This window comes from Lepus europaeus, chromosome 4 (genome assembly GCF_033115175.1).
Source record: "Lepus europaeus isolate LE1 chromosome 4, mLepTim1.pri, whole genome shotgun sequence".
In the NCBI taxonomy this organism is placed as follows: Eukaryota; Metazoa; Chordata; class Mammalia; order Lagomorpha; family Leporidae; genus Lepus; species Lepus europaeus.
This window is the reverse complement of record NC_084830.1, coordinates 2,114,295-2,175,242: the sequence shown is the minus strand read 5'-3', so window position 1 is coordinate 2,175,242 and position 60,948 is coordinate 2,114,295. Positions and strand designations below refer to the sequence as shown.

General features: G+C 67.6%; 3 protein-coding genes across 3 annotated transcripts in view; 2 read left to right on the top strand and 1 right to left on the bottom strand.

Moving 5' to 3' along the window:
- The first annotated feature begins 488 nt into the window (after window positions 1-488).
- PTP4A3 (protein tyrosine phosphatase 4A3) lies at window positions 489-9,106 on the top strand. The gene is made up of 6 exons (XM_062189435.1): window positions 489-578; window positions 2,739-3,631; window positions 6,729-6,821; window positions 8,072-8,202; window positions 8,630-8,704; window positions 8,791-9,106. Exons 2-6 carry the CDS (start codon window positions 3,527-3,529, stop codon window positions 8,906-8,908), a joined length of 522 nt encoding a protein of 173 aa, XP_062045419.1. The 5' UTR covers window positions 489-578; window positions 2,739-3,526; the 3' UTR covers window positions 8,909-9,106.
- Window positions 9,107-10,760: 1,654 nt separating this feature from the next.
- On the bottom strand, window positions 10,761-48,685 carry LOC133758230 (maestro heat-like repeat family member 5). The gene is made up of 31 exons (XM_062189413.1): window positions 48,680-48,685; window positions 47,535-47,593; window positions 44,883-45,064; window positions 42,554-42,699; window positions 40,940-41,068; window positions 38,292-38,451; window positions 37,614-37,666; window positions 33,610-33,717; window positions 33,373-33,489; window positions 33,115-33,234; window positions 32,607-32,753; window positions 32,119-32,241; window positions 31,597-31,676; window positions 30,808-31,027; window positions 29,883-29,978; window positions 28,463-28,567; window positions 27,465-27,600; window positions 27,218-27,381; window positions 23,891-24,040; window positions 22,628-22,782; window positions 18,262-18,421; window positions 17,851-18,032; window positions 15,606-15,761; window positions 15,134-15,248; window positions 14,450-14,593; window positions 12,349-12,525; window positions 11,887-12,042; window positions 11,679-11,801; window positions 11,491-11,593; window positions 11,311-11,385; window positions 10,761-10,858 (listed from the first exon to the last, which is right to left on the bottom strand). The coding sequence occupies exons 1-31, from the start codon at window positions 48,683-48,685 to the stop codon at window positions 10,761-10,763; spliced, it is 3,945 nt and encodes a 1,314-aa protein (XP_062045397.1).
- A 9,368-nt stretch (window positions 48,686-58,053) lies between these two features.
- Window positions 58,054-60,948, top strand: part of C4H8orf90 (chromosome 4 C8orf90 homolog) — a 3,072-nt gene continuing 177 nt past the window's right edge. Inside the window, exons 1-2 of the mRNA XM_062189412.1 lie at window positions 58,054-58,120; window positions 60,650-60,948. The exon at window positions 60,650-60,948 is cut by the window's right edge and continues 177 nt beyond it. Coding sequence (XP_062045396.1) covers window positions 58,054-58,120; window positions 60,650-60,948 — 366 coding nt within the window. The remainder of the gene's footprint in view (window positions 58,121-60,649) is intronic.

Sequence of the window (60,948 nt, the reverse complement as noted above, 5' to 3'; positions counted from 1 at the left end):
CAGCTGCGCCTCACTTTCCTCTCCTGGGGTGGGGGGGATGAGAGTAGCCCAGGGGTCCCCAGGGGCTGGCCGCTCTGGTGCACAGGGTGGGTGCAGAGCTGGACCCCCGTGCGGCTGCCAGCTGCCCTGGCTCCTCGCTGGCCTCTGCGGGTGCTGGGCGCGCCAAGAGCTGCCCTGGCTGCGGCGTGGGGCCCTCGCAGCCGCGCGTCCTGCTGGAGACCCCTGCCCGCGAGGCCCCCGGGGCGGAGGACCGGAGCTAGGAGGAAGGGCCGAGCCCCGCGCCTATCCCTTCCTGCGGCCCGGCCGCTTCCTCTTCCTCGCTCCGGCCCCTTTGTGTGAGCGCGCGGGGCAGCGGCCCGCGGCTATATTTAGGCGGCAGGTGTGGGAGCCCCCGCGGCCCGGGCGCCCGCGGGTCACCGCCCCACGTGACGCCCGGGCGCTATAAATAGCCGGGGCCGGCCGGGCACCGCCTTGGAGCCGGCGCCCACTGCGAGGCCCGCGCGGCGGGATCTGGGCCGGCGAGCGCGGCCCGGCCTGGCCCGGCGCGCATGGAGGCGGCGGGAGGCGTGCGGGCGCGGGTGAGCCTGCGGCGGGACGCGGTGTGCGGGCGGGTGGGCGGGACCTAGGACCCCAGCCCCGCCCCCAGGCGGCGACGCCCCAGGAGGGGTGCGGGGCAGCCCCCAGCCGTCCCGTCTTGGCCCTTCCCCGGGGCCCCCACGAGCCTTCTGCCTGTAGGGTCACACGGGGCTCCTGTGTGGCTGGGTTCTGCAAGGAATGAGGCGGGGGCCAGCCTGAACCTCGGCTTCCTCTTGGGCTGGGGTTCAGCGGGCTCCTCTCCTGGACCTGAGGGGGAAGAAATCCGCCGGGCTGGACGCCTGGTCCCACAGCAGAGGGCCCAGGCCCGCGGCTCCCTGGCCGCTGGCCCCAGGGAAGGAGGGGCTGCAGCTCCCCATAGGACCCCCTGGGCATGGGGGCTGGTGGGCCTGGCGTGCAGTGCAGAGGCAGCTAGAGGCCAGTGGAGCACAGCCCCCTGGTTGGGGGGGGCTGCACCACAGCCTGCTGGGGGCAGGGGCTCGGCCTGTTTCCCAGGTGGGGAGCCTGAGGCTTAGGTGGCAGGGAGCCCCCTGCCCAGACCTGGGCCTCCTGGGCTTAGCAGGGGGCCAGGTGTGCCTGGCTGCCCCGGGTACAGCCACAAGCCTGGGAGCCGGGCCGGGACCCCCACGGGCACCAGGCTTGCGCCCATCAGGCCTCCTCTGGGCTCTGCTCAATGAGTAGGCAGGAAGGGTCTTCCCCGGGGGGTGGCCCCAGGGCAGGGGTGAGCCTGGGGGTGTTTCTGGGGCCCCAGGCTGCAGAGACAAGTGCGGGTGTGGCAAGACCCCAGCCCAGCCTGGTCCAGCCTCAGCTCCTGACCCTGACCCTGACCCCTGGCCCCTGGCCCCTGAGCCCAGCCCAGTAAAACTGCTGATTCCCGTAGACATGTGACAAGTCAGGCCTTGGGGTGGCCGTGGTGTGGGGTGGCTGAGTGCCCACCTCCTTCTCAGGACCCTCAGCCCCGGGGGCCCCAGGCCCCAGCAGCGGGGGGTGGTGCGTGAGTCCCTCGGGGAGGGGCCTCTGTGTACCTGTGGCTTCCTTGGGCTGTTTTCTCCTCGACACACACACATGTTCACGTGCATACACACAGGTACACACATGCACTCACACCCATGTGCACACCCTGATACGCTCACACCCAGGCACTCACACAGGTTGGGGGCTGGCTGAGCCAGGGACAGGTCCTTCTCTCTGCCTTGTCTCCTTTCTGGGGCCCCCAAGATGCGGCCAGAGCCGCTCTGGGGGTCGTGGGGCCTGCCCGGAGCCCAGCAGTGCTGGGCCACCCACGCCACACAGCTGCAGCTGCAGGCCGTGGGCACCTGTGGGGCTGTGCTGGCCACGGTGGAGCCCCTGTCCCTCCTTCCCCGTCCCGGGGGAACACAGGCTGAGGCTCCGGGGCCAGCCTGCCTGTGGGCAGTCGGAGAAGGCGACTGGGGTGGGGCCAGAGGGACGAGGTGGTGGCTCTGCCCGGTGAGGGTGGCGTGCGGTGCCCGTGTCTTGGGCTGAGCAGGGAGGGGTGGCGGGCACGGGGCCTGGAGGGGTCTTCTAGCCCCTGGCTGCAGCTGAAGGGACTTGGGGGCATCCTGGTGGACCCCTCATATGCAAAGGGGCCAGTGGCACGTCCAAGGTTGGGGAGGGTCACCGTGTGACCGGCCCTTGGCCACCTGCGCTCCGTCAGCGGCATGGCATGTGCCTGGCGGCCGGCCCTGGCCCCTGCAACCAGCCCTGCCTCTCTGAGCTCCCAGAGGGCAGGGCCGACCTGTTTATCTCCTGTCCCCGCCAACCTTGGGAGCCCATGCTGGGGACAGCCGTGGTGGCTGGGGCGGGGACTGGCCAGGGCAGGAGGCTTCAGGACAGCAGGCATGCTTGGGGCTGCACCCCGCACCCCACCATGCCCCCGGCAGGGCTGGCTGTGCCGGCCCCCTTTCCTTGGGGCTCAGACACTGCACAGGGGCCAAGAATCCAAAGACAATCGGGCGGGGCGGGGTCTGCCGACTGCAGGCCGAGGGGCGGGGCTGGGCTCTCTGTCCCCGCAGATGCACCGGATGGGTTCAGCCCCCCTTGGGGTCTGTGTGGTCCCTGCCCACCCCATCTGGGGCGGCCCTGTCAGCTCAGGGCCCCTAACTTCCCTCTCCTTGCTCGTCCAGACCTTGCGTGCAGCTGACCGCCGGGGGGCCTATGGAGAGACCGCCCGGGGGCCGCTCTGAGTGCCCCGGTGCCCAGCATAGCCGCCGCCCCTGCTGCCGCCGACCGCCCTGCGCCGCTGGCCGTCACCATCGCCCTCGCCCGCCGCTGGCCGCCGCTGCCCGACCTGGGGCCGGCGCTGCCCCCTGAGCCCCCTGCCCTGCTCCGGGACTCGCTGGACCCTGATGGGGTAACGTGACAGGGACACCGTGTGCCTGAGACTGCCCGAGACGCCCACCCCAAGGCCGCCCCCAAGTTGGCTCATTTCAAGTTCATTTTCCCTTTGGTCCTTGGGGGATTGAGGCCCACCTGTGAGCCAAGGGTGCCGTTGGTCGTCCACTGATGCAGGGGGGCGTCCCAGCGAGGGACACAGCACTGGACAGTGTCCCCACGGCCGGATTCACTCTGGACTTCTTAAGTTTTTTTTTTTTTTTTTTTTCTTGCTGACTCGTCTTTTGTTTCCACACCCCACCTACCATCATCAGCCCCGAGAGACAGCTCTTTGGAGTCGCCTGTTTTACCCTGGGGGTCTTATTGTTTTTGACACGTTGGATTTTCTTTTTTAACTATCCACGCACCGGGCAGCTCCCTCCCCCTCCCGAGTATTTGCACAATATTTGTGCGGAGTGAGGGGTGGGTTTTCAGACAACCTCTCCTAGGACAAGCACACCTGGCTCTCCTGTGGGGGAGGGCTTCTCTGGTCCGCGGGCCCAGCCCTCTCTGGCGCCCCCTCCCAGCCCCAGGGGCGGCCATGGCGCGGATGAACCGGCCGGCCCCCGTGGAGCTGAGCTACAGGAACATGCGCTTCCTCATCACCCACAACCCCACCAACGCCACCCTCAGCACCTTCATCCAGGTGAGTTGGGTGCTGCCGCGGGTGGGAGGGGCCCTAGCAGGGCAGCAGGCTGCAGAGAGGCGGGTGCAGGGGCCGGGGTGGTCACCTGCGTGCTGTGGGTGAGGCCTGGGGTGGCAGCAGCCCGGGAGCCCCAGTCCTCTGCGTGGGGAGACCCTGGGGCCCCAGCCCTCTGTGTGGGGAGACCCCGGGGCCCCAGCCCTCTGCATGGGGAGACCTGGGGCCCCAGCCCTCTGAGTGGGGAGACCCAGGACCCCAGCCCTCTACATAGGAGACCCAGGACCCCAGCCCTCTGAGTGGGGAGACCCCAGGGCTCCAGCCCTCTACATGGGGAGCCCGGGGCCCCAGCCCTCTGAGTGGGGAGACACCGGGGCCCCAGCCCTCTGAGTGGGGAGACCCCGGGGCCCCAGCCCTCTACATAGGGAGACCCTGGGGCCCCAGCCCTCTGAGTGGGGAGACCCCGGGGCCCCAGCTCTCTACATAGGGAGACCCTGGGGCCCCAGCCCTCTGAGTGGGGAGACCCCGGGGCCCCAGCTCTCTACATAGGGAGACCCGGGGCCCCAGCCCTCTGAGTGGGGAGACCCCGGGGCCCCAGCCCTCTGTGTGGGGAGACCCGGGGCCCCAGCCCTCTGAGTGGGGAGACCCCGGGGCTCCAGCCCTCTGCATGGGGAGACCCCGGGGCCCCAGGCCTCTGTGTGGGGAGCCCCGGGGCCCCAGCCCTCTGAGTGGGGAGACCTGGGCTGGGTTGGAGCCGCCCCGGCAGGAGAGGCCTCCTGCTGCCTGCCACCCTGGCTGCAGAGCCACGAGTGTGTGTGGAGTCTGCATCTGTCCCCCGCATGACCCAGGGCCGTGGGGCAGTGGTCACCGGGCTTCTCTCTGCTGTGTAGGCTGAGCCCCTCAGGCTTCGGAAACAGCACAGGGCCTGCGAGGGTGGGGGAAGGGGCTTCTTGGGCTCAGGACACTGAGCAAGGTGCCCCTATCATGGCGACATCAGGGTCTGGGGAAGTACTGAGTCCAGCACTGTGGGCGCATGGCACGTGGCCAGGACCAGGGCTCAGTGTGTGGCCAGGACCAGGGCTCAGCCTGTGGCCAGGGTCAGGGGTCAGCATGTGGTCAGGCCCAGGGCCCAGCGTGTGGTCAGATTAGGGCTCAGCGTGTGGCCAGGATAAGGGCTCAGTATGAGACCAGGACCAGGGCTCAGCATGTGGCCAGTACCAGGGCTCAGTGTGTGGTCAGGACAAGGGCCCAGCCTGTGGCCAGGGTCAGGGGTCAGCATGTGGTCAGGCCCAGGGCCCAGCCTGTGGCCAGGACCAGGGCTCAGTATGAGACCAGGACCAGGGATCAGCCTGTGGCCAGGACCAGGGCCCAGTGTGTGGTCAGGAGCAGGACTCAGCACGTGGCCAGGACCAAGGCTCAGCATGTGGTCAGGATTGGGACTTAGTGTGTGGTCAGGATTGGGACTTAGTGTGTGGTCAGGACCAGGGCTCAGTATGTGGTTGGGCCCAGGGCTCAACGTGTGGTCAGGATTGGGACTTACTGTGTGGCCAGGGTCAGAGGTCAGCATGTGATCAGGGTGAGTGCTGAGTCTCTGAACAGCCAGACTCAGAGTGTAACCAAGGTTTGGGTTCAGCCAGTGAGTAGGACCAGGGCTCAGTGTGTGGCCAGGGTCAGGGCTGAGTGTGACCAGGATCAGGGCTGAGTGTGACCAGGGTCAGGGCTGAGTGTGAGACCAGGTCAGGGCTCAGTGTAGGACCAGGGTCAGGGCTCAGTGTAAGACCAGGGTCAGGGCTCAGTGTGGGACCAGGATCAGGGCTGAGTGTGAGACCAGGATCAGGGCTGAGTGTGAGACCAGGATCAGGGCTCAGTGAGACCGGGGTCAGGGCTCAGTGTGACTGTGGTCAGGGCTCAATGTGGGACCAGGGTCAGGGCTCAGTGTGGGACCAGGGTCAGGGTGCAGAGTGAGACCAGGGCCAGGGCTCAGTGAGAGACCAGGGTCAGGGCTCAGTGTGGGACCAGGATCAGGGTTCAGTGTGAGACCAGGGTCAGGGCTCAGTGTGAGACCAGGGTCAGGGCTCAGAGTGAGACCAGGGTCAGGGGTCACTGTGAGTCCAGGGTCAGAGATCAGTGTGACCAGGGTCAGGGCTCAGTGTGGGACCAGGGTCAGGGCTCAGTGAGACCAGGGTCAGGGCTCAGTGAGACCAGGGTCAGGGCTCAGAGTGTGACCAGGGCCAGGGCTCAGAGTGAGACCAGGGTCAGGGCTCAGTGAGACCAGGGCCAGGGCTCAGAGTGAGACCAGGGTCAGGGCTCAGTGAGACCAGGGTCAGGGCTCAGTGTGTGACCAAGGTCAGGGCTCAGAGTGAGACCAGGGTCAGGGCTCAGTATGTGACCAGGATCAGGGCTCAGTATGTGACCAGGGTCAGGGGTCAGTATGTGACCAGGGTCAGGGCTCAGTGCGTGACCAGGATCAGGGTGCAGAGTGAGACCAGGGTCAGGGCTCAGTTCCAGGGGTGGCCGCCCCTCTGCTGAGGGCATGGGGGACTCTGGGGCACCCCCTTACTGCTCCCTGTGGTCTCAGTTGGTTGGGCCGTGGCCCTGCTGTGTCCGGTGTCCCCACTGTGTGCCCAGCACGGCCCTGTGGCTGAGTGCTCACCACTCCCCAAATCTTTGCTGGGGCCGGTGGGGGTGGGAGCAGCCCCCCCCCCTCAGCTGCCCTGCCCTGTGCCAGGCTGGGCTGGGACTTTCCCCAGCCGCCCCCACCCCATTCCAGGCCCCCTGCTCACGGGGCTGCTTGGGGCGACTCTGAAGGCCCTGGGCCCTGTCCCCATAGCCTTGTCTGGAAGCAGGGCCTTGCCGCCGAGACCCGGGGTCAGCATCCTGTATGTCGGTGGGGAGGGCAGGGGGAGTGTGCAGGGGCTGCCCCTGGGTTACAGGGGACAGGGCCCCCCGATGGTGCAGGCCACAGCCCATCAGACCTCCTGCCGGGAGCTGAGCTGTGAAGGGGGTGGGGGGGACCCGACTTGCTCTGCACCCCGGCGTGGGGGAGGGGGGTTGGGACTCGCCCCGGCCCAGCCTCTCCCTCCTCCTCCCCCTGGCCCCGCAGGACCTCAAGAAGTACGGCGCCACCACGGTGGTGCGCGTGTGTGAAGTGACCTATGACAAGGCCCCGCTGGAGAGAGATGGCATCACTGTGGTGGTGAGGGCGCCGCCCCTGCACCCCTGCGCCGCCCCGCGCCCCTGCGCCCCCCACCCACCTCTAGGGCAAGGGCCCCGCCTCAGCTCCCGCTGCCCCGCCTCCCTGGGCCGGCCCCGCGGTGCACACGGCGGGGGTCGCCGGGGGCCCCTGAGCCCGCCGGGGTGGAGGCCAGGCCCAGCCGGGCACCTGCCATGTTGCTGGGCTCCTGGGCTCCTGGCCTGGCCCGGGGCCAACTTGGCCTCTGGGGAGGCCCTCCTGGGAGCCGTGCCTACGGCCCTGCGGCTGTTTCCTTGGCTGCTGTGGCCATGGGGACCCCAGTCCGGGTGGCGAGGGGGGCGGGCAGCTCTGTCCTGGCCCAATCCCATGGGAGGAGCGGGGCGGCTCCCGGCACCCCTCAGTTGCTGCTCTGTGGCGGGGACCCCGTTTCTGACGGGCGTCACTGTCTCAAGCAGTCCCGGCCCGCCTGCTCGCCCTGGGGAGGAGCAGCCGGCTAGGGTGGGGTGGCCTGGGCTGCAGGACCCCCTGGGCCGCTCCTGTGCTCCCCGGGGGTGGGGCCGATGCCCCAGCAGCGTGGGGGTTCCGGGGTGCTTGCTTCTCCCTCAGCGAAGCCGGGCAGGGCACGTGGCCTCGAGCGCCAGCCTCGGTCAGCCCAGTGGGCCCGCTTGGCGTCACCCCCACAAGTAAGAGCAGCGGTTCTGGGGCCGGCCCCTTAGCTGCGCTCCCCACGCCCCCTCACCGGGACATAGATGGCGCTGCTGTCCTCGCAGCCAGGCTGGGCCTCGCCTCTGCTGGCCTTGGGGGCTGTGGGGACGCAGTCCAGGTGGCCCCCGGGCAGATTGAGGGCCTGAGCCTACAGTCCTCCCCCCTGCCCTCCCGCAGTCCGGGCTGTGTGGCCAGGCTTAGGTGTCCCCACAGGTGCCGGGAGCCATGGGGCGCGCTGGCCTCGAACCTCTCAGGCCCCCCGCCCCGCCCTGCCCTGGCACACAGGCAGGAGGGACTGTGACCCCAGCAGCACAGTGAGGGCTGCCATCGTGGGCTCGTGAGGACGCTGTCCTCAGAAAGGGGTGGGTGATCCAGGAAGACTTCCTGGAGGAGGGGGCAGGAAACTGCCTGCTCACAGTGGGGTGCTTGTGGTGAGCCTGCCCCTCCCAGCGTCCCCCAGCCCCCGCGGGCTGCCAGCAGGCTCAGCCCCTCCCAAGCGCGCCCAGCACCTCGGCCTTGGGGTGCTCATGGGCCGCTCCCCTCTGCAGGACTGGCCCTTTGACGATGGGGCGCCCCCGCCCGGCAAGGTGGTGGACGACTGGCTGAGCCTGCTTAAGGCCAAGTTCTGTGATGACCCGGGCAGCTGCGTGGCCGTGCACTGCGTGGCCGGCCTGGGACGGTGAGCGGCCGGGGCTGCCGGCATCAGCTTGAGCTCGGGAGTGGGGAGGGGGCGGCTCTTGGGGGCGGGCTTTCTCACTTTCCCACGGCTGGGTCACACCCACGGGAGCTTCCCACCTTCTGGGGGGGGGGGCTGGCGGAAGTCCTTCCTAAAGTCTGACCCGAATCCCTCCCGCTGCAGAGGGAGGAGCTGCCGCCCTGCCCCCTTAGCACAGGCATTCCCTGGCCGGGTCCTTGGAAGGGGGTGGCAGCCAGCACTGGAGGGCCCCAGGCCCGCGCGCTCCGGGCTCTCCCCTGCCGCCCTCGCTGGCAGCCCGGGGCCCTGAGCCGCTGCCCGGCCACTGGGGAGGCAGCCGGCCTTAGGATCCAGGCGCGGGGCCGGGCTCCGGGCGCCTGGCCGGGTGACCACAGCCTGCGTCTGCCCCCAGGGCCCCGGTGCTGGTGGCGCTGGCGCTGTTGGAGAGCGGCATGAAGTATGAAGACGCCGTCCAGTTCATCCGACAGTGAGTGCGGCCCCCGCCTCCCCGCGGCCCCGCGCCCCCTCGGCCCGTGGCCCCAGGTGGCCCCAGGTGACCCCCATGTCTTCCAGGAAGCGCCGTGGGGCCATCAACAGCAAACAGCTCACCTACCTGGAGAAGTACCGGCCCAAGCAGAGGCTGCGGTTCAAGGACCCCCGCACGCACAGGGCCAGGTGCTGTGTGATGTAGCCGGGCCCCGCCCCCGCCCGCCGAGGGCCGCACCTCGCTGCCACCAGAGTCGGGTCTCCTGTCTGGTGGCTGCTGGGCAGGGCGCGGCTTTGGAAGCACTGGGCCCAGCACCCCGCCCCCCGCCCAGCCCTGTTCTCAGCACCTTAAGTTATTGGACCCGGGGCGGTCAGATGTCCTGGCAATAAAACAAGACCCGTGGCTGCGTGTGGACGGTGTGGGGGGGAGGCCGAGGGCGGGCAGCCCTGGGGCCCGGGAGGCTGTGGTCTGTGGGTGGGGGTGGACCTCGCCCTGGGGCCCTGCGAACTCCCGGGAGTCCCCCCCAGGCCAGCCCCGCTCGGCCGTGGGGGTCGCAGGCTGCTGCCCATGTGCAGGACTTGGGTGTTGCTGGCACCTGTGTAGGGCCCTGGGCTGCCAGGGCGGCCGCCTCCTCGCCCCACGCAGACCAGTTCATGTCAGCCTCAGCGTGTGGGGACGCAGGGTGGCCTCGGGGGCTCATGGGGGTCAGCTCTGGGAGGGAAGCAGGGGGCCGGGGGTGGGAGCTTGGGGGGTGCGTGCACTCTGGGTCCAGCAGGCAGGCCTGCTTGGTGCTCTCAGCCCCGCCCCCACAGACACAGGCCCCGGGACCACGTCTCAGCCCATGTTAGTCCTAGACTGCCACTCTCCTGCCCCTGCGGGCCTGGCCTCGGCGCCTCCCTTGTCGGGGCCTCTACGGGCACCTGAGAGGGCCCCTGGGCCCCTGCCCCCCACCCCAGTCCCGCCAGAGGCTCCACTGCCCAGCTTTGGGCGCCCGCCACCTGGGGCCTGTCTGCATTTTGGGAGGGGCCTGCGGTTGCCACTGACGCCACAGTGGAGCCCCCTCCTCTCCCAGGGCCTCCCCGCTCCCAGCTGGGGACCCAGACCCCGGGGCCCCAGGGTTCGTGCACAGCTACTGCGGTTCCAGGAGCCAGGGGAGTTGGTGCCCCCCCAGTCTTGATTAAATGGGATTGCCGGAGGGAGGGAGCCCCGGAGATGGGCTGGGGGTGGGGTACACCCGACTGGGACCCTGGCAGTCCCCGCCCTTCCCCCACGCAGAGGCTGGGGGTCGCTGGAGCAGACAGGGCAGCAGGCAGGGGGCTCAGCACAGCACACGTGCGGCTCTGTGGAGATGGCTCAGTGTTTCAATCCACCGTCCAGTTGTGGGGCCTCCACTTGCCGGCCTGGGCAGCCGGGTGCCTGCCCCGAGGGGCTCACAGTCTAGGGGGACAGTGAGGACAGGGTGGGGGCGACAGCCCAGGAGTCTGTGCCGTGCAGGGCGGGGGCAGCAAGGGGCTGGGCGGTGTGAGTGGGAGGTGGGGGGAGGGTGGCTGGCCCTGCAGGGGTGCAGTCTGGGGGTGGGGCCCGAGTGGGGGGGTCCATGCCCACTTCCCCTGTGGGGAGATTGAGGCTGAGAGGGGAGAGGGGAGGGGCCTGGCTGCAGGCAGGGCAGGACGCCGGCGGTCCCTGGGACCCGGAGACCGATTTTGTAGATGGACAGCTGAGGCCAGGGACAGGGTGACGGGGGCGGATGGAGGGCTGGTGCCGTGGTGGCCCCCGAGCAGCGGTGAGCGCCCTCCCACACCCAGGATGGGGCTGGCCGCGGGGCCCCGGTCCCTTCTCTCTGCGGGTGGACAGGTGCCATCCGCGGGCCCTCGGGGGCTTCTCGGTCTGGCCCAGCCTCCCAGGCCTGCCCTGTCTCCTGGGGCCGGGCTTGGGCACTGGGGAGGGCCCTGGGGTGGGGGGCAGGGAGCTGACAGGTGGGACGCTTCTTTGTGAATCTAGATCTTTCTTTCAAATAGAAAAATGCTCTGGGGGCGGGGCGGGGGGCGGGGCTCCATCACTGGGGCCTGGCGCACACTTTGTGGAGAAAGGACAGCTGGCTGGTGGCGAACTCCCGGATGCCCGGCTCGGGGTCCTCCCTGAGGTCTTCGAAGGCTCCGGGAGAGGAGGGGCAGGTTAGAGTGGACGCCTGCGTCCTCCGTCCCGCCCGGGGAGGTGGCTGGGCAGTGCCCACGCCCTGCTCTGGCCTGGGCGGCTCCCTTCACCCCGTGCCACCTGCTCACACCGGAGCCCTCCTCCGCCCGGGTGCCCGTCCTGACGCTGACCCCGGGCTGCACCGGGGCCTCAGTCTTGCCATGGTGCACTGGGTGTCAGAGGGCCTCGGGGTGGGAGGCTGGGCAGGGCTGGACAGGGTGGGGCTGGGCGGGGCGGGGCCGGGCAGCAGGTGGGGCGGGAGGGGAAGGGCTGGGCAGAGGGCTGGACAGGGCGGGGCTGGGTGGTGGGTGGGGCGGGGCCGGCCTGGGCAGGGCGGGGCGGGGCCGGGCGGTAGGCTGGACAGGGCGGGGCTGACCTGGGCTGGGCGGTGGGCGGGGCGGGGCTCCGCTTACCTCGCAGCAGCAGCTGTGAGTCCCCTTTGCTCACCATCTGCGCCACGGCCTGGGGGTGGTAGCAGACGGTGTAACCTGTGCGGGAGACACGGGGGCAGCTGGCAGGTGCGCGGGGCTGCCCAGGCCCGCTCCGGCCCCTCCCCGTCCCTTTCTTCTCGGGGCCCCGCCCCCTGTGCCCACCTATGAAGAGCGCAGCCCAGGTCCTGATGTGCTGGTGGCAGCTGTGCAGGTAGCTGAGGGCCTGCGCCAGGTGGATGCTGAACTCCTCCTGGCCGCGCGTCATCTGGCGAGCACAGCCCGCGGTCACTGCCGCTGGCCGGGAGCGGCCCCGCCGCAGGGCCCCGGCCCCTCCCCACCGCGCCGCTCACCAGGCAGGTCCAGAGGAAGTGGCGGGCGCTGAGGCCGCGCTCCCAGGCCAGCGTGCAGAAGAGGGTGTGTTGCAGCCGCCAGCGAAGCAGCACGGCGCAGCGGTAGAAGGCGAACTTGGCCTGCTGCGGGGACGCGGGGCGGGGGTCACCGCCTGCCGTGAGTGTCGGGGCCCCAGCCCCCACCCCGGCCGGCCCTGGGGGCACTGACCACGACGACGGCCGGGCACTGGTCCTTCAGATGCAGGAGCAGGGGCACCATGCTCTGGTACACCTGGCTGCGCAGCCCCTTCGGCTCCTGGCCTGTGATCACTGCCACCAGGTCCCCAAACAGTGCCATGGCCGCCGCCCGAATCCCGTCCCGCTCCTGCAAGGCGGGGGCTCAGAGGCAGAGCCCGGTGCGGCGGGGTCCCCGCCCTCGCCCACCTGAGAGCCCCGCCCCGCCGCATCCCGCAGGGGGACAGGACCCCACGCCGTCTCCGACGCCCCAGCATAGGGCAAGGGGCTGGGGGCGGGCCTTTCCCCCACCTTCCCAGCGACAGATCAGCCCCGGGACTGAACCTGCGGCTGTGGCGCCCCCTGGCGGTCGGCGAGCGCCCCCGGCGGAGCCCCTGCCCGCCCCAGGCCGCGTCCCCTGGGAGGAGGCGGGGGACCCGCGGGCCCGCACGCTCACGTCGTCGAAGAAAGAGCGCGCGTTGATGGCGACGCCGAGGCTCTGCGCGCCCGCGCCGTGCCGGCCCAGGCGATGCAGCACGTCCGACACGGTGGCCATGACGCGCACCACCACCGGCTCGCTCTTCTGGAAGAAGCCGTCGAGGAAGGGCGGCAGCTGCCCGCGGAGCAGGGTTCCCTGGGGGCGGCGGGCGCCTGTGGGCGGAAGGCGCGGCCGCCCGGGCCCCGCACCGCTCCCCGCGCCCCTGCCCCACCCGGCCGGCTGGCCGGCGTGAGCAGAGCCGCTGCGCGTCCCGCAGAGCCCGGCCCACCTGGGGCCCTCCCAGAGCTCAGTCCCAGTGGAGCCCCAGGTCCTCGCTCCCCCGCACGCCTGTAGGGCTCCCTCCCACCCCGGGGGTGCCGTGGGCCAGGGGGTGGAGTGGGCAGGGGGTGGCCAGGCTGCCGGGGACGCGGTGCCGAGGTGGTGGCTGGAGGACTTCTGTGCTGGGAGTGACCAGCGGGTCCCGTTGGACATGTTTCACACTCCTGTTCAGCGCTCTGTCTGCCCCGTGTCCCCAGATTGTCCTGAGCTGTCCCTGAGCCACGGTGGGAGTGGCGTGTGCTGACACCAGCGGGTTCTGACAGGTGCGTGGCGTCTCTGCCACCTTCCTGAGCTCCGTCCGGGTTCGGCTTTAGCAGCCCAGCCGTGCAGCAGCAGCACAGGCTTTTTGGGGGCGGGACTGGGTGCTGTCCCCGGACGGCCTCCTGTCCATGCCTGTGCTCGTGCAGAGCCCTGGACAGCGTGGGGAGCAGCCAGAGGAGGGCGCACAGGTGCCCGGCCACTCAAGGAGTGAGGGGGCGAGCTGACCTCTGAGTAACTGATTGGGTGAATGACCGAAGATAGAAAGAGATGAACCAAAGATGAAAGACCCACGGGCACGTGGGCCATGGTGGGTGGGTGGTAGGGAGAGGTGGGGGACGGGTGCGTGGCTGGGTGGTAGGGCGAGAGGTGGGGGGACGGGTGTGTGGCTGGGTGGTAGTGCGAGGGGTGGGGGGACGGGTGCGTGGCTGGGTGGACGGGTGGACACGAAGGTGATGGACAGCTGTGTGGCTGGGTGGACACGAAGGTGGATGGACAGCTGTGTGGCTGGGTGGGCGGGTGGACACGAAGGTGGGGGGACGGGTGTGTGGCTGGGTGGACGGGTGGACACGAAGGTGGGGGGACGGGTGTGTGGCTGGGTAGACGGATGGACACGAAGGTGGATGGACAGATGTGTGGCTGGGTGGACAGATGGACGTGTGGATGGATGAATGGCTTCTTCCAAGAGCCACAGCTCAGGGCTGGGCATCGTGGCGAAGCCGCTGGGGTGGGTGAGGGAGGGGAGTGCAGGCTTCTCGCTTCCCACCACAGTGAGAAAATCCTCCCTAACTCGCCCTGTGCCGGATGGCGTCAGCCTCTGGCAGGACCCAGGCCGCCGCTCCCAGGACAGCCGGGGTTCGAGGCCGAGCAGGTGCTCCTGGGAGACGGGCTGCCACCACTCCTCTGGCACGGCCGTGGACACCAAGACCCGGGGAGCTGAGGACGCTTGGTCTAGAGTGTGCCCGAGCAGGGTCTGGTCCGCGGCCTGGGTTCCTAGTGGCTGCCGTGAGGCGGTCGGCAGTATCTGGAGTGTGACGGCCCTGACCGGCGTGGCGTACGCCAGCCCCCACCAAGGCAGCTCTGCAAGCCTCTCTCTTCCAGCTGCCTATTCTGGGATGGGGTTGTCATGGTGATGGGCGGAATGGGTTGGGAACAGGGGAGTCAGTGACAGCTCGGGAGACTGGGCCAGGCCACTCTCAGGGGGTTCTCATCCCCAGGCCCGGCTTGGGGCAGCCCCGGCTGGCTCTGCAGGGGGCACCAGGGTTCGGCTCTCCCCGGTGTGGAAGAGCCACCGGATCCAGGTAATGGGCACGTGCAGCCTGCCCCACTCTGGAGATGAGCGAACCACGGCCCAGGGAGTAGGGGTCGGGTGGCCCAAGGCACGCTGCTGGGGTGACGCAGCCAGGGTCCGACCCCGTGGCCGGCTCACCCGGTGCACCTGGCCGCGGCGTCGGGGCGGGGGTGCCCCCGCGTCCGCCCTCACCTTCTCAGGGTGGAAAAGGATGTTGCCAAAGCCTTGCAGGCTACACACGCGCACGGCTGCACTGGAGTCCCGGAGCCCCCGGGCCAGCACGTTCAGGGCGGCCTGTCTGGGTAGCACCTCCAGCAGTGCTGGGCTGTGGAGGAACTGGGGCAGCGCCCGGGGAGGGGGGGGCAGGCGGCTCAGGCCTGGCGCCCTCTTCCCGGGAGCCGGCCTCAGCATCCAGGGCGGGGTGGGGCGGGCGGGGCTCTCAGGAAGAGCCGGTGGCCAGCACCCTCCGGCTGTCTCCGGTAGGGAGGGTTTGGAACTTACCCTGGGAAACCCAGGCTGGGAGAGGGGGCGGGCCTTGGCCCAGGTCACACAGCAAGGCTGGGGCCCCGTGTCCACAGCGTAGCCGGGGACAGAGCCCCGTGGAGGGCGCTGGTGTGTGGGTTCACCCCCACCCCACCCCCGGCCCAGAGCATCAGCTGTGGCGATGACACGCCCCCCACAGGCCCCGCCCCTTCCCCCTTCAGGGTGACCCCAGCTGCACGTTTGTGCCTGGATTGCGTGGGTGTCCACCCAGTCCCTTCACCCCTGCAGGGTCGGGGGGTAGGGAGACAGGTCTTGGGGGACCCATCCGGGAGCCCCCCGAGGGCCCCTTGACCAGGAGCGGAGGAGGTGGAGCTGGGCCCAGGGCACGCCTACCTCAGTGAAGATGAGGATGGCCGCCTTCCTCTCCCGCTCCTCCTGGCTCTGCAGCCTGGGCAGCAGCTGGCCCAGCACCGACTTGAGCTGCGGGCACTGGTTTTCCACCATGGCCCTGGGAGAGGGCTGGACTTCGGCCGCTGCCCGGCGTGCACCCTTCTCCACCCCAGCCCCACCAGGAGCAGGCAGCCGGCGGCGGCCTGACGGGATGGGCGTGTGTCCCACTGCGCCCTGCTCCCTGCACCCCCTGACTGCCTGCTTTGTGCCAGGCCTGGGCTGGACACAGGCCGGTAGAGAAGCTGGCTCGGCCCCTGTGCCCCAGGGTGTGGGCTCCGGGAGGGCGCAGGTCCGCAATGCCTGTGCCGGGGGCCTGGTGTAGGGGGCGTGGCCTTCCTTCGTGCCAGGGTGCGGCGGGTGCCCCTGGGAACCCAGCATGGGCAGGTGGTGCACACAGCCACCCCCCAACCCGTACCTGGCAAGGAGGCCGACGCCCTTCGCGTAGGTGTGGATGGAGGCGAAGTGCTCCCAAGCGTCCTGCAGCTCCAGGTGTGCGAAGTCGTGCCAGTGCCCCGTGGTGGAGAGCAGGCTCCTCAGGGCCTCCACGGACGTGCTGCGGCCAAGCAGAGCGCTCAGGGCCCACCCGGGGCCGCCCCAGCTCCCGCCTAGGCTGCCTGTCCCAGCCAGAAGGGCACGTCCTGGCTCTAGCGCCTCATGCCACCGAGTGTCCCTGAGCCCTGGGTTAACGCTAAGGCGAGGGACATGCGGGGCCTGCGCTGGGCGTGGGGCGGGCCCCTGGAGCATCTTGGGGCGCCGGGGCACAGAGGGCCTGGCTGGGGAGCGCAGGGACTGGGGGTCCATCGAAGCCCCAGGGATGCTGATGTTGAAGTGGGAGTGGCCTTAGGAGCCGGGCAGAGACTCAGGATGTGGGGCAGCCGGGGAGGGAGGAGGACGGCCAGGGCAGTGTGGCACAGCCCGGGAGTCCTCTGCCCACTGGGCACGTGGGGACACCAGCTGCGCCGCCCACACCTGTGTGTGAGGCACAAGGGACGCTATAGGTGGCATGTGGTGTGGCATGTGGTGTGGCCGTATGCCTGGCAGCAGCCGGGCCTCCCCTGCCCCCCGGGACCCTTGCTGGTGCCCTTGTCCAGCAGGGGGCAGGGCCCGAGTGGCGGTGAGTTCTCCCCGGGTCACGCGGGCGGGCCAAGGGCGGCAGGAAGTCCCACAGAGATTCGTCCCCAGAAGCGAAGGCCACCTGAACGTCCCTGCTGGTGCCGGCCTGAATGGCAGCCGGCTCGTGCCCCCACCCCACGCCGTGTCATTAAGAAGAGGCAGCCTTTGTCAGGTGCCTGAGCTCAGCCACAGAGCCCCTGGGGCTGCCCGGACAAGGGGACCGGGAGGCGTCCCTCTGGGGGCGCTTGGGGACAGGGGCGCGTCCTTCATGGCTGCCCCGCCCCTGCAGCCACACGGGGGCTTCCGGAACCATGGGGTTCAGCTGAGGCAGCAGTGCCAGGGCCCCTGCCCAGCACCCAGTCACGCCCTCTGGGTCCCTAGGTGGAGCCACCCAGGACGCCCGCCGAGCCCAGGGAGCCCGCAGTCCACGCCTGTCTCCCCACTCCTCCTGGCCCCCGGGTGCCTTCTTCAGCCTTCCTGGGTGCTCAGCGCCCCAGCAGCACCTGCCTGAGCCCACCAGCCCGCTCTGCCCGCACTCAGCCCCCCGGGGGAGGGCCGGGCGCTCGGGGAGGCGGCGTGCCCCTCGAGGGCGGGGACGCCAGCGCTCAGCCCCCAGCCCTGCGGGCCCACGAGCCCTTCCTCGCCGCCTCTCCGTTTTGCTGCTTTTAACCATAGTGACGTGCACGCCGCACACACTGTCTGGCCGTCGGTGCTCACCGAGGGGTGGGTGGCGTTACGCAGGCAGTGCCCTGCGGCCAGCCCCACTGTGCGTCTCCAGGGCCGCTGCTGCTTCTAACAGATCACCGCAGTTTCCACACGGAAACTTTGTCCCCGGTCCTTCCTCCCCACTCCCACCCCCGCCCGTGAACCTGAGTCCTCCAGGAACCTCGGAGCCGTGGGCGGCCACACTGTGTCCTGGGCCACCCCGCCGGCCAGGGCATCCGCAAGAACGGCGCGCTACGTGGTGGGGGTGTCCAGACCCCCTCCCGGCCAGACACAGCGGCAGGCCAGTGGGCACCGCGGGGTACCCGGGCGAAGTGCTCGTCTGAGGCCTGGGCAGGGGTCGCTGGCCTCCCTGCGGCCCTGGCTGCTGATGTCACGGGTCAGAGTGGCTGGGGGTAGGGCTGTGCCCGCTGTCCCCTCACTCCGAGGTTTCCCACTGGAGGAGGGCGGCCCAGGCCCAGCCATGGCCCCCAGGAAGGTATGGGAGCCAAGGTGATGGGTGCAGGCGTGGGCCTGTGCCTGGGGTGGGTGTTTTTGGACCTCTGACCGTCACTGTGGCCAGTGGGCAAGGCGGTCAGTGCTGCCCACTGCCCAGCTGTGGGTGCATCTGGGGTCACGGCTGCACGGAGTTGGAATCACGCAGGCAGGGAGGTGAGCCGAGGGCGGGAGTGGGGGTCCACGCCAAGGACTGGGGGGACGCAGATGACGACACGCAGGGAGACATTGGGGGCAGGGTGAGAGAGAGGCAGCTTCTCGCCCAGGCGCACCAGGCAGCTGGGCGGAAGCAAGGCGGGGGCCGCTGTGCACGGGGCGCCCGGGCTCACCTCTGGGGACTGGCCGCCGCCGTCTCCTGGGCCTGCTGCCCCGGCTGGGGCTCCGCGGGCAGGTTCAACTCCAAGACATAGTGCGTCTGGGTGAGCAGCGCCAGGAGGAGCCGGGGGTAGGCATCCCGCATGGCGACCTTGAACTCCCTGGTGAACTGGAGCTCGTGCAGTGTGTTCATGGCCTGCGGGCGGCCGGCCGTGAGGCTCCCACGGGCCTGTGTCCGTGCGGGGCTGGGCCCCTGCCCTCTCTGGAACCCAGGCCTGGGGGGGACTGTGAGCAACAGGAGCCCCACCCCACCCCACTGACCTGCTGGTCAGCCCTGGCCAGGGAGAGGGGGCTGGGCTTGTGCGGCCTGGATGCGGGAACCCCTCCCCGCGGGCTGGCCTGGGGCCCGGGCGGTGGCGACTCACGGCCAGCGAGCGCAGGTAGGGCTTCTCGGAGCTGCAGGGCCCGGCCTCGCCGGCCCTGGTGGGCAGTGGCCGCTCCTTCAGCCAGGCCAGCAGCGCCTTCAGCACCATGTGGCTCAGGGCCTGCTCCGCCCCCAGGGCCCTCCACAGGCGGACGGCGTGGCTGCGGCCAGAGAGCGGGTGTGAGGACCCTGCCAGACACTGCGCCAGAGCAGAGCCTGGTGGGTCTGGACGCTGGGGCAAGGGCGGGGCCTCGGCCGTGGGGGCGGGGTTTGGCGGGGTGGGGGAGCACTTCCTGCTCCTCCCACCTCCTCCTGAGCGCCCACTTCCCAGCCCCTCCTCAGCCACACTCACAGCCCTGACCTCTGACCTCAGCCCCTCCTCTCCTGCCCTGGGGCCTCCACGCAGGCTGGCAGCCAGGCTCCCCCCCCCCATCCCCCGCAGGTGCAGGTCTGTCCACCCCCAGGCCACTCTGGTGACACAGGTGCAGGGTTCGCTGGTTGGGGAGGGGGCCTCACGCCCACTTTGCCGACGGGGTCCGAAAGCACAGAAAGGGAGCCTGGGCCTGGCCAAGGCCCTGCCTGGCATCCAGGGAGCTGGGCCCGGAGGCCTGGTCTGATGGACCTCTGACCTCCCCAATCAGAATCCTGTGAGGCTCAGGGGAGGGCTGGCTGCCCCAGGCTGGCTGTCTCGTGGAGGGGCGGGAAGCCGTCCCAGGGCCCCTGAGCCTGCCTGGTGGGCACCAGAACACGGACCACCCCAGGAGGCCTCCCAGCGTGGGCACCGGCCCCACGACTCAGGCGCCAGCCCTCGCCCTGCCTGGTGCGGTGTGACCTCGGCCAAGCCACTGCACCCCTCTGGGCCTCAGATGCCAGTGGCAGTGTGGGGACGAGCCGGCCTCAGGAGGCGGCCGTGAGGGGCTTCTGGGAGCGCAGGTGCGTCTCACCGAGGGACACACGACGCATCTGGGTTGGACAGAATACAGCGGGGCAGCTCGGGGGGGGGGTGACTGATGCTGTGCAGAGCCACACAGCTGGGCGGATGGACAGACAGACGGAGGACAGCCCAAGGCAGCCGGGCGCAGGAGGCTGGTGTCGGGGTGGAGGGGTGGGGCCGCGTCCTGACCCTGACTTTGAGGGAGGTGGGGCTGCTACCAGGCTTCGCACAGAGGAGCCACAGGGTCCCAGGCCCACCTGGGGTGCTGGGTGTGTGTAGGGAGCCCGAAGCAGACCGGACCCTCCAGGGGAGGCCCGTGGTGACCAGGGCTAGGGCGGAAGCAGAGGGGCTGGAGTTGGGGGAGGAGGGGATGTGGGTGATGAGCCAGGAGTTTCAGGCTGAGCTGCAGGAAGCGCTGCATCACCAGGCACGGCCTGCAGGGGGCGCAGGTCCCCGGCGTGGGAGGCGGAAGCGCCCACTGGACCTCCAAGGGCAGAAGTCAGGTGCTCAGGGAGAGGCTGGGCCCAGGAGAGCCCTGGGGCCGGAGGGGCCGCCAGGGAGGCCGAGCAGCCGCAGCCGAGGTCTAGGGGTCAGGAAAGCAGGACGCCGAGGAGACTGGCCCCTGGCAGGCAGGGGGGCACGTGTGTCTGGGAGAGGAGGGCCGGCCAGGCCCTGCTGCGCCATCAGCTCCCGGGGGCCGGGGACTCACAGACGGAGCCATGCGTGGTCCCTGGTGCCCTCGTGGGAGCAGCGGCACAGTCTGATGTGAGCGGCTTTTGGAAGGCACCGGAGCCGCCAGGGGGAGCAACGGGCAAAGGGCTTGGCTTGGCTGGACATGTGCCCCAGAAAGAGGGAGATGGGGGGGGGGGACAGAGAGATAGAGAGGGAGGGAGAGGGGGACAGAGAGGGAGGGAGAGAGACACAGAGAGGGAGGGAGACAGAGAGAGAGAGAGAGAGACAGAGACAGAGAGGGAGACAGAGAGAGAGAGAGGGAGGGAGAGGGAGGGAGGGAGAGAGACAGAGAGAGAGGGAGGGAGACAGAGACAGAGAGAGGAAGGGAGACAGAGAGAGAGAGAGGAAGGGAGAGGGAGACACAGAGATACAGAGGGAGACAGAGAGAGGGATTCAGAGAGAGAGGGAGGGAGAGAGAGGAGGGAAAGAGAGAGGCAGGGAGAGGGAGAGAGAGACAGAGAGAGAGGGAGGGAGATAGAGAGAGACAGAGAGAGAGAGAGAAGGAGGGAGAGAGGGAGACAGAGAGAGAGGGAGACAGAGAGAGAGAAGCTCCCATCTGCTGGTTTGCTCCCCAGATGCCTTCTAAGTCTGGGGCTGGACTGGGAGCCAGGAGCTCCATCCAGGTCCCCCACGTGGGTGGCAGGGACCCCACTTCTGGAGCATCACCCGGCCTGACAAGGAGGAAGGTGTGGGGGGACCCCGAGACATCACCCCAGGGGCAGACTGTGGGAGGCAGGAGAGGATGAGCCCACCTATAGGAGAGTCACGGGGAGAGAGGGAGAGCCGAGGTGGCAGGAGCTGCTGCAAGGGGACACGGGCGCCACTGGCCACCGAGTTCCCGTCACAGTGGTGAGAAAGTTTTGGAACTGGACCACAGTGCTCCCTGTGTGACATGGACGCGAACACCCAGAGGGGCTTCCAGTGTCAGTTCCTTGCATATATTTATCTCAGCGAAAACACCAGTAACACGATGCACCAAGCCACTGGGTTTTGTGCACTTTAACTGGGTGAATTGTAGCGTATGTGACTTAGACCTCACTATGTTTGAAAAAACAGCAAAATGCTAGGTACTTGAATCGGCTCCTGCACTGCACACACAAGGCTGGGAAAATGTAAATCAGGGGCCGGCGCTGTGGCACAGAAGGCTAGGCCTGCACCTGCGGTGCTGGCTTCCCATATGGGCGCTAGTTCGAGTCCCAGCTGCTCCACTTCCGATCCAGCTCTCTGCTGTGGCCTGGGAAGGCAGTGAAGGATGGCCCAAGTCCTTGGGCCCCTGCACCCACGTGGGAGACCTGGAGGAAGCTCCTGGCTCCTGGCTTTGGCCTGGCCCAGTCCTGGCCAAATGAACCAGCAGATGGGAGATATCTCCCTCCCTCCCTCTCTCTCTCTCTCTCTCCTTTTCTCTCTGTCTCTGCTTTTCAAATAAATAAAGAAATCTTTACCAAAAAGAAAAAAAATGGACAACGCCCAGTCTGAGTGCAGCCACACGGGCTCCAACCTGCACTGAAAAAGTGCAAAGCCCCAGAACTCTCAGCTCCGCTAAGGACCCGAAGGGACAGCGGGCTGAGCTGGAGAAAGAAATGAAAAAAATTAACGTGGAGGTGAAGAAGAACGACCAGGTGGCCAAGGAGGCTCAGGCTCGAGCGAAAACGAGATCGAGCGTTCTGGAAGAGGTGAGGCCCAGCCCCGAGGATGGCTGGGCGTGGAAGGAGGGCTTCCTGCAGGTGCACACCCCGGGGTGGCAGGGATGGCTCAGGGAGCTGGGAGCCTGCCATGCACGCCGGAGACCAGGATGGAGCTCCCGGCTCCTGGCTTTGGCCTGGCCCAGCCCTGGCTGCTGTGGGCCTCTGGGGAGTCAGCCAGCAGCTGGGAAACTTGTTTGTCTCTGCCTCTCAGATAGGATACTACATCCATATCACCGATTCCCCATCACAACACAGCGTAACTGGAAACGCCTGGCCAGGCTCCTACCGGAGGTCGGCGGCTTCCAGCCGGGAGACACGCAGGGCGCCTGGGCAGCTCTGCCCCCTCCCCCCGCCCCCCGGCTTCTGCATCTCAGGTGGCCTGGGACAGTGCCAGCAGGAAGGCCCCATGTGCTGGCAGGGGGGAGTCAGGCGGGGCTGGGGAGGGTGTGCGGTGGGGGGTGGGCAGTGCAGCAGACACACTGCACGGCCCGGGGGCACGGGGAGTGAGCCGCATGGGCAGGAGGGGCTCGGAGCGGGGGGAGATGACCAAGCAGAGGTGGCTGAGGGAGACGGCGCCTCCGGGTCCCCAGAGACCAGGGTGCGGGCACCATCCCCAGGATGGAGGCCGGGAACCAGCCACGGGGCCGGAGCAGCTAGGAGTGACACTGGCCGGGGCCTGGGGCGCGGAGATCTGAGCTTGGATTTGAGCCGTGAGCAGCCCGGAGCAGCCACCTGTGAGGACCTGGCCTGTCTCGGGGCCCAGGGCCTGAGCACCAGCCGACCCAGGAGAGCCCCCATGCTGGAGCCGGGGGGGCAGGAGGAGGTGGTCCTGGCCAGGAGCGCCCAGGCCCTGGGCTCCCTGCCGTCAGGGGACGGGGTGGCTGAGGCTCGGGTGATGGGGCTGGTGAGCAGTGGCCCCTGTGCCCGGCCCAGGTCGAGTGTGGCAAATAACAGGTGTACAGGTTCCCTTCCCGCACCCGGCCCTGTGGGAGGGGCAGAGGGGGACGGCGGGGCACCTGTCCAGCGGCTGGGAGAAGTCCAGGAAGGCAGTCACCAGCTGGGGCGTGTGGCTGCGGGCCAGCTGGGTGACCGCCTGCAGAGCCGCGTCCTTGGCTTGGGAGGCGGGCACAGAGCAGAGGCGGAGGTGGATGGCACGGCCCATGTTGGCCACCTGCGTGGGAGGGGGAGGTCTGAGAGGCAGAGGGAGGCCAAGGTGAATGTGGAGCCCCTCAGCCACGGGCCTGCTCCAAGGAGCCTGACGGGGGAGGCGTAGCCACGCCTGGGGGTCTGACGGGGGAGGCGCAGCCATGCCTGGGGGAGTCTGATGGGGGAGGCACAGCCATGTCCTGGATGTCTGGTCTGACAGGGGAGGCACAGCCACACCTGGGGGGGTCTGATGGGGGAGGCACGGCCATGGCCTTGGGGGTCTGATGGGGGAGGCACAGCCATGTCCTAGATGTCTGGTCTGACGGGGGAGGCACAGTCATGTCCTGGATGTCTGGTCTGACGGGGGAGGCGCAGCCACGCCCTAGATGTCTGGTCTGATGGGGGAGGCACAGCCACGCCCTGGATGTCTGGTCTGATGGGGGAGGCGCAGCCACGCCCTGGATATCTGGTCTGACGGGGGAGGCACAGTCACGCCCTGGATGTCCAGTCTGAGGCGAGCCGAGCCCACTACCTTCTAGGACACCTGAGGTCTTCAACTCAGCCCCAGCTGCTCGGGCTGGAAGTCGGACGCTCTCTGAGCTGTCGCTCACCTGCTGTTCCTGCGCCTGGAATGCCCCCCCTCCCCCCCGCTTTTGGGTCTCACTCATCCGTGAGGCCGAGTCACCCCTGCGGGACCGGCCGCGCCTCCTGTCTCTCCCTGCCGTTCCCGTGTGTGCTGTCCTACCCACAGTGTCCCCCTCATCAGTGCACCCCCTCTCCGCCCCCACGAGGCCACAGGGCAACTGCCCAACCCTGCGTGTTGCCCAGGATCTGCAGCCCACCAGGGCCCCGGGGACTCGCTAGGGCTGTGCCACCGTTCTCACAGTCAGTCGTGTCGCTTGCTGCCCAGGGCGGGACCTGGGTGGCCACGGGGCCGAGCCCGGAGGCAGCCCCTGGGTGCTGACTGCCCCCCACCCCCCCGCAGCCCCTGGGTGCTGACTGCCCCCGTCCCCCCACAGCCCCTGGGTGCTGACTGCCCCCACCCCCCCCACAGCCCCTGGGTGCTGACTGCCCCCACCCCCCCACAGCCTCTGGGTGCTGACTGCCCCGCCCACCACCCCACAGCCCCTCACCCTCTCCAGCTTGGCCCCGTGCTCCTTCATGACAGAGAACAGCATCTGGGCGGCTGCCTGGGCGCGGAGGGGGCTGGGGGAGCCCAGGCCGTCGATGGCCGTCCAGGCGAGGTCTGTGAGCTCCATCACCGTGAGGTGCTCCATCAGCCCCTGCAGCCGGGGTGCAGGGCCGTCACCCTGGGCCTCCAAGTCTGCTCACCCAGCCTCCTGTGCCCTGACCCCTGTTCTCCCTGGGGCTGGCCCCCCGTTTCACGGTCAACCCCGGCCACATCTCTCTGCGCTGGGCACACCTGGACCCTGCTTGGGGCTGTCTGCTCGCTCAGCCCCGTGCCTGTTCCCGGATCCTGGTGGCCCGGCCTCCTCCCCTGCAGGGGGAGCCATGAGGGTTCTCAAGGACAAGCCCCTACGCTAGCGGAAGAATCTAGAACCTCACAGCAGGCTTACAGGGGGGTCCTAGGGCAGTCAGGGGGAGTGGAGGCAGTGGTGATGATGCAGGGCAGTGGCAACGAGGGTGGTGTGGAGGTCTTAGTGGTGGCACAGTGACGGAGGTGGTGGTGATGGTGATGGTGGTGATGGAGGTGATAATGATGGTAATGAGGGTGATTATGGTGGTGATGACGGTGATGGTGGTGGTGATGATGGTAATGAGGGTGCTGGTGGTGCTGGTGGTGGTGGTGACAGTGATGGTGGTGGTCATGGTGGTGGTGATGACTGTGATGAGGGGGTGACGACAGCAGTGGGGGTGATGGTGATGGTGGTGACAAGGATGAAGGTGCAGTGTATTCAGGGCAACCCGAGGAGCCCTGAAGTGGAGCCCAGGCCCAGGAGTCTGTCCTGCAGCGGAAGCTCCCAGATCCGCAGTCTGCGGGCAGACCCTCCCGGCCTCCCTCTGCTTCCTGCTCCCCTCTGTCACCATCTCCTGTCCAGGGAGAGCCAGAGCCACAGCCAGAGCCTGCGCCTGGGTCAGGGGCCACACAGGGCGGCCAGGGCCAGAGCCTGCGCCTGGGTCAGGGGCCGCACAGGGCGGCCAGAGCCAGAGCCTGCGCCTGGGTCAGGGGCCACACAGGGCGGCCAGGGCCAGGGCCCGCGCCTGGGTCAGGGGCCACACAGGGCGGCCAGAGCCAGAGCCCGCGCCTGGGTCAGGGGCCACACAGGGCAGCCAGAGCCAGACACCATGCCTGGGTCAGGGGCCACACAGGGCGGCCAGAGCCAGAGCCAGAGCCTGCGCCTGGGTCAGGGGCCACACAGGGCGGCCAGAGCCAGAGCCCGCACCTGGGTCAGGGGCCACACAGGGCGGCCAGAGCCAGAGCCCGCACCTGGGTCAGGGGCCACACAGGGCGGCCAGAGCCAGAGCCAGAGCCTGTGCCTGGGTCAGGGGCCACACAGGGCGGCCAGGGCCAGAGCCCGCGCCTGGGTCAGGGGCCACACAGGGCGGCCAGGGCCAGAGCCTGCGCCTGGGTCAGGGGCCGCACAGGGCGGCCAGAGCCAGAGCCTGCGCCTGGGTCAGGGGCCACACAGGGCGGCCAGGGCCAGGGCCCGCGCCTGGGTCAGGGGCCACACAGGGCGGCCAGAGCCAGAGCCCGCGCCTGGGTCAGGGGCCACACAGGGCAGCCAGAGCCAGACACCATGCCTGGGTCAGGGGCCACACAGGGCGGCCAGAGCCAGAGCCAGAGCCTGCGCCTGGGTCAGGGGCCACACAGGGCGGCCAGAGCCAGAGCCCGCACCTGGGTCAGGGGCCACACAGGGCGGCCAGAGCCAGAGCCAGAGCCTGCGCCTGGGTCAGGGGCCACACAGGGCGGCCAGAGCCAGACACCATGCCTGGGTCAGGGGCCACACAGGGCGGCCAGAGCCAGAGCCAGAGCCCGCGCCTGGGTCAGGGGCCACACAGGGCGGCCAGGGTCAGAGCCAGAGCCCGCGCCTGGGTCAGGGGCCGCACAGGGTGGCCAGGGCCAGAGCCCGCGCCTGGGTCAGGGGCCGCACAGGGTGGCCAGAGCCAGAGCCAGAGCCCGCGCCTGGGTCAGGGGCCACACAGGGCGGCCAGGGCCAGAGCCCGCGCCTGGGTCAGGGGCCACACAGGGCGGCCAGGGTCAGAGCCAGAGCCCGCGCCTGGGTCAGGGGCCACACAGGGCGGCCAGGGCCAGAGCCAGAGCCCGTGCCTGGGTCAGGGGCCACACAGGGCGGCCAGAGCCAGAGCCAGAGCCCGCGCCTGGGTCAGGGGCCACACAGGGCGGCCAGGGCCAGAGCCAGAGCCCGCGCCTGGGTCAGGGGCCACACAGGGCGGCCAGGGCCAGAGCCAGAGCCCGCGCCTGGGTCAGGGGCCACACAGGGCGGCCAGGGCCAGAGCCCGCGCCTGGGTCAGGGGCCACACAGGGCGGCCAGAGCCAGAGTCGCGCCTGGGTCAGGGGCCGCACAGGGCGGCCAGAGCCAGAGCCTGCGCCTGGGTCAGGGGCCACACAGGGCGGCCAGAGCCAGAGCCAGAGCCCGCGCCTGGGTCAGGGGCCACACAGGGCGGCCAGAGCCAGAGCCAGAGCCCGCGCCTGGGTCAGGGGCCACACAGGGCGGCCAGAGCCAGAGCCAGAGCCCGCGCCTGGGTCAGGGGCCACACAGGGTGGCCAGAGCCAGACACCATGCCTGGGTCAGGGGCCACACAGGGTGGCCAGAGCCAGACACCATGCCTGGGTCAGGGGCCACACAGGGTGAGCGGGCTGCCCCTTAGCATTCTGCTCTGGCTGCCACCCCCAGTGAGCTGGCGGCTGGGGTGCCCCTTCCTCCTCCCCCCCCCCCCCCGCTGCCCCCTGCCCAGGTTCCAGGATGTGACCTGCAGCCCAGCCAGGCCTCTTTCTGGACACGGAGAAATGAAGTACCGATCCCAGGGTTCGGCTCCTGGAACTGAACTCCTGCTGGGCCTTGGCACCCCGACAGCTCGCTAGGGCCGCCGAGGGCCAGGAGTGGCGCAAGCCCGCTGGGCCGCGACCCCGTCAGCCTTTGGATCAATCTGTGCTTCCACTTCAAGGACGTTTACTGGGGCTGTGCGGGGCCCCGGTGAGAGCCCCACCTCCGAGTCTGCAGGGGCTGAGTGCCCCAGTCATGGGGTCTGTGTGAACTGGGGCCCAGCACCTCAGCAGCCCCCTCCGTGTCAACACAGATGGCGAAGGGAATGTGGCCGGGGCAGGCAGGGACAGCCCCCGCGGGCACCAGCTGACTACATCTCAGAGGGGTGTGGCCATCCCAGACATCTCCCGGCTCGGGGTGGCAGCACAGAGGAGAGCCCGTGCTCTGGCGTGCCCCCCCCCCCCCGCACTGCCCGCCCGGACTCCAGGGGCTGACCTTGATGTCCGGGGAGCCCGGGGGGCCGGCACGCTGGTCCGCGCTGCTCCAGGGCGGGCCCCCATGCACACCGGGTGGCAGGAGCTCCCTCTGGGTCTGGATTGCAACCTGAGCGGCTTCTCCAGGTGGCGGGGGGCAGGGCAGGGCTGGGGCGGCCTCAGGTTCTAAGAGGGGACAGGGCAGGAGTCAGGCCTGGGGAGGGGGGAGGCCCTGGCGGGGGCGTGGTGTGCCCGGGGGTGGAGCTCACTTCTCTGGCGCAGCAGGAGCTGGTAGAGGTGGCCCAGGCCTTGCAGGCCGCAGCTCTGGACGGTCTTGTCCGGGTCCTGGCAGAGGATGCCCAACACGCCCGCCAGCTGCCCGGCGCGCTTCAGGCCCTGCTGCGGCTGTGGCGAGAGGGCGGGGCACGGCTGGCGGGCTCAAGGCACACGCGGGGTCCTCGCCGCGCGCTCGCCAGGCCTCACGGGGCCAAAGGGCGTGGGCTGCCTGCACTACTCAGTGAGGAGGGGACCCCACTCAGCGAAAACGCTGAGCCCAGCTGAGCAGTGCGCGTTGGGGCGGGAGCGAGGATCCGCATGCACGCAGGGCCCGGCCTCCCCCCTCACACAGCTCTGTCACAAACTCAGATGCTGCCCGGGCAGGTGGGGTGCATCCCACGTCCCCAGCCCTCGGCCACCCCGCCAGTCCAGCGGCCGAGGCGACGGCCTCACGTGCCTCACCCTGGGCCCCGTCCTGGGACACTGGAGACTTGAACCCCTCTGGGGGTGCCTCCCCCCAGGAACACAGAGACTCCCCCTCCCCCGTCCCCTGCCCCAGGAGAAGTGCCCCTGCTCTCCTGCCCATGGCCGCGCCTCCATCGCCCGGGTCTCCCCGAGGACCGCGTGCTGTGGCTGCTCCCCTGGGTGGAGCTGACTTCCACCCAAGCAGGGGCAGCAGTGTGTGGGGGGGTCGGGATGGGAGCCGTGAGCCCCCACCCATCTGACACGGCAGAGCCGGGCTGTGGGAAGGGGCTGCCTGCCCAAGGTGCAGGGCGGGCCCAGCCCCCCACCCCCGCGAGGGCTCAGGGGGCCGGGGCTCAGCGGGCAGGGGTGCCCACTCCCGTGTGCTTCTCAGGCGTGGGAAGGGAGGGCCCCTGGGCTGCGCTCCTGTCCGGAGCCCCTGCCCTCTGGCCGCAGGGGCCTAGGAGCCCAGGGCCGGGAGCCCCCTCGGCAGCCCAGGCGGACCCGGGAGGGGCGGGGCGGTACTCACGTCCAGGGGGAGGCTGCGGTTCAGGAACTCGAGGAGGACCACGCAGCTGCGCACGGCCCGCTGTCGCTCGTGCTCCTTCTCCGACGCCATCCAGATGTACATGTGCTGCGGGCCGGGGAGCGGCCTCGGTCACACCAGCAGGGCCTCGGCTGCTCGGCTCAGGCTCCACCCACCGCGCCGGGCCACGCCCCCAGCCTGGCCCCACTCAGCAGACCAAGGCCACGCCCCACCCACATCCAGGCCATGCCTGCTGGGCTCAGGCTCCACCCACGGCTCCGGGCCACGCCCTCAGCAGGACCCCACCTACTGTACCAGGACACGCCCCTCAGCAGGACCCCACCCACGGCGCCGGGCCACGCCCTCAGCAGGACCCCACCCACGGCGCCGGGCCACGCCCTCAGCAGGACCCCACCCATGGCGCCGGGCCACGCCCTCAGCAGGACTCCACCCACCGCACCAGGCCACGCCCCTCAGCAGGACCCCACTCAGCAGACCAGGGCCACGCCCCACCCACATTCAGGCCTTGCCTGATGGGCTCAGGCCCCCCCACCGCAGCCAGGCCACGCCCACTCGGCTCAGGCCCCCCCCCCCAACACCCAGACCACGCCCTCTCTGCCAGGCCCAGCCCTGGCTTTTTCCCAGTGGCCCCTTCCTCCTCGGCAGTGGAGGCGTCGGCTCCAGCTCAGAGCCCCCCCCCCGGGCGCATGGCTGTCCCGCCTCCCGTCTAGAATGCTCTTTCGCGTGCACACGGTGAGTGCGGGATCGCCGTCATCACCCGTCCCGCCGCTGCCCTGTCCAGTGATGGCCCAGAGCTCCCCCGGAACCCCCTGGTGAAGTCCTGGGCTCTCACTGCCTGAGCCGGGCAGGCCCCGGAGGGCGGGGGCCACAGCTGCATGGGGCTCTGAGACCCTCGGGGCACGGCTGCAGGGGCTCGGAGACCCTCGGGGCACAGCTGCGGGGGCTCTGAGACCCTCGGGGCACAGCTGCAGGGGCTCTGAGACCCTCGGGGCACAGCTGCAGGGGCTCTGAGACCCTCGGGGCACGGCTGCGGGGGCTCTGAGACCCTCGGGGCACGGCTGCGGGGGCTCGGAGACCCTCGGGGCACGGCTGCGGGGGCTCTGAGACCCTCGGGGCACAGCTGCAGGGGCTCTGAGACCCTCGGGGCACGGCTGCGGGGGCTCGGAGACCCTCGGGGCACGGCTGCAGGGGCTCGGAGACCCTCGGGGCACGGCTGCAGGGGCTCGGAGACCCTCGGGGGGGTGGCATGGCTGCAGGGGCTCTGAGACCCTGGGGGGGGGCACGGCTGCAGGGGGCTCGGAGACCCTCGGGGCACGGCTGCAGGGGTGCCCTCCGGGAGGGGGGAGCGGGGCAGGCCGTGCCTCCGTGGCGGCCCCCAGGTCTGGGGAGCCGCAGCGCTCACCGACAGCAGGAAGTGCAGCTCCTCTGCCGAGGGGCTCTGCACCAGGAAGCCCTGCAGCATGCCGTCCAGCGCCTCCGTGGTCTGGCTGAGCAGGGCCTGGGTGGAGGGCGGGGTCAGGCCTGCCTCAGCGCGGTGGGGGAGCACACCCCTGCACGGCGCCCCCACCCTCCAGGCCAGGCTGCCTGTCGTTGGAGCTGCCCACCCGGGGTCCCTGCAGTGGCCCCACTGGGCAGATGCAGGCTGGGCAGGGCTGGCGTCCAGGGCTCGGGCCCCAGGCGCCCATGGGCCCTGTGCAGGGGCAGAGCTGTGCGGCCTCCCCCTCCGCCCCGAGCTCTCAACACTGAAGCACCTGCCTCTGTGTGTGGTGCAGCCAGCGCTGACCTGGGTCTCGCACCCCCCCCCCCCCCCCCCGTCTTCACTACTTTGCTTCGTGAATTGAGGGAGGAGGGGCAGAGCACGCCAGGTCCGCCCTCCCTTCCGGGGCCCCCTAGGAGCGGGGGCTGGGACCCGGCCACTGCCTGGTGTCCTGGAGGACTCTCCCTCCACAACATCGCAAAGCCGGCGCCGCCTGGTGGAGGAGGCAGGTGGGGCGTGGGCTTGGACAGAAGCCCCAGCCCGGTCCTCCCAGCTCCCGGCACCCAGGGCGAGCCAGCCGAGCTCACTCTGCACACCTGCAGGGCTGGGGGTGGGGCCGGTGCAGACGGCCCAGACGGCTGCATTTCTCTGAGCCGGTTCCCTTGCCCCCGGTCGCTGCTGGGAAGGCGACAGAAGCTCTGCAGAGCTGGCGCACCCTAGGTGCCAGGAGCAGCTACTGCCATGTGCTTTGGGGCACCTGCTCGGAGGCCCTGTGCTGCGCCCGTGCCTTGGAGCCGCAGCGCCCTCTGGTGGTGGCCGCGGGCACCGGCAGGCATCTGTCTTCAGGGACTGAACAGGTGTGTGTGTGTGTGTGTAGGGGGCTGGGGGTCGGGGAGAGGCCCCCCTGGGCTGGGGGCGGGCGCTGGGGGCGCACCTGTATGTCGGGCGGCTCCAGGAAGAGGCAGGAGTGCTTCTGCAGGGCGTCCAGCGGCGGCAGCGCAAACACGGCGCGGAGGCAGACGGACAGCAGCCGCGACTTCCTTTCCAGCCCTATGGGCGGCCTCAGCTGACTGTTGGGAAGATGAGGGGGTGGGCTTGGCCCCAACCCTAACCCTGGAGCCCCAGCGGTGGCCCTCGTGGCTCTGGGTCCGCCTCCACCCTAGCCGGCCTCCTGGTCCGTCCGTTCCGTCCCCTGGACGCCATGACCCCTGCCCCGTGCCTCGGGCCTGGGCTTCTTCCCCGAAGCCCCCTGCGTCTCAGCTCCGTGTCCACGGCCCGGCTCTCCATCCCCCTGCTTGCTTGGAGGGAAGGCCTGGCTGTCCTCCTGCGCCCCCCGCAGGCCTGAGGAGGGCGCCTGGTCCCTGCCGGTCTGCGCACAGCCGCCTGCTGGCCGGTCGCCCTAGGTCACTCCGGGGCTCGCGCTGCTCCCCGGATGCTCCCCTGGAGTCAGCCAGGCCCCGCAGGGCTCTGTGTCACACCGGGCAGGGCAGCCTGACCTGGCCTCGGGCGCAGGCTCCGTCCCTAGCCCCTCCCTGCCTCGTGCCCCCACTCCGTCTTCCTGCAGCTCTCTAGTGTCAGGACGGGCCCTGCTAGCTCACCGCTGGGTGCCCAGGAAGGCCCGGCGGGGCGGGGCACCTACCAGAGGCTGGCGATCAGGTGCAGGGTCTGCCAGCGGCTCGGTGTGCACAGCGCGTCCTGCGGCTCCTTCTCCATCAACACCTACGGGACCAGGCACAGCTGTCACCCAGGCTGCGCCAGTCCTGCTTCTGACACCAGGCTCGCCTGGCCCCTGTGCCGCCCACCCCGGGACCCACACAGAGTTCTCACCCCCCACCCTGGGTTGGGGGGATCTCTGCCCCCAGAGGGAACCAGAGCAAAGCTGGGGAATCTGCGGTGCCCCAGCACCGCCTGCGAGATGCCGACTGTGGCTGGGTCTCCGACTGGCTCTGGGTCTGGGTGACACCTGAGTAACAGAGCCTGGTGCAAAGCAGGCCCGGAGGCTCCGTGGAGCCGGGCCCTGGTCAGCGCCAGGTCAGGGCCGGCAGGATGGCATACCTGGCCAGCCCAGATCCCCGGGAGGCCCCAGTGCACCCAGACGGGAGGGGGCTCCAGGAGCACCCCCCCCCCACCGCTCCCCTGGCGGCTCCAGGCCGGGCCGCACCTTCAGACACTCCAGGAGCTCGCAGGTCTGGGAGAACTCGTAGCTGTGGGCGCCCTCGCTCCGGCTGATGGCCCCCACCAGCATCAGCATGGCCGTGAGGAAGCTGTGCTTCAGCGTCTCGTCCTGCAGGGGGAGCAAGAGAGCGCGGCCGCCATCCAAGGGCAGAGGCCGCTGCTGGCGGGGGGGCCTGGACACCCCAGCCCTCTGGGCTGTGTGGATCGGTCCCCCACCGCCCGACCCTGCAGGAGCAGTGCAGGATGGGAAAGTGCCTGGGCCTGCCACCGCCCACTCGCACTGGGGAGGCGTGGGGCACGGGCGTTGGAAGGTGCCGGGGTGAGACCGGGCCTGTTTCCTTGTGGTGCAGGTGGGCAGAGCTGGGTGTGTGTGTGTGTGCGTGTGCGTGTGTGTGCAGGGTTCTAGAGCTCTCAGCCCTGAGGTTCAGGGGCTGCTGGGTGGGCTCCCGGGGCAGGATGGAGGGGGTCGCGTACCCAGGAGCTGTGGTGGAAGTAGAAGATCATCCGAGAGAGGATGTTGTCCACCCAGGGCAGGATGTGGGCCTTGGCCTTGGCGGCCACCTCCCCGTAGGCCAGGAGGATGGTGCTGCCCGCCCACTTCCAGCGCAGGTCCTCCGAGCTCTGGCCCTGGGGGAGGGGCGGGGAGGTGTCCCAGGGGCTCTCTGGGGGTGGGGATGTCTGGAGCCCCGGCCCCTCACTCCCCCTCCCTGGGATGGCCCACCCCTCCCCTCCTGCTCCATGGGGGATTCGGCTGCCGGGTCCTGGGAGGGTCTTGGCCCAGGGGGACTGCAGTGGGGCCTGGGGAGAGCACTGGCCCCTGCTGGGTGGTCAGGGCTACCCGAGCAGGTGCAGAGGCCAGCAGGCACCGTGTGGCACAGCTGTGTGCCAGACATGCCATGCAGGGGCAGGGAACCAAGGCCTGGGGCGGGGGCCCTGGTGTCCTGGCCCCTTGCTGAGCCCCCGGGGGCCCCAGAGCCCGCACCTTCAGGGAGAACAGGTGGAGGCTCCACTTGACCCGCGTGCTCCGGCCAAACTGGTCCAGGACGGCCCAGACATCGTCCAGGTGTCGGGCCGCGGCCAGCCCCACGGTGCGAGCCATGCCCTGTGGGGAGTGGGGGGCCCCCGATGAGCAGCCCCAAACTGCCTAAGGGAGGGGCTCACCCACATCCCAGCGCCAGGGCTCAGAGTGAGACCAGGGTCAGGCTCAGGAGCGGTCAGGCGCCGGCCCTGGGGGCCTCACCTCCCTCTGCTTGGGCCACTGGTGGGAGGTTTCCAGGAGGCCTTGCAGGTGCGTCCTGACGGTGAGGCCGCTCTCTTCCGCCTGAAGGATCAGGCCGTAGTAGGTGAACAGGAAGTCCTGGTGGAGGGTGGCGGCATCTCGTCCCCTGGCCTAGAGCAGCCTGCCCCGACAGCCCCCAGCCCCGGGCCAGCCCGGCCTCCCCTCTCTCGGGCTCCACGCACCTACGGTGGCACCCACCTTCTCCGGGGACTGCTCCTTCTGGGACTGGCTGGGCTTGGTGAGCGCCCGCAGCAGCTCCTTGGACCACACTTCGGAGTTCAGGAATGACACCGACTTGGTGGCCATCTGTGAGCACGTGGGGTGGGCGGGGCTGGAGCTGGGGCCCAGAGCTCCGCCAGCCCCGGTCCCCCCCAAGCCCTGACTCTGTCCCCCCTGCCAGCCCTCTTGTCTGTTTGACGACCCTTGGGGACACCGTATCCCCAGTAGCGCAGCAGGGTCCCAGACACAGCGATGCCTGGTACCGGCGGGAGGCGGTGCTCTGCAGGGGTGAGCCGGGAGGGCAGGCACGGCCACAGCCCCTGCACTGCCGCCCCGTGGTGGGTGCACCATCACGTATTTAGTGAATGCATGGGAGAGTGGATGAATAAACGCAAGACGAGGTCTGGAGGGTTCCGTGACCTTGAACCGAGTCGGCAAGAGCGCTCTGCTGTCGATGACGCTGGGTTGCTGGATCCGACGCTTCCAAGACTTCCGGCTTCTGGGCGGGCACAGCCCTCTGACGTGTGGTCCCAGCCACTGCTTTTGATCAGCGGGGTGCAGCTCGGGTGCGGGCGGGCAGAGGGAGCAGCGGAAGGACCGAGAGGCGGGGAACGCCGCGTTCCTGATGGTCCCCAGTGGAGATTCAGACGCTGCATCATTCCGGCCGAGACTGGCCAGAAGCAGAACAGGGAGCTTTGGCAAGCCAGTGCTCTCTGGCGGACGGCGATGGGACCGACAACGGGGTTTGGGAAGATTTCGGCGATATCGACCAAAAGGCTGCACCAGTAGGAGCTAAAGTTTAGACGGAAGTAGGGTGCCATCGCCCTGCATCGCGGGCTTGGAGACTGTGCCCCAAGGGGACCCTGCCTGGCCTGTTTGGGGATGCTGGGGTGCAGCAGGCGCTGGGGGCACCCTCGCCTGTAGCAGGGGTCTGCGCACCTGCACCCCCTGCCCCGCGGACTCGCCCGGCCCCTAACAGAGCCACCCGTGTCTCTGCGTGGCTGCGCCCATTCCTCTATGCGGTCCCAGGCGGTTTCTGGTTTCTGCACACCAGTGCCTCAAGTCTTGGATTTCTTACAGCCGTGTTCTTTGTCCTGATGGCTTCGGCCATTCCAGGGCCTTTGAAATGTCCACATACAATTTTAAAAAAGATTTATTGATTTATTTGAAAGGCAGAGTTACACAGAGAGAGAGACGGAGAGAGAGAGAGAGAGAGAGAGAGAGAGAGAGAGAGGGCTTCTGTCCACTGGTTTTCTCCCCAAATGGTCACAACGGCTGGAGCTGGGCTGATCCGAAGCCAGGAGCCAGGAGCTTCTTCCAGGTCTCCCACGTGGGTGCAGGGACCCAAGCCCAGGGGCCATCTTCTGCTGCTTTCCCAGGCCACAGCAGGGAGCTGGATGGGAAGAGGAGCAGCCGGGGTGTGAACCAGCCCCCATATGGGGTGCCGGCGCTGCAGGCGGGATTGACGCCATGTTTTTCCTGCAGTATTTGATAGGCTTGCGGGAGAAGTGCGCGGGGTTGGTGTTTGTGGGAAGTCTTCGATGATTCCGTTTCCTGACGGATCCAGCACTGTGTGGGTTTGTTTCTTCCCGCGTGTTTTCGGGGAGCTTGTTGAATCTAAATCGCCTATCTGGGCCCTTATCTCACCTTCCTTTGGCGCTCCTCACCCGGTCTGCACCTGCTGCTGGTGCCTGTGACGTCTCGACCGGCCTCGTGGGGGCGCTGCGGTGCCTCCATCTCTCCCAGGAGCCCACACCCTCTGGGCGGGTCCTGGTCCCCCGTCTCCCCTGTGCTGCCCTCTAGGTCTGCTCCAGCTCTGCCTTCCTTCCGTCTGCCTCCCAGGGTCTGCTTTGTTTTCTGAGAGCTTCCCAGAACCCAGGGCACAGACGACGGCTCCGACATGTGTCTTCTAATGCAATAACTAAAGATACAAAATTGAAATTCATGTAAGCCGTTCTTTCTCTGGTATCCCATGATTTTTCATGGTTGGTTTCTTTTTTTAAAGATTTATTTATTTATTTGAAAGGTGGAGTTACAGAAAGGCAGAGACAGAGAGAGAGACAGAGAGAGCAGAGAGAGAGAGAGAGACAGAGAGAGAGGTCTTCCATCCGCTGGTTCACTCCCCAGATGGCTGCAACGGCCGGAGCTGTGCCGATCTGAAGCCAGGAGCCAGGAGCTTCTTCCGGGTCTCCCATGCGGGTGCAGAGGCCAAGGACTTGGGCCATCTTCTACTGCTTTCCCAGGCCATAGCAGAGAGCTGGATCAGAAGAGGAGCAGCCAGGTCTCGAACTGGCGTCCACGTGGGATGCGGGCACTGCAGGTGGCGGCTTTACCTGCTCTGCCATGGCACCGGCCCCCCTGTGTTAGGGTTTCATCATCCTTCGGGCCACAAGCTCCTAACTCCTGTTGCGATCCCCCCTGACCGTGTGCCGAGTCTCTGCAGGTGCGATCTCCCCCTGACCGTGTGTCGAGTCTCTGCAGGTGCGATCCCCCCTGACCGTGTGCCGAGTCTCTGCAGGGCCATCTCCCCCCTGACCGTGTGCCGAGTCTCTGCAGGTGCGATCTCCCCCTGACCGTGTGCCGAGTCTCTGCAGGTGCGATCCCCCCTGACCGTGTGCCGAGTCTCTGCAGGGCCATCTCCCCCCTGACCGTGTGCCGAGTCTCTGCAGGTGCGATCTCCCCCTGACCGTGTGCCGAGTCTCTGCAGGTGCGATCCCCCCTGACCGTGTGCCGAGTCTCTGCAGGTGCGATCCCCCCTGACCGTGTGCCAAGTCTCTGCAGGTGCGATCTCCCCCTGACCGTGTGCTGAGTCTCTGCAGGTGCGATCCCCCCTGACCGTGTGCCGAGTCTCTGCAGGGCCATCTCCCCCCTGACCGTGTGCCGAGTCTCTGCAGGGCCATCTCCCCCCTGACCGTGTGCCGAGTCTCTGCAGGTGCGATCCCCCCTGACCGTGTGCCAAGTCTCTGCAGGTGCGATCTCCCCTGACCGTGTGCCGAGTCTCTGCAGGTGCGATCCCCCCTGACCGTGTGCCAAGTCTCTGCAGGTGCGATCTCCCCCTGACCGTGTGCCGAGTCTCTGCAGGTGCGATCTCCCCCTGACCGTGTGCCGAGTCTCTGCAGGTGCGATCTCCCCTGACCGTGTGCTGAGTGTCTGCAGGTGCGATCCCCCCTGACCGTGTGCCGAGTCTCTGCAGGGCCATCTCGCGGCCGCGCTCTGTGTGGTCGGAGAGGGGCCTCTGTGAGCGCAGTCCCGGCGGCTGCACTGGCCCTGACTCCGGGTTCCGCGCAGGGCCCGCGGGACGGGCGATCTGCCTGCCTCTCAGAGGACGGGCGAGGTTGGTGGCTGCAGGCACTGCTGCCGACGCCTGAGTGCCGAGCGCGTTCCCGGCGCCGCTCCCGCGACTACTGCACCATGTCAGCACGGCCGTCAATCACCGCTGTCAGTCACGCCAGCACCGCCCGCGGCAGCTCCCCGTGACATTTTCCGCGACAGGCGCGACCACGCTGCCCTCGCTTCTAGAGCGCCCTGGGGCCCGGGTCACTTCCGGTTCTTTGACAGCCTTTGCAACAGGGTCCTTGTCTCCTGCCGATGGCTGGGGCCGGCGAGGGACAGAGGCGTGGTGGCTGCCGCGGTCTCCCAGCTGGGACTGGCGGAGGCTGGGCCGGCGCAGCTGTGGGGTCCCAAGTCCCTTCTCTCACTGTGGGGCCAGGGAGGGGCGGTGGCCACCAGCCCCCAGTGTGTCCTGCTCTGTCCTGCTTTGGCACCTGCGCCCTCTCTGGGCCTCCAGCCGGGGCTCCAGGACAGGTGGGAGGGGCCTGTGTGTGAGAGCCCCTCCCACTGCGCCTCTGTTGGCCAAGGCCCAACCCCAGCTTCCCAAGTGACCAGGCTGTGACCGAGCCCCTTCCCAACACACGTGGAGATGCCCCCTCCCCGCCTCTCCCCTTCCTCCCCCACCTCCTCCCCACGCCGGCCGCTGTTGGTACCTGGGTCAGCCTCTCCTCCCAGCTTGCCTTGTCTTCCTTGGTGAACAGCTCCTCTGTGACGGAGAGGGGTGGGTCACCGGGCCGCGCAGGAGCTTGGGCCCTGCCTCCCCGTGGCTCCCACACTGGCCTGTGGGGGGCGCTGCAGACACTGGGCCTGGGGCCGTGGCCCCGCTGCCCTTGCTGTGTGGCCGCTGGCAAGCCACGCTGTCTCTTGGGGCCTTGGGCTCTCCCTTGGCGGGGAGCGGGGTCCCTCCCAGTGCGGCCCCTCAGGCTCCGGCACGGAGGTGTGGGACATGGGACAGTGAGTTTGGGAATTTGGAACTCCTACCGCAGAGGGAGGGGCTGCTTTAGGGAGAGCCCTGGGTGGGGCTCAGACATCACCCAGCTGCAGAGGGACCCCTGCTCAGCCTGCAGTCCTGGGGCAGGGGCACAAGCCGGGTTCTGCCTCCCCCAGGCGCCCCCAGGACATCCAGCCTCAGCCCCGCCCAGGCCAGCTCCTGCCTCCTGCTACCCCTGTTTCCGTCCTGGCTCAGCCCGTGAGACGCGGGCGGGCTGGGTTGTGGTCCCCTGTGGCCGGAGGTTCTGTGAGCGGTGAGGGACGGTGGGCTGGGGAGTTCCCCTCAAGGAGCCCCTCCCCTGTGCACGGCCCGGTGAGGGGTGGGCCCGGGCAGGACGTACCGTCGGAGGACAGCACCCCCAGGACATACAGGACGCTGCGGTGCGGGAAGACGCCCGTCAGCAGCTCCGTCTCCAGGTGCTGGGCCACGGCCCGCCATGAGTGCCTGCAGAGGGCCACCAGCACGTCGCCGGCCGCGTCCTGGTACGTGTCTTCCAGCTCCTGCGGGGCGGGGGTGGCAGGTGGTGAGCTGGCCGCCAGCGTCCTCAGCCCATTTTCTGGAGGGCAGGGTGAGGCTGAGGCACTCGGGTGGTCCCTGGATACGCACTCCTCCGCAGGGCCGGGGTCCTGTGTCCTGGGAAGTCTGAGCCTCTGTACAGGCTGTGCCCGGCCTGGAACTCCACCCCGACAGCCCCGCCACCTTGGCGCTCACTCTTGGCACGCGCCTGGGACGCCCGAGCCTCCAACGTGACCCCCGTGCTACCCCCGGCCAGGACCCTCCGCCCCTGCGTTCTTTGCCCCGTGGATTTGGAGCCAGCGGCCATGTTCCTGCCGGAGCCCCGAAGGGTCAGCGCGTCGGGTTCCCGAGAGCTGCGCCCGGGCACCCGGTGCCCCTCGCTCATGCCAGGGGTGTCCTGAGAAGTGGGGCAGGCGCTGAGACCCGGAGCCCGGCTGGAGCCTGCTCTGGTGTGAAGCCCTGGCCTGCGTGTCTCCGTGGGCGGCGTGGTGTGAGGCAGGTGCGGCCTGTGGCGGCGGCTGGGGGTGAGGGTGTGTGAGGTCGGGAGGCGCCCGTGGCCCCATGTGACGCGGCCATCAGCCATCGTGGATGCCAAGATGGCCGCTCTCACCTGGAACCTCGCTTAGGAGCGCTGTAGGCAAAGGCGGGGCAGCCGTGCACTCAGGAAGCCGAAGCAGACCGGCGGGAGCCGCGGCGAAGCCCCACGCTGTCTGCCCAGGAGCGGGGCCTCGGGTGCCCCCAGCCCGGGAGGCGGGGCTGGGGGGGACTACAAACTGGGAGCAGCAGTCTCATCCCCAGACGACGCCCCCCCCCCCCCCACCTGGCGATGCCCCCGCCCTTGGAGCTCATCTCTGGGCCGAGCGGGGAGGGTCCTTGCTGGGAGGAGGCCAGGCCTGCTGGCTCAGGGCCCGCTCCCTCCCTGGCCAGGCCCTGCACAGCCCTGCAGGACTGGTCCCTGTCCCTCCAGGCCGGAAACCCTCAGAGCTGGGCAGGAAAGGTACAGAGCCATTGCCCTGGGTCGGGGGCAGGGGAGGGATGAGACCCCATGGCTGCAGGACCCTGCGCAGCCAGAGAGGAGCCATGGGGGGCGCTGAGGCCACAGACAGGGCGGCAACGCCACGCACAGCTCTGTCCTCAGAGAGATGGCGATGCCACAGCTATGACCGCCACACACAGCTGACACGAAAGGGGACATTCTGAGCTCAAAGTCAGGACTGGGGCTGTTTGTTGATATTTTTAAATTTGTTTGAGAGGCAGAGAGAGGCAGGCACACACACACAATTTCCCAGCCCCACGGCCCGTGATGGCTGGGACTGGGCTGGGCTGAGCTGGGAGCAGGTGCTCAGGCCACGCCTCCTCCGTGGGTGCTGTTAAAGACCAGGGCACAGGGGCAGATGTTTGGGGCAACAGTTAAGACGCCACTGTCCCATGTTGGAGGGCTTGGTTCCTGTCCCAGCCGCTCCGCTTCTGAACCAGCTCCCTGCTAACGCGCCTGGGAGGCAGAGGGCGATGGCCCCTGCACCCACGTGGGGGACCCGGATGGAGCTCCTGGCTCCTGGCTTTGACCTGGCCCAGCCCTGGCTGTTACGGCATTTGGGGAGTGACCCCAGCGGATGGAAGATCTCGGTCTCTCTCCCTTTCAAACAAATAACAGTGCAAAGATGGTTTACTGCGGGCGACTCTTTCGAAGAGGATGCAAGGAAGAGAGATGGCAAAGCAGAGACGGGGCGGGGCGGCTAGGAGCCACGGGAAGCCGCGGGCCTCACTGCCAGGGGTCTCTGCTGCCTCCGACGGACCAGGGGAACCAAGGGTTGTCCAGGGCCAGTCGGCGCGAGGAGGGCGCGGGGCTGCTCATGGCACCGTTTCAGGGGACCCAGGGCAAGGGTCCGGCAGGGCCCAGTAGCAGCGCCAGCCACAGAGGCAGCTCTGGCGCCAGGCGGCTCAGCCACGCTGAGGACAGGCAGACAGCGGGGTGACACAGCCGGCAGATCCCCAGCCAGCAGTGGTGCAGAGTTTTCCATCCCCTGCTCACTTTCTGGAAGAAGCTGCTGGTGGACGTGGGCCTCCAGCCTCCAGCCCATAGGCAGGAGGAAGACTTGGGGCCTAGGGACCGGGGTCCCCCAGGGGAGGGGGCTGAGGCAGACCCCTGGCTGAGATGTGGCACCAGCCGGGGCTTTGGAGCAGTGTCAGCACCCGGAAGGTCAGGGACAAGACCATAGAGGGGGAGGGGCTGGAGGAAAGCGAGCCCGCCTCGGGAGGGGACCTCCTGGGAGACAGGAAGCCCCCGCAGGGGCCCTGGACAAGTGGCACCCCCGAGCCTCGCCTTCCTCCCCCTGAGGTGGGGTGCATGGGACTGTGCCCCTGGGGGGCGGAGGAAGGAGCACAGGAAATGGCCCCAGGCCCTGGGGGAGCACAGAGCTGGGCACATCCAGCCCCTTCGGCCCTGGGCGCAGCCGGGCGAGGGGGACCCACCGTGTTCTTGGTCATGTTCTCCAGGGCGAGCTCCATGAAGGACTTCTCCCAGGTCTCCTCCAGGCAGTCGCTGGCTCCTATGACCGCCTCCAGCACCTGCAGCAGCCGGAACGTGTGCCGGGAGGGGATCTGCGGGCCGCATGGCGGACTCAGGCTCAGGCTCGGGCTGGGAGGAGCCCGGGGGGCCCCCGAGTGGCTGCATTTGCCCGTCCACCCCACAGCCATGCGGTGAGCACGCCCTGCGTGCCGGCCTGGAGCCAGGGGCTGCACGCAGCGAGGAACGAAAACTTCCCCTCTCCTCAGGGAACTGCGCCAGGGCGAGCAAAGAGCATCCCGTTTCCAGAACGTTCATTCATTCATTCGTGCTTAGACAGATCTTTCCCTACTCACTCATCCCCCCAGCCATCCATCCACCTGCCCCTCATCCCTCCCTCCACCCATCTATCCCTCCCTCCACCCATCCGTCCATCCATCCATCCACCCACCCACTCACCTATACACCCACCCACTCACCTATACACCCATCCCCCCAGCCATCCATCCACCTGCCCCTCATCCCTCCCTCCACCCATCCATCCATCCACCCACCCACTCATCTACCCACCCACCCACCCACTCACCTATATACCCATCCCCCCAGCCATCCATCCACCTGCCCCTCATCCCTCCCTCCACCCACCCATCCATCCACCTGCCCCTCATCCCTCCCTCCACCCAGCCATCCATCCACCTGCCCCTCATCCCTCCCTCCACCCACCCATCCATCCACCTGCCCCTCATCCCTCCCTCCACCCATCCATCCATCCACCTGCCCCTCATCCCTCCCTCCACCCACCCATCCATCCACCTGCCCCTCATCCCTCCCTCCACCCACCCATCCATCCACCTGCCCCTCATCCCTCCCTCCACCCACCCATCCATCCACCTGCCCCTCATCCCTCCCTCCACCCACCCATCCATCCACCTGCCCCTCATCCCTCCCTCCACCCACCCATCCATCCACCTGCCCCTCATCCCTCCCTCCACCCACCCATCCATCCACCTGCCCCTCATCCCTCCCTCCACCCACCCATCCATCCACCTGCCCCTCATCCCTCCCTCCACCCACCCATCCATCCACCTGCCCCTCATCCCTCCCTCCACCCATCCATCCATCCACCTGCCCCTCATCCCTCCCTCCACCCACCCATCCATCCACCCACCCACCCACTCATCTACCCACCTGTCCACCTACCCACCCACCCACTCACCTATACACCCGTCCACCCAGCCATCCGTCCATCATCCACCACTCATCTACCCATCCATCCACCTGCCCCTCATCCCTCCCTCCACCCATCCACCCACTCATCCACCCATCCATCCACCCACCCACTCATCCCTCCATCGGTCTTGGCCTGTTACGGATGCTGTGACTTTGGGTGGCCTGTCCCCTCCCCTCAGCCTCCTTTCCCCTGTGTCCTGAGGGGGCTCTGAAGGTGGGCGGCACGTGCTGGCCCACTTGTCTTCCTCCATGGTTTCAGACTCCCTGAGATTACACAGCTGCTCTCTTAGTGCCAGCTTTGAGCCCCCCTCCCCGTGCCTTGTCCGCACCCGGTGGCCCGAGCACCTCACCTCCGGGTTGTCCTTGAAGTAGTCATGGATGGTTTCCAGCACCAAGTCTGGGGCCCCCCGGGCCATGTTCGCGACCTTCTTGATGACGTACTTCAGGTGCAGCGGGTCTGAGCTGCTCGCATCCCGCAGCATCTTGAAGCAGATGGCTGTAGTTGGCAGGACAGGGTGAGGGTGGGGTGCTGGGCAGGGCTGGGGGAGGTGCACCTGGGAATGAGGGGCAGGGAAGTGGGCACCGTGGGGAGCCCCGGGCCTCCTGACTGTGCACGGTCCTCTGGTGGCTGGGACAGGTAAGGAGCAGGACACGGGCGGGGCTGCACATCCTGGGCCGCCGGTCTCACTTCCAGCCGGTCACTGACCCAGCGTCCTCTGCAGCCTTCCACTCATCCAGCTGACCACACACCCAGGTGTCCATGCAGCCACCCGCATGGCTGTCCATCAGCCCGTCTTTCCTGCTTGTCCCTCTTCTTCCACTCATCTACTCACCTGCTATCTAGTTAGTGTGTTCGTCGTCCACCCAGCCACCCACCCACCCGTCCATCCATCATCCACCCACCCACCCATCCATCCATCATCCACCCACCCACCCATCCATCCATCATCCACCCACCCACACATCCATCCATCACCCACCCACCCACCCACCCATCCATCACCCACCCACCCACCCATCCATCATCCACCCACCCACCCATCCATCACCCACCCACCCATCCATCCATCATCCACCCACCCACCCACACATCCATCCATCCACCCACCCATCCATCCATCATCCACCCACCCACCCATCCATCCATCCACCCACCCACCCATCCATCCATCACCCACCCACCCATCCATCATCCACCCACCCACCCATCCATCCATCCACCCACCCATCCATCCATCCCTCCCTCCCTCCCTCCCTCCCTCCCTCCACCCACCCATCCATCCACCCACCCATCCATCCATCCCTCCCTCCATCCACCCACCCATCCATCCATCATCCACCCACCCACCCACACATCCATCCATCCACCCACCCATCCATCCATCATCCACCCACCCACCCATCCATCCATCCACCCACCCACCCATCCATCCATCACCCACCCACCCACCCACCCATCCACCATCCACCCACCCACCCATCCATCCATCATCCACCCACCCACCCATCCACCCACCCACTCACCCATCCATCCATCATCCACCCACCCACCCACACATCCATCCATCCACCCATCCACCCATCCATCCATCATCCACCCACCCACCCATCCATCCATCCACCCACCCACCCATCCATCCATCATCCACCCACCCATCCATCCATCATCCACCCATCCATCCACCCACCCACCCATCCATCCATCCACCCACCCACCCATCCATCCATCACCCACCCACCCACCCACCCATCCACCATCCACCCACCCACCCATCCATCCATCATCCACCCACCCACCCATCCACCCACCCACTCACCCATCCATCCATCCACCCACCCACCCATCCATCCATCATCCACCCACCCATCCATCCATCATCCACCCACCCACCCATCCATCACCCACCCACCCATCCATCCATCATCCACCCACCCACCCACACATCCATCATCCACCCATCCACCCTTCCATCCATCATCCACCCACCCATCCATCCATCATCCACCCACCCACCCATCCATCCATCCACCCACCCACCCATCCATCCATCATCCACCCACCCATCCATCCATCATCCACCCACCCACCCATCCATCACCCACCCACCCATCCATCCATCATCCACCCACCCACCCACACATCCATCATCCACCCATCCACCCTTCCATCCATCATCCACCCACCCATCCATCCATCATCCACCCACCCACCCACCCACCCATCCATCATCCACCCACCCACCCATCCATCCACCCATTCATCCATCCCTCCACCCACCCATCCATCATCCACTGCCCACCCACGTCTCCATCCCTCAGCTCCCCAGCACCCATCTACTCCTAACCTCCTGCACCAACCCCTCTACTCCTAACCCATTTTCTTATCCCCCATCCTCCCTTCAACATCCCTGGTGTCTCAGTGAGGGCCAAAGCGGTCTGGGGCAGGAGCGGCTCTCTGGCGTGAAGGGGGTGATATGATCAGAGGGTGGGGGGATGGGCTGTCTGGGCTCTGGACGGTGCCTGGGGAGCACGCAGAGGCCGAGGGCGTGAGCTGCTTGACATTGCCTCGGTCCTGGACGGGTCTAGTCTAGCCTCACCCCAGGACTGCGTTGGTGGAGGGACCTGGTGGGCCTGTCGGGGGCCCTGCCCTGCCCTGTCTGTCCCGGGGCTGGGCTTCACCGGCGTTGTAGGCTTCCTCCATGAACATCTTGTGCTCCTGGGGCACCAGGGCGGCCTGGCTGCTCTCCGACTTGCGGAGCAGGATGGTGGTGGGGTGCACCTTTCTGTGCCTCTGGGCAGGGTCCTGAGGTGCCCTGGTGCCAGTCGGCTCCGTAGTGGACGCGGAGACATGGGGCAAGATTCTGAAACGGAAAGCGCTGGGAGTTGGCCTCTGTGGGCAGGCGTGTGTGTTCGAGGATGCGCACGCTGGGGGCGCTCAGGGGAGCCTGGGGCTAGGCCAGGTTCAGCTGTGTCCTTCCCTGTGTCCACCCTTCCGGTCAGTGCTGGCTGAGCCCCGGGAGGGGCGTAGGGGGTGAGGCCCCACGGGCACGCTCAGGAGGCGGCTGGTGGGATGTGGGAGGTCCTTATTTTTAGCTCCCACTTGGCGGAGGCTGCGCTGGTGACCCAGGCATCACCAGTGGGGTCTCCGGGGGGGGGGTGTGTTGGGGGAGCTGCAGGAGCAGGGAGGCTGCGGGGACCCTTCAGGCTGGCCCTTTCCCGCCCCTCGTCCCCTGCAGGGACACAGCTCCATCTGGGACGGGAGGGCGGGCAAAGCACCCTTGCTGCTGGCGGTGCTGCCGCCGGAGGCCCCGCGGTGTCTGCTCCTGCTCACTCTTGCCCCTCCCGGTGCCGTACTGGCTCCTGCCCAGCACCGGCCGCCTGCAAAGCCCCCGCCCTGGCCGAGGAGGGCCCAGGCCCTGGGGACATTAGTGAGTGTGAGAATCAAGGCGGAGGGCCCAGGAATGGACTGTGCTGTGCCTTCGAAGGCGCTGCCCTCCCAGGTTCTTATTCAGGCCAGGCCACTCAGAGCCCCTGGGGTCCTCGCACCACTCAGCAGAGAGCCCCAGGGCCTGAAGATGATGCTAAGGGAGCCACGAGGACCAGACACCCCTGGTCCCCACCAGCCCGCGTGAGAGCATGGCTAGCGGATGCTCTGGTGGGAACGTGGCTTGGCCACAGAGTTCAGGAGGGACAAGGATCCCTGAGGTCGTGAATTAAGTAATGAATGGCACTGAGACGGAGGGGGCGGGCCAGTGGGCGGTCCCTGGGACACTGGGGGTGTGTCCTCAGACGGTGGCTGTGAGAGCCTGAGTTTGGGCCCAGCCGCCCCTCTCTGCTTCCCGGCACACGGTGGGATCCTTCCTCTGACACCCCCTGCCCTTGGACCTGACCTTCAGCCCTGGCCATTGTGGCCATCTGGGGAGTGAGCCAGTGGATGGAAGACCCCTCTCTCTGTCTCTCTCTCTTTCTCTCTCCCTCTCTGTCTCTCTCTCTGTAACTCTTTCAGATAACAAAATCTTTTAAAAGAAGGAATTAAGAAGAAATGAGGGCAGAGATCTCTGGCAACAATGCAAGGCGGAGATGGTGGGACAACATTAACACACAGAGAGGAAAACCCGTAGCTGTCTGTACTCGGAGAAAACATCTTTAAAAACGGAAGGTTAAATAAAAGCTTTCCTGATGACAAAGCCATAGGATTCACCACCAGCAACCCCACGCCAGCAATGTCGGGGAAGCCTTGGCCGGCAGACGGGAGCGGCAGCCGGCGGAGGCTGGAGACGCTGGTGACGCAGAGCGCGGGAGTGGCCGACACAGACGCACGGAGAACGTTTTCCTTTCTGTCACATTTAGAGGAGGGGCACTGGTGCAGCGGGGCAGACGCCACCGGGCACCTGCAGCCGTATCCGAACGCCTGCTTAAGTCCCGGCATCCTGGGTCCCTGCCACGCCCACCGGACAGAGCTCAGACTCCTGGCTTCAGCCTGGCCGCGGGGGGCACTGGTGCAGCGGGGCAGACGCCACCGGGCACCTGCAGCCGTATCCGAACGCCTGCTTAAGCCCCGGCATCCTGGGTCCCTGCCACGCCCACCGGATGGAGCTCAGACTCCCAGCTTCAGCCTGGCCGCGGGCGGCGTTTGGAGGGCGAACCGCTGGGCGGAAGACCTCTCTGTCTGTTTCTCTGTCTCTCAAATAAAATGAAAGGAGATAAAAACTGTGGGCACACAGAGTAGTGCACTGTGGGGCGTGTAGGAGCTGTAACGTACGTAGCAAGCACGGCACAGGAGGCAGGGAGGGGGCTGGGCGTGAACTCGGTGAGATCCTCAGGCTATGGACGGGAACGTACCCCAGGAAGGCAGATGGAGGAAAGACAACGTGGTCTGCCACAGACCCGAAATGACGACTCAAAATACAACAACGCAGGACCTGAAGGTGGTAGATCAGAACGGAAACCCACGGAACCGTTAGAGGACAAACAGCACCGAGACGCCATGAGCAAATGGCGCGGTGGCCAACGAGAACCAAATTCTATCCAAGTCGCTGGCGGTCCCATGATTCCTACACCGGAGACAGCCAGACGGGGTAACAAGGCAGGACCAAGGCAGGTGCCACCTGTAAGAAATATGCGTGAGATACGAAACACACCAGTGAACTACAGAGGGACGTGGGAAGCATCAGTCCACACGACACCGTGGTGGCCGTGTTAGTGCCAGAAAACGTCGATGACGTAACAGGGCCGAGCAGAGTTGGCCGTAATGATGGAGGAGTCGTTTGTCAAGACGATACGGGAATCCCGAGGGTGGAGGCATCAGTGACGGCCCCGCAAAGTACCTACAGAAAGGGCCGAAGCGCAAACAGGTCAGGAGCTGCGGCTCTCCGCACCTGCCTCGGTAGCTGAAGGGACAGACACAGAGGCCTGGGCACTCCCGCATAATCTCATCGACACTCAGGACTCCAAGGCCGGAGGATGCACAGTGTCCTCACTGCACACGGCACACACGCTCCACCACGCCAACGTCTCGTGAAGCTTAAAGGGACTCAACCCGAGCCAGGCACGGCCTCCGACCGCAGCAGAATTAAAATCTTCATGCACTCGGAAGTGCAACAGCACAAGGCGACATCAGAGGGGAAGTGAAAGGCATCTGGAGAGGACCAAGATGAGACCCCATGTCCACCTGAGGCACAGCTGAGGCAGCGCCCAGAGTGGGATTCGCAGCACTGAGCAGCTGTGCCAGGAAGGGAGGAACCAAGGTCCGGCAGCGGTCTGGCAGGTGTGGCCTGCCTGTCCACACACCGGTCCCAGAGAAGGAGAGCACAAAAAAGCAGGGAGAGAAAACTTCTAAAGATTGGAGCAGACATCATTGAAACGGAAAACAGCAAAACTATGGAGAAAACAAACAGAGCTATAAGGCGTTCTTTGAAAAGTTAAATACACTGATAACTTGCAGGACTTATCGGGAGCAGATGAGCTAAGACACACATTATTAAGAAGAGTGGCTACGGACCCCACAGTGTTAACAAGACCGCACTGGGAATCCGTTCACGCCGGCACAGCTACAACGTAGAGATGAACTCCTGGGAGTCAGATACCAAAGCTCAGGAACCAAGTGGCCAGGATGGCCCGGCCCTGAGACCAAGCTGACCGTGCAGAGGAAACCCTCCCACAAAGGCAGCCTCAGGCCCAGACGGCTTCATTCTCGAACAGCATCAACTGTGAATGGAGAAGAACCGCTTCCCACCTCATCCTGGGGGCAGGAACTTTCCTGATCCCAAGAGCACACAGTGGACGGCAAATGCCTAACGCTCACCTGGTCTCCTCTACCAGCAGAGTTCAAACTGTGCGAATGCAGCCGCCATGGCCTCCCGGGAATGTAAGGCCAGTTGAACATCCGAAAACCGGTCGGGAATGACCCACTACATGGACAGGCTACACAGACAATCATATGGTCACCCCAATAGATGCGGAATTAACTCCCCTACCTTCATGGAGACAAAATTAACCTCCCCACGTTCGTGGAGAGCCCCAAAGAATTAAGGGGTATTTCTCAGCCCAAGAGCAAGTGCCAACAGAAATCCTGCAGCTAATGTTGCCCCGGTGACCAGGCTGTGCATCCCCAAAGGAGGTTTGCTCTGACCACCTGCCATTGCTCGGTCGATGAGAAGGAAAAAGACAGAGATCAAGGCCCAGAGACCGGGAAAGGAGTGTGTTGCCTCTACTTGTGGAAGACGTTGTTATCTAAGTAGAGAGTCCCAGACAATCTATAGGAAACACCACGGGAACTGTAATGTGAGTTCAGAAGCATGAGTACATCTCCTCCTGTAAACCAGCAATGAACAATTAACTGGGAATTAACATAAAGACATACCGCGTCCAACAGTACAGATGTCATCACTTATTTAGACATAAACCCAACAGATACTATTACTGCAAACCACAGGACATTGGTGACAGAAATAAAAGACTTGAGTGAGTAGAAAGGTATACCATGTTCATGGATCGGGGGCTCAACATTACTAAGATGCTAATTTATCTAAATATTCAATTCCCATCAAGCTCCTGTAGAATTTTCCCCACAGTAACCAACAAGCTGTTCTAACATTTAAATGGAGTGGTAAAGGAACCAGGCCAGGCCAAGATGACTTTGGAGAACAATACAAGAGGCCTGATTTCAAGGCCACTGATGACTTTGGGACTTCCTGCAAAGCTGGTCGACAGTGCTATACCAATAAAAGCACAGACACGTCGTAAGTACGTGGAGCACACATGGAGCACACACACACACACACACACGGTCCATTGGTTTTCAACAAAGGTGCAGAATAAGCTAACACAGTCAACCCAGCACACCGTGCTCAGCAACTGGGCAGGCACACACACACAGTAACTCCCAGTCCATGCCTCTCTCCATCTGCGGGAATCAGCTCAAGAGAGACGGTGCATCTGAGCGAGACCACAGCTGCTGAGGTCTCCGAGCAGCTGGGACAGGCACACGGCAGTGGGGAAGCTGTTTGTCAGCGTCTTTGAGAGCGAGGTCTACGTGGAGCAATGACTCCGCTCTCTCGCGGTACCCGGTGATGTGGCAACGTACATCCACATGGAAACCGTGTGCAAACGCCCAGTGCATGACCAAACTTGCTCCACCCACAGAGACGCCACTGGGCCAGGAAATGCAGACAAAGCGCTGAGACGCTGCCCACGAGGGCCCAAGAGCTACGCAGAGCACCAGCAAATCTCTATGGCCCCCAAAGAAGGCCACGCCGTTCAGACAGGACACAGACCGGCAGTTTCTGGACAGGGAGGTGGCGAGAGGTCACCAGGACTTGGGTGTCTGGAGGGGGGAGCTTCCGAGTCTCACGTGGTGGGAGAGATGGGGCATTGGGAGGCTTTTACCCCACATGAATCCCCCCTAAAATATGGGGACCGGCAGCAATGCCTCTCCCTGGCCTCCCCGGCTCACTGCCCCGGTCACCATGAGCTCCCCGGCTCACTGCCCCAGTCACCATGAGCTCCTGGGGCTCCTGGCCCTCCCAGCCCGTCCACCCCCGGGCCTGTGCACTGGCTGCTCCTGCAGCCGGGGGACCGAGCTGCCCCCACAGAGCCACCTGGCCCTGCGCCTCCCTTTCCAGCCTGTGGTCCCCTGACTGCTCCCTTCACAGACCCACCCCAGCGGTCAGCGACCCTCACCGCTCTGTCCCCACCCCCGGAATGTTTCCCCCAGCATCCCCACCTCGGGACATGATGGTGTCTCTTGTTTGTGGCTGTCTCCCAAGGCACAAAGGAAGGATCGCTCTGAACAAACTATTTGCTTTTGCTTTATTTCAAAGGGGAGAGGCAGAGAGAGGAGAGAGAACTCCCACCTGCCGATTTACCCTAACAGGTGGGGCTGGGCCAGGCCAAAGCTAGGAGCTGGGAGCTCGACCCTGGTCTCCTCCTTGGGGAGCTGCGACTCAGGTACCTGAGCCGTCACCAGTGCCACGCACGAGCAGGGGGCCGATGGCACTGGAGCCAGGCTCTCGAATGCTGGATGAGGGCCCCTGGTGGGGACTGAATACCTGCCCCGGGGGCGGGGCCCTTTATGCTCCCCCCTGTAGCCCAGCAAGTGCTGTGGCACGAATGGACCCTGGACGGCCGAGCAAGGTGTCCAAGGCGACCCCTCCGCTTCCCAATCTCGGCACCCGGCCCTGGAGTTCTCCCCGCTGCCTGGGTCCCTGAACCCTGCACACCAGCGGCAGTGGCCCCTCTGCCCAGGCGGGCCTCCTTCCTCCTGCCTGCCCCCTTCGGGCCCTGCTGAGCACACCACAGCCTGGGGCTGTCCAAGACATTGCCTTCCTGGGCGTCCGAGAGCTGCTGACTTAGCCGTTCCCAACCCCGTCCCAGGAAGCGCCCCGTGTGCAGGCTGTGTCGCCAAGGCCAGCATTTCAGACTTCTGGGGGGAGGGTGCAGGGCCTCTGAGCTGGAGCAAGGCCACGTGGCCACTATCCCTGCAGCCCCCTGCAGGCCCAGCGGGGAGGCCTCCGGTGGGAGTTAGCGCCTGGTCAGAGGAGCACCTGCCAGCCCGCCCCGTCCGACCATGAGGGCACCGCGAGGCGGCGCTGCAGCAAGCCAGGAACGAGGCCCCAGGAGCCCAGGCTGCAGCACCGGTCCCCAAGCCCCGCCTCTGGAACCGAGACGCCCCTGCCCCGTGCGGGGAGCAGAATCATTGCTTCCTGCCTTCATCCATCCCCCAGTCTTCACTGCCAGCTCTGTGGCCAGCACCTCCGTGAACACAGCCCAGCCACGGTCCCTTCCCTCCTGGGGGCGAGAGACCCGGGGACAGAGGAGGGAGCTGGGGGCTGAGCGGCAGCTGGCGGGGGCTGGGGAGGAGCCAGCAGGGCGGCCAGGCCAGGCAGGCTGGGGCAAGGACAGGGCATCTGGCCGGAGGTGAGGTGGGCGCCGGGGTTAACGACCGTCACCTGGACTCAGGCTGGCTGGTCCCAGCTGGGCACATCTCCCCGCCTGGCCTCCTGGGGCCCGGCAGTGGCCACAGCGCAGCCCCCAGGCACAAGCGAGGCTGAATCCCACCGCCTCCAGCCTGCATCGAGGGCCAGGGGACAGCAGAGGTAAATGCACTTTTGAAAACAGACAGTAGGCGTCAAGATAACCATGGCAGGCGCCCTGGCAACAAGGTCACGGCCACCAGGGGGCGCCCGCCTGGGCTGGGGTGGCCGGCTCGATCTCCAAGCCTCCTGGGGACCCTGGGGACGCCGGGGAACACTCGGGGCCATGGAAGCTGCAGAGGAACCGAATTCCACTCCCGCTCCCTTCCGTCTCTGCCGACACAGGCGGCAGCGTCCACCTCACTGTGCCCAGCCGCAGCCAGGCTCAGAGAAGCCCTGGGCAGCTTTGCTGCCTGTCTGTCCAGCTGTCCACTCGCCACCTGCACCTCCGGTCCTCATGAGCAGCCAGCAGCCACGTGTGGTGAGGACACAGCTGGGCCGGCTGCAGCCCCCCCGGCCTCCAGTGCAGGGTGCTGGGGGCGGTGCCAGTGGCTGCCCGCCCCTTCTCGCCCCTCCCCAGGCACCCCCTGTGGGGAGGCCAGGCTCCCTGCGGGGCTGGGGCCCCCATGGCTCCCGCGTGCCCGGCAGGGTCCTGCTCACCTGGGGTTGTGGGACATGGCTGAAGACGCCCGACTACTGGAGGTGTGGCTGTGTGGCCTGTCCATGACGTGGCTGTGGAGTGGAGGCCCCACAGGCCTCGGGTGCCAGCTCTATCCTCTGGACGTCGCCCCGCCCCCGCCCCAGCCCTGACGTCAGCCCTGAGGTCACAATGGCTCCCGTGCCACAGCGCCCATTCCAGGGTCCAACACGGCTCTGGGCGGGCGTGTGGGTGTGTGTTCTCGGGGAGGGCACGCGCGTGTGTGTGCCGGTCCCTGCTGGAATGGAATTCCACCCAGACCGGACGGGGAGACCGCCCTGGGTGCGGGCGGTGGAGGCAGCCCGGGCTCGCCCAGGTCCACCGCGGCCGGGAGGAGCCCCTGTGATGTGGCAAGGCCTGCTCTCAGTCCCCGTGCCTGCTCTGTGTCACTGGACACAGCGCCGAGCTGGGCTCCGGTCCTGGACTCCCCCACCCCTGAGTGTGAGAAGTAAACGTGTGTGGCCCGTGAACCGCCCGGCTGTGCTATTCCCGGACCCGGGCAGAGCGGCGCTGTCCTGCCCCCCACGCTTGCTTGCTGTGGACCCAGATCCGTGGAGAAGGCTCCCTCCCAGGCCTCCCGGGAGCCTCGCTCTGCCCCGGCAGCCCAGCCTGGGTGGCCTTGGCCGCAGGTGTGCTGGAGCCATCATAAGCTCACGGGGCTGCTCCCTGGGTTCCCAGGGCTAAGAGCAGCCAGACGGCGGCGTGGGCTGCAGCTCGGACTCCGCGCCTCCTGCCCCGTGCCGTGTGCCTGTCACCTGCTGCACCTGTCAGGGGGAGGGGGCGGGATGGGTCCATGTGCCCAGGGCATCATCTCGTGGGCAGCGTGGAGCCGGTGCAGTGGGTGAGTCCACGCCATGGACACGGCACATGCTACGAGCCAGTGCTGGCACAGGTCCCCACTTTCCAGGCTGGCTGGTGGGCAGGTGGGCCAGGTGCCCGCCCCTGGGGATTGGAGTTGGAGCTGCGAGCGGGACCTTGGGCTGATCCCACAGGGCCACCCGGGCCTTCCTGGGCCTCAGGGCAAGGAGGGAGGAGGCAGAGGTGGGAGGGCTGGAGCGAGGCTGAGGCTGGGGGCTGGAGGTGCTGGCCCCGGCCGTCCCAGATGTTGGGGGCGGAGCCACCCCGAGACAACCTTCCTTCCCTTCCGGCCAGTCACCGCGGGCAGGGGGCCCCCAGTGGGTCCCTCCATGTGGAGGAGGGAGCTTCCCACGCCACTCTGGGCCAGGGCAGTGGGTCTGCTGCCTCTGGGGCCTGGCGACACCTACGAAGACCTGGGGTCTGGCCCTGCCCAGGACCCCCGCTCCTCACCTGCTTGGAAGAGGCAGCGTGTCAGGGCCTCGGTGCCCCTGGCTGGGTCATGCTGTGTGCCTGTCCACCTGGTGGATGGAACGCCCCTCTCCTGGGCGCGGGCTCCCTGCTGGGGGGCGTCCCTTCCTTCTAGGGCAGCCTGGGAGCTGGCTGTGCCCTCTGCACTGGGATGCAGCCCAGCCAGCAGCAGGACCCGTCTGGGTCCAGGGCCCAAGTCCAGGGCGAGGGGAGGCGCCTGGACAGACTCAGTCCCAGAGGCTGCCACTTCCCCAGTGGCCAGCAGATGGCGCTGTGGGCCCAGGCAGGACCTGCGCAGGGGGAGAGCCCTGTGGGGTTTGAGGCCCAGGCCTGGCTCCTGTGGGACCCCCTGGTGCCCACTCTCTCCCTCTGGGCCGGGACTCGCAGGGCAGAAGGGACGTGGCAGGCAGGGGCCTGGCACTCTGCCGCCTAGGCCCCCGGTTGGACCTGGGGGTGCACACGTGGCTACGGCGGGTTCAGGGCCTTTGCACAGCCCGCCCCCTGCTGGGACTGCACAGGTAGCTGCAGCTCTGCTGGTGCCCTGAGCTCCTTCTCTCTGCCCCTCGCAGCTTCCCTGGGTTCCCGGGCGGTAGCCAGGCTCTCTGAGGCTGTGTCCTCATGCCTGCTTTCCTAAAGAAACTCCCTGCACGCCCCTGCTCATCCCTGCAGGCCAGCCAGGCCTCCTCCTCCAGGAAGCCACCCCGATTTCTCCGGGCTCCCAGAGCGTTTCCCTGGCTGTGGTTCCTTGCGTCCGCTCGGCTGGTCTACAGGTTGGTGGTGCAGGCTACGGTGCCGATGCAGGTGGCAGGAGGCAGCCAGGTGCCCCGGTGCCCTGGCGCCCCGCCCCCAGCTGGGTCCCTGAGGTCTCCCTCCTCCAGTACGCCTGTGTGTGTGTGGGGGCATCCTTGTGGCTGCCTTCGGGGAGGCCCTAAGGCTCCCAGGGGAAGACGGGGGAGGGGCTGCTTCCCGTCGGCCTCTGCAGGGATTTTTCTGGATCCAAGACCAGACGCTCGGGCGGAGGCAGCAGAAGCAGACAAGTGGGGAAGGGGAGCTGATGCCGCTTCCTTGGTAGGGGCCACAGCCAACAGCGCGCAGGCGCCCAGGCCTGGGCGGGGAATCTGCAAACCTCGTCTCTGGGCGGCACTGGGACCCGCAGGCTCCAGGCAGCGGCTTCGGCTGCACCGCAGAAAGCAAGGACCAGGGGGAGGCCGCCTCTCCCCCGGCGCAGGCAAGGGGCCAGCGGGCGGACAGCAAAGCACGCCACCACCGGCCCCCAGCGAGGCTGAGGCCCACCCTCTGCGGGGTGGGAGGGAGGGACCCCCTGGGGCCGCGGGAGGGGAGGGGCCGTGCGGGTGTTCTGGGGTTTCTATGGCTCGGGACCCCCTGCTTCCTGGCTACCCTGTCACCTGCAGCAGGAGGGCCGCCCCCAGCCCCAGGACGGAGTCCTGGTCCCGCCCATGCCCCTGACCGGCCCGAGGCCCCCCGGGGGGCGGGGTCTCTCACACCCATGTCACTGCACCGTAGCTGGGCCCCGGCTCCACCCCGTCTGCTCGCCAGCCTCAGGCCCCCCCCCCCCCATAGCTCTGGGCTCACTGGACCCTGCACCCCCAGAGCCAGAGCTGGAGACTGGACCCACCCTCTGCCATGCACCTGCCAGGGCATACAGTCGGCGTCTACAGCGTGAGACAGGCAGCAGGGCGAGGACTGAGCTGGGCAGGCCCAGAGGACCTGCTGCCCCTGCCTCCGCACTGCTGGCCACGCTCGGGCCTTCCCCACCTGTTCCCTCTGCCCCGGCCGCTTCTCAGACCCGAGGCGGCAGGGGCCCTCTCTGTCCTCATGGGGGCCTGGCTGTGGGCGGCGGGCTGGGGGGGCAGGGAGGAGGGTTGGGGCCGGGACACTGGGCTCCCTTCACCTGGGCTGGCTCCCAGTGGGCAAGCTCTCTGGGGCGGGGGCACAGAGCCAGCTGGGTGCCCATCACGTCAGCCCCACACAGCGCTGGCTGAACGTGCCAGAGAGCCAGGGTCCGGGGCACCCTCAGCTCAGCCCCAGCCCTCACTGGGATGGCCCAGTGGCTTGGTTGCCCACCCGTCCCACCTGCAGTGTCCCAGGACTACTCCCTCAAGTCCCCGCCTTTGGGCTGTGTGGAAGACGAATGTTGGCTTCCAAAGGGGCCGGCGCTGTGGCGCAGTGGGGTGAGCCTCCGCCTGCGATGCCGGCATCCCATGTGGGCGCCGGTTCAAGACTCGGCTGCTCCATTTCCGATCCAGCTCAATGCTGTGGCCTGGGAAAGCAGTGGAAGATGGCCCGAGTGCTTGGGCCCCTGCACCCACATGGGAGACCCGGAAGAAGCTCCTGGCTCCTGGCTTCCAATTGGCGCAGCTCCAGCCATTGTGGCTATCTGGGGAGTGAACCAGCGGATTAAAGACTCCTTTCTCTCTCTCTCTCTCTGACTCTGCCTTTCAAATAAATAAATAAAATCTTAAAAAAAAATTGGCCCCCAAAGACACCTCTGTCTGGGTCCCTGCAGCTGTCGCCTCTGATGGTGACAGTGGGCTCTGTCGCTCTGTGAGTGACGGGGCTGCACACAGACGCCGCCCGAGTCCCCGGCTGGGCCCCATGGGGAGGGTTCGTGCACCGCAGGGGAGGGGGCCGTGTGGCCATGGAGGCAGGCCCTGGCGGGCCTCGGCCCCAGCCAAGGAGCAGTGGCTGTCAGCAGAGGCGGGCTGCGGCGGGGAGGCCCTCCAGGGCCTGGGGAGCTTCCCCTCCCCCCCAGCTCCGTGGGGTTGGGCACGCAGCCCCAGGAGACGCCCAGCCTGCCGAGGTGGAGCCCAGGCTGCCGATGGATGCCGGGCACGGGGCCCAGGTGTGGGCTTTCCCAGCCTCCCTTAGAGCCAAGGGGCTCCCAGTGGCCACCTCCCACCACCCAACTCGCCCTTAACAGGAAGCGCTGAGCCGGGATGGCCCCACCCTGTCCCCGCGGCGGGTGGGGACCACATCGGACCGGGTACAGAGCTACCAGCTGGATGGAGCCTGGGTCCCGGGGCGGCCCCGGGGGGCTGCTGGGCCACGGTAGCTTCGGAGTGGCCGCCAGCTGGCCTGGGAGCTGCGGGGACAGTGCACAGTGGCAGCTCAGGGCAGCGTCCCTGCGAGCCCCACAGCCCCAGGCCTGTCGTGAGCGTGCGGCCGCAGCCCGGGGCCCTGCAGACGGGTTCTCATTCAGCCTCGGGCGGGCTGCCTTCACCCCACTGTGCAGAGGGGGAAAACGGGCTCTGGCGGCCACCGAACCGTCCTGTGTCAGCTTTGCTTCGGGGGTAGCAGGGTGTGGGGTGAGGCTCGCGGGGGAGGGGATTTCAGCCAACCACGGCCGCCCCCCATCACGCCCCAGGCCCCTCTGTGTAGGACCCAGAGCCGCTGAGGTGCTGTGGGGCCCTGGGCGCGGAGGTGGGGCCGGGTGTGGCTGGATGCAGCCGGGTGTTGTCGCCAGCACACGTGGGAGACCACGGGAGGCGAGAGAGGGGCCGGGTGACTTCCAGCGGGGACGCAGCGCTGGGCCTGTGGGGCTCTGTGGGGGAGGGGGCAAGCCGGGAGCGCGAATGTGCATGGCAGACGGGCTGGGAGGGGCCCCGGGAGGGGGACTGCACCCCACATGGAGACCCTGGAGCTCACACACAGCCTGCCGCGGGGGTCTCCCTGCTGCGTAGCCCCAGAGGGGCACTGATCACACCTCTGCTTCTCCCTGGGGGCGCCTCTGGCCGGGGGTGCAGCTCGCAGGCCGTCTGTGCCCCCGCGGTGTCTGGTCCCTCCTCTGCCTCCCGCCCCTCTCGTCCCTGTCCCCAGACTGGCGCTTGGGTCTCTTGGGGGGAACTCATGGCCCCTCCGTGGGCAATCTGAGGCTGTTTCGGGGGACAACGGGAGTTGCTGGAGGAGGGGGCGCTGAGCTGGGCTCCGGGTACTGCTGTGGGACACACAGGGAGCTGGGGCTGGGTCCCACCCGTGGCTGCCCCTGACCACCTGCAGCCGAGAAGGGCTGGGGGCCCGTGAACCCGGTGGGGTGGCAGGGATGGGCTGCGGGTGTCTGAGGGTGGAGGCGGCCATGGTCCCCGAGCACAGCAGGTGAGCAGACCCCCCTGGGCTGCAGAGAGGGGTCAGGGCGGGGCTGCGCCCAGGGGGTCCTGCAGGGAGCAGGTGAGGCGTGGGGCTGTGGGGCTTCTCACGGACAGGGCAGAGTCCGCCCCACCCCCGCTCACACCCCAGCCCCAGCCTGCTTCCAGGTGGGGGCCCTTTAAATGTCGGGTTCTCCCCCCGCCCTGGAAGCCCCTCCCCCAGTCTCCCAGGCAGCCAAGTCAACAGAAGCATGGCTTCCCCGTGCTGTGGGGACCCCAGCCCCGCAGGTCTGACCCCTGCTCCTGTATCCACTCCAGGTGAGAGGCACCGTCAGGTGGGGTGGGCGAGGAGGGGCAGGTGGGGGCTGCGGATGTGGGAGCGGGAAGCAGCCACTCGCTCTTCCGGGCTACACGGCAGGGACACGGCAGCCCTGGGCCCCCTGAGCCTGGTCCTCCCCTTCCTGGGTCCCGACTACATCAGTCTCCTGCCCCTCTAAGACCCAGCCGCAGGCCTGAGGCCCCAGAGGTACCAGGGAGGGGCAGCCACCTGCCCCTCCCCCACCATGGTCCATCAGCACCCTAACCCTCCTCTGAGGCTCCCTCCGCCCCCACCAGCACGGCCCATGCTCCCTCACGTGGCTCAGTCCCCTGGACAGCTACCCCCCAGGGATCCTGTCGGTCACCAGTGCCCGGACCACAGCCCCTCCATGGCCAGCTCTGGCCTGCTGGGGGCTGCCTCCCCTGTCCCTGCCCCCGGTGCCGCGGCCCCAGCTTGCTGACCTCTGCCACGCTCATCACCCCCACACCTGCGCCCTGGGACACCCGCTCCCTGCCCTGCCTCCCGGGCACCCAGCAGCTGCTGTGGCTCTCACCTTACTGCCCGCCCCCAGTCTGCGGGCGCCTCCCCTACCTAGCCCTGGCAGGCAGCCCCGCTGCGTCTCTCCGAGCCCTCCTCGCTCCCTTTCCCTGAACAAAGGAACAAAGGAACTCAGGCACCCGCCCACCCGCCTGCCTGCACCTGGGGCCCCGTGGGCTCTGTCCGGTGCTGCCTGCCCCCCGGCCATGGCAGCCCCCCAATCTCGCCCTCGCCCCTGCGTCACGATTTCTCTCCCTTCTGGGATGTTCCGCCCCCAGCCACACACCCGTGTTTATCCTCACAACCCCACGCCCTCTGGGCTCCTGCCCCGTGTCTCTGCTCCCCAGGGGCAAGGCTGCCTCCACGCCGGCCCCTTCCGTGCTCCGGAACCCACTGGAACGCAGCTTTGTCTCCCGCACTTCACTCGGGCAGCCTGGTCAAGGTCACAGGGCACTGCCCGCTGCCCAGCCTGGGTCAGCTCCCAAGCCTCACTGGACCGGGCCTCTTCGTCCTCTGACCCCTTCATCCTCTGACCCTGTGATGAGTGGCCCCGGCTCCGTCTCTGGCCTTTTCTCTCTCTCTCCTCGCTCGCTGGGTGATGTCACCGGCTCTCCAAGCTGTCTCCAATTCCCAGGCCACGAGGGCCCTCTGTCCTCTGCACCTCTCCCTCGCCCGCCCACAGCCACACCCCTGCCCTTCGGCTGCTCAGGCCCAGCATCTCCACTGGTGCCCTTGACGCTGTCCAAGGTGCTGATCCGGTGAGCAGCAAGTGGCTGTTGCGGCCATCTTGAACTCATTTTCCAGACAGGGAAACTGAGGCTGGTGGAGGGTGCAAGACAGGTCCAGGTCCTCATAGGTAGAAGGAACGAGCCCTGACACAGGCCGGCTGACCTGGCCTTGGAGCACAGCAGGTGGAGTGGCTGTGGCTCACGGCTGTGGCCGGGGCTGGCGTGGTACAGAAGTGCTGGGTGATTACCATGCAGAGGGGAGGAGACTCATGGGCAGGGGGGGCGCCTGAGCTGGCACAGCCTCATCCATTCCTAACCTTCCAGGCCCACCCATCCCACGTGCTGCCTGGTCTCTGCCCCGCGCCCACCTGTGGCTTGTCCAGATCCCTCCCTGGCCTCGCACGAGGCCCATGGCTGCCTGGCTCACTTCCGTGTCCCCGGAGCTAAGTGCATCCCTTAAAGAATGAGAGAAAGGCGCCGGATTCTGTCCCGGTTGCCCCTCTTCCAGGCCAGCTCTCTGCTGTGCCCCGGAAGTGCAGTGGAGGATGGCCCAAGTGCATGGGAGACCAGGAGAAGCACCTGGCTCCTGCCTTTGGATCAGTGCGGTGTGCCGGCCACAGTGCACCAGCCACGGCAGCCATTGGAGGGTGAACCAACGGCAAAAAGGAAGACCTTTCTCTCTGTCTCTCTCTCTCACTGTCCACTCTGCCTGTCAAAAAAAAAAAAAAAAAAAAAGAATGAAAGGACGGAGGACTCCCTCCTGTTCCAGGGCCCAGGCGGCGCAGGTGGCCGGCTCTGCTACCAGCCACTGGGATGGCTTCCGGTGTCGCACTTCTGGTGGCAGCCGGCCTCTTGTGGCGGCGTCAGCAGGGTCCAGGCTGAGACCCGTCCCTCACGCCTGGCTCCTCCCCACCCCCATCTACAAGGCTGGGCCCCAACCCCAACCCAGCCCGAGGCTCCCCCTGAGCTGGCCCTCGCCCCGCCTCCACCTGGGCCTGACCTGTCCCTGGCATTCGCAGCAGCCAGGAGTGCCCGGGTCACCTCCCGCCCCCAAAGCCACGTTCTGCAGGGCCGACCCTACCTCGGGGCGTGCTTGGGGCGGCCTCTGTCGTTCTGGAACTTTCTGTCCAGACAGCACCAGGAGGCAGGCCAGGGTCCGGCTCCCCGGCTGAGCGGCCCCACCTCCCTGCTCCGAGGCCTGCGGGGCTCACGGCGGCTCCTCCCGGCCCCGCCCACCCGGCGCTCACCCCTTGCGCCCCGCAGGTGCTGCCGCCCCCCAGGAGCCCCCGTTCCCCGACATCTATGGCGGCGACGCGCGGCTCTGGGAGGCGCACTTCCGCGGCATCGGGCGCGCCTACCGCGCGCTGGGCAAGGAGGACGACTTCGCCATCCGCGTGCTCACCGAGGACTTCACCCTGCCCTTCCCGTTCGCCTGGCCGCCGGGGCCCGACCCGGCCCGCGGCCCGCCCTTCTACGACCCCAGTGACCGCGCCGGCTTCGACTTCCTGCTGCGGGGCCCGGGCGCCACGCCGCCCGCGCTGCTGCGGCCCCTGCACGCCACG

What these genes read in the sequence shown, in the direction of transcription:
- PTP4A3 (XM_062189435.1), top strand. Translation starts at nt 3,527, where the DNA reads ATGGCGCGGATGAACCGGCCGGCCCCCGTGGAGCTGAGCTACAGGAAC. An exon ending in CCCTCAGCACCTTCATCCAG is followed by an intron (nt 3,632 to 6,728) that starts GTGAGTTGGGTG and finishes CTGGCCCCGCAG; the next exon opens with GACCTCAAGAAGTACGGCGC. An exon ending in TGCGTGGCCGGCCTGGGACG is followed by an intron (nt 8,203 to 8,629) that starts GTGAGCGGCCGG and finishes GTCTGCCCCCAG; the next exon opens with GGCCCCGGTGCTGGTGGCGC.
- LOC133758230 (XM_062189413.1), bottom strand. An exon ending in AGTGGCCCAAGCAGAGGGAG is followed by an intron (nt 33,235 to 33,372) that starts GTGAGGCCCCCA and finishes CACTCCCCACAG; the next exon opens with GGCATGGCTCGCACCGTGGG. An exon ending in CGGGCTCCCCGGACATCAAG is followed by an intron (nt 24,041 to 27,217) that starts GTCAGCCCCTGG and finishes CCCCGGCTGCAG; the next exon opens with GGGCTGATGGAGCACCTCAC.